This window comes from Dermacentor silvarum, chromosome 11, assembly GCF_013339745.2.
Source record: "Dermacentor silvarum isolate Dsil-2018 chromosome 11, BIME_Dsil_1.4, whole genome shotgun sequence".
Taxonomy (NCBI): Eukaryota; Metazoa; Arthropoda; class Arachnida; order Ixodida; family Ixodidae; genus Dermacentor; species Dermacentor silvarum.
In genome coordinates this window covers 108922596-108994684 of record NC_051164.1, presented here as the reverse complement: position 1 = coordinate 108994684, position 72089 = coordinate 108922596, and the positions used below count along the sequence as shown (strand labels likewise).

The following is a 72089-nucleotide window of genomic DNA, read 5'->3' as shown; positions in this document are numbered from 1 at the left end:
CACATTTGGGAAGCGGCAAACGGGTGGAGAGGCCAAAGCGGCCGGAAAATCTTTTCCGCGCATGTCCAAGTTCACATTTGTTTTGCTACCACCGCGGCCGCGCTGCCGCTTTCGTCCACATCCATCTAGTCTGCGTACGTTTGTCGGCGTGGTGGCGCTCATTATCGCATTATTTCGAGCGGTATGTTCATTCACTGACCCACCCGTCATCAAAAGTGATCATCTTGCGCAATTTCGCGTGTCATCTGCGACCTTCGGTAAGTTCCTCGTTGGCGTTCTGTAATTCTCCTCACACGGGCGCGGTAGCGCTGTGTCACAGGTTGCTGCCTATAGGCGTGATTATATTTCTTTAATAGCTTTTATTTACAAGTTGTAATAACATTTCATCATTTCGTATTATTTTCGGCGCCTCTAGGACACGAAAGCGGCAACGGGAACACCAAAGCTAAAACCCGGGCTGGCCCTTGTGTTGAGGCTCGCCGAAGCCTGCGCGTCCTACGTGAGAGCTACGCTGCCAATCTATCGTCGCGACGAGAAAAGCACCCCGCGACTTCTGCAACATACCGTGCACGTGCGATGAGAACTATGGAGCGCCAACGAGGAATCTGCCTAACTATTGTCTTCCATGGAAGTGGAAGAAGAAATGGCTTTTATACTTCTACCTACTTGTTTTCTAGAAATAGACAATGAATAAACGGAAGACAAGAAAACCTCGGAAATGGCAGTGGTGGGTTCGCCTGGCTTTGCAAAAGTGTAAGATGTTGGGTCACGCCAAGGCTTCGTTGCCGCACCTCCTGTCGCGCGACGTTGAATACTATCGCGAGTATTGCTGACAGTACGTTTGAGTGCCACTCTTGTCGTAGAGCAAGGGGTGGTTCTTGATCGCGTCGATCAGCATTACAGCCTACACTTTTGGTGCCATGTTCAATGTTACGACCGGAAGTTTACATGCTAGTGTAGCTTCCGGTCGAGCAGAACGACTTTCCGCCGCGTTTCCGCTTCGCCATGGCGAAAAAATCGGTCCGAGACCAATTTGGCTCGCCGCCTGTTTTTCTGCCTGTTTTGCCGCCTAGGCGGGCGGATTTTTGCAAGATTTTGCCGCTTCCGACAGCTTCGAGACCAAGTTCCTACGCGAACGCGGCCTAACCAGCACCTGGAGGGAAGCGGCGGAAATGTATACCGGAAATTTCGACCACCTGGGGACCTTAACGTGCACCTAAATCTAAGTAAACGGGCCTCGAGCATTTTCGCCTTCATCTAAAATGCGGCTGCCGCATTTGTTGCTTCATATGTTGCGCATTTGTTGTTTCAGAATGCGGCCGCCACATTCGCGCCCAAAACCTCACAGAGTGTTAAGGCCTTGACAAACACCGTGACAGTTTTTTTCCATATGCAGACATGATTCGCTGTAAATTACCAACCCAAACGGAAGCGCCCAGGAATGAAATTGTGAAAGTAGCACCGGTTTCTTGAAATATGTCAGCGCGAAGCGACGAGAGAAAAGGGTGGGTTAGTGGGGGGGGGGGGGGGTGCAAAAAATTTCGGGGGGGGTTTGAACCCCCCCAACCCCCCCCTTGGCTACGCCACTGCTACAAATCATAGGTGCCGAGTTTTCAATCCGCCGGGGGATTGGGCCCAATTCGCACCTTTCCCCCGTGAATGCTCCTTGGCAAGAGATATACACAGGCGGAGAGTCAATACGGGTAAACATCAGTTGTACTTGTTTCTAAAGTCGAGCGAATATGCTAAAAAGAAGGACCGCATGGTTCTTAAGATACTAAATAATTAAATGAAAACAGAAACTGAAAACCCCGCAAACTCTTGGTATTCAAAAATCGAGAAAGGTGCTAACAGATCGAGTAGTAACACGTGGTACAAAGGTTATAAAAACAGGGATAAGGTGTCTCAGATAGGCTGCCCAATGTTTCGATAGGAGTACCTATCTTCATTGTACCACGTAAACTCTTGCTGGACATTCATAATGCCATTAGTCAAAGTGAGAGAAAACACTGGGCAGCACGACAATTTCGGCAACGAGCTAACAATTCAAATATTACAAACTCATTACAAACCCTTCGTCTGTAAGAACCACTGGACAATACAAACATTTTTACGATAAGCTAACAATGTAAAGATTAAATAGAGATATTAAACTGTTCGTGTCTAAAAAACACTGGGCAGTACAAACATTTCTACAATAAGATAACAATATAAAATATAAAGACAAATCATAGAATATTCATCCTTCAAAAATGTCAACGAACTACAAGACTCGATTGTTAGCATATCACTAGCGCCCTCCCTCGGAGTGCGCTCCTTACGTAGTGCGTCAGTGGGCCTAACTGAAATTGGGACCCACGTAGCAGTTGTCGGCTGGTCGATGAAAGAAGAAGACGTGTGTCTATGCTCGTGCGAGTTCGCCTGTGTGGCGTAGTGCTCGCCTATGTGACAAAGTCAGCCTGTGTGGCTATGTAACATTTATTCTTCTATAAATCGTCTTCTTCAACTATACGACTTGTGCCTGAATCCCCGACGGCAAGACAATACGATACAGAAAAAAAGAACAATCCTCAAAGGGCAGAGGTTGTAATAACGAAACGACAAAATTCAGATTTTATGGGAGGGGATGAATTAAGGTCAGGGGCTGTGACAGCTTGAGTAAAGCTGGCGCATTATACTGTGATGAAGTTCACTGTCCTTTTAAACAAGGGCTATATCCGCACAATCGAGAATGTGCTCTGAATAAAATCGGCCGCGATGTCACCGAGGTTTATTTTGCCGGCGAGCTCTTTGTGCCCATGGAGAACTGCTATGTGATTTAATCGCACTTGTCCCATTGTTGACCTCAGGTATGTTTTGACGCGTCGGAGGCATGAAAACGATCTCTCAGACATGTATGACGGGACTGGGATAGTCAAAGCAATTTTTACAAGCTTAGCCACCTCGGGCAAAAGATCTCGCATGCAGCTGCCTGAATTGCTATATCTAGGAGCATACTATGGTGGACGTTGAGCCGTGCAGGCTCAAGATCTTGCCCGAAGACCTTCAATAGGTACGTGACGTCACCATTACAAGTAAAAAATTGCTCAATCTATGTCATGTGCTGCCACATTTCTGGTGGATACCTGTCGTGCAGCGATGAATCTACTGTCTCGAATACCTCGTCGAACCACTGGCGGTACATGTCCTCGGCCGAAGGAAATACGTGAGGTACAGATTCATCGTCATACCGTTGTGGAGTCTGATGATGATGAAGCCTCAATGCCACAAAGCCACTGTGGGGGATAGACCACGAACAGGGTAGTACATGATTGAAAAATGAAATAAATTTGTTCATAAATAAGTAATAATAAAAAAGGAAAATGAATAATCGAAGATGCGAAATAAATCGATAAAAAAGAAAACAACACCGCCCAAGCACTCCGTACAGATGGTTAACCAGCGAAGCTGAAACGTGCGGCCCCGGTGCAGTGGGTTAATCACGACGCTAAATTGAAGCGTATCTCGATTATTGGTAACATGTTTGTGTTTCTAGTGGAACGCAAGCGCCAATGGCCGGGCGGATGGTGCTAACCACGACGCCGAGCTAGCTCGAGATATCGAATGCATGCGACAACGGCGAGCCGAGGAAGCGGCGTTGCGGGCAGAGCAGCGTCAACGTGGCAATGGCGGGAACGCGTTCGCTAACGACGTCACTAACGGCGCTGCCAATGGCGCGCGCGCTTGGGTGCGACGTAGAGAACTACGCAACCGACGACGCAGGCTCGCAGCCAATGGAGACGTTTAGCGAAACATGGGACGAACGGTTTTTCGTTTCGCCTAGCCATATAAAGCTTTCGCTGTAATAGATAAAATAGTGTATAATGAGGTAGTCAGCCTTGCCTAGATAGATCCTTTGCCTTGTCGCAGGAGCGTCTTTCTCTTTAACATTCAGTTCAAATTTACGCACCTCTGCGTGTGTCTCGTTCAAAAATCGGCAAAATCCTTCCTTCCTCCGTCCGCTAAGACTTTCCCTGACGGCCTTGACCATTTTTTTCTGCTCGATCAAATCTCTGTGATGATTTCAGCAACGCAGTACTTACTGTTTCTAATCGCGAAAACACGAGTGTCAGGAGCTTGAGCAGGAAGTATGTGTCGATTTTGACAGGGCTTTCAAAAATACACTGACTTTGGCTCCGGCGTCGTACCGTCCTTCTGATGCTAGGCCATGAAGAAACGAGATCGGGTGGCCATAGTTCTGAACAATTGACTTCAGAGAAGTGGCCCTTATCATATTCTTTCTGCAATGTCCGGAACGTATCTAGGCGCTTTGGATACCACGCAACAAAGTTTATCATATCATGCCCTAGATGTCGCGACACATTTCCACTTTTGACTCATGTACTGCAGCACCAGGTTAAGTATGTGTGCAAGACAGTGTACGTACAGTGCTCGCGGCTCCTCCTGTTTTATGAGGGCTTGCAGCCCACCGTGTTGTCCTCTCAAGATCGCCGGGAGAGGAGGGCCTGGGCCGTGTTGTGGTACGCGCTCGCGGGCCTTCGAGTTTGTTCGAGAAAATTCTCATCTTTCTCTTTCTCCGGGGGCCGCGCCGAGAAGTCCGGCGTTACCCATAGCGGTCGCTTCCAGCGACAACGTTAGCATCCTTTTCAGTGAGCAGAGCAGGAGGGACGTCTATCATTCGCGGAATATGCGGCCGTCACTTGTCGAGTCTGCAGTTTTAATGGCAACGTTGATTCCGGATGTCGATGCCGCACTTGGTTTTTTTGTCCCATGGTGGTTGCGATTCAGACAGTGGGCGGCAGGTTTCAATTCAATTTAAATTGCTCAGGTTGACATATATTCTCGGAGTCCGAAGCGGAAGAAGAATTAGTGCCGGAACTGGTGCGTAATAGGCTGCCACGCCACAGTGGCGAAGGAGACCCAGGCGAGAAATGACGGCTTCCTTAGAGAACGTAGGAAACTCACCGGAATGTATCGATGATAAGCTGTCCGAGCACTCTTCACACACCGGACACCCTTTCTTAAGAGGTCGCTGTGGGTTAAGTGTGTGTGACTAATTCCTGGACGGCACAAGACCACCTCGTAGAACCGTTCCCAGTGTCTGGCACTCCGCCATTCACTCAATATCGGTTTAATGCTGTGGAGTTTATTATGGAGCTCAGAGTCCCGTTCATGTTGCTATAAACATTTTATTTATATTCTCAAGGATAATGTGTAGTTTCTGCCGGGCTCAATTTTAAAGGTCAGTTCATAGTTGATGTTTCGAGTAAAGATTTGATTTGGGTGTTCGTGGAGGGCTCGAAATCTTCAACAACTGACAGCAGCGCCGTGCCGCGGAGCCACCGGCAGATAAGGCCGGACCGGTCCAAGAACGGTCCACCGCTGGGAATAGATATGTTGGCTTCGCATTTACAGCCGTAATTTGACTCCCCCCCCCCCTAAAAAATAAATAAAAAAATAAAAAAATAGGAGCAAATAATTTCTGATTCGTCCTCGTATAATGCTGCATGATACGGTGTTGTTCAATCGGACATCGCCGAAAGTTCCCCTCAGCCTTCAATTTCTTCCCTCTCACTGCTGCGGAATTAACGCACCGTTTAGGTACTAGTTCACTATAGTTCGAGGGGTGCGATCTTTCACGGATCTGGAGCGTCTTGCAATCCGATTAGGAGTCCCAGATCGACCACCCGATTTTACCATAAAGGACTTCAAGGGACGCGCGCCGTAGCGTCCCGCAAGGCGTTTGCGTTCAACATACGTAAGGCGCCGAACACTGTTTTAAGTCTAACTTAGCATTCGCGGTGTCTGTCCGTGCATTGTTCACGGATTTGACGTTTTTCGTGCCCGCGGTGACCCCCGCAGAGCACACCTTCGAAAGAAGCGTAAGCAGGCGCATGCGCACTGACCATCCTCCTGTCCGATCGTCGTATAGGTACAGCCCGACCTGATAAGCAGTTTTGCTTATCTGCAGGGCCCTCCGATGACGTGTTACGCGTGAATGAGACATATTCGCCAGTGATGTCGCAGCATTAGTACTGCGCAAGCGCATAACTTCATCGCGGCGCCGTTCGGTGCAGCGTTACTAGATTACCTCTAATCTAGTAACGCTGGTTCGGTGTCCCCGAGATTTCGCGTGACTCGGCAAATCGGCGCCGGACACGTCGGCGTCTACGGTGGTCAGCGTTCCTCGCATATTGCCAAGGTTGCTGTCGCTGGTAGGTAGGAAAAAGTTTATTTCGTCAGCGTTAGGTGGGGTTATTAGGCGTGGTTTCTTCAGGCGGGCCAGATGGTCATCAAGCGATGTTTGATGGCGGCCTCTTCAGCTCTTTCTATGGCGCGGAGTTGGGTGTCCAGGCCAGAACTGAGCAGCACCGCCTCCCATGCTTCAGGTGAGGGAGAGGCCATGAAGTTAGGGGGAGGCTTGTCCTCCTCGCAGTCCCATATTATGTGATTCAGTGTTGCTAGTTCCCCTCAGAATCTACAGAGTGTGCTTGCTTGGTCGGGGCATATATGTGCATATGTTTGCGGATTTGGGTAGGAGTTGGTTTGTAGTCGCTGCTATGTGATTTCTTGGTAGTAGATGTCGAATTACGGGAAAGCTCGGGAAAAGTGTCGTTCGAGAACGCTGCCGATAGATAGTAAACGCGCTGGGAGGCGATTTTCTGAGTACGTGCCACATGGGCCCGCTCTGCGTAAGCTCCGTCCAGTCATGAACCTGAACTTAAGTGTAACCTCCAAATGGGTAATTTAAAATAAAACAAATTCGCAGTATCAACGGTTTATCATTCACTGGTCAGCGGCCGCTGAAGCGGCATATGCCTAACACCCGCGCTTCGCTCCGAGTCACTTCCGCTTCCCTTGGCAGGAACCTTCCGTGTCAGGCCTGGTGATGAACCGTAGGAAAACTGAGCATGTACTGCGGAAGTGACAGGGGAAGATGATATACAGGTTTTTAGCGGAGGCGTGCCTTCGTTGCTAGGCGACACCTAGCTGGGCGGAGCATACGCAGAGCGGATCGGAAGAACGCAGGTCAGTGACGAGTTCGTAGGTGGCATGCTTATTAATTTGAGCGTCTAACATGATCTCTGACCTCTCAATCGCTATACTCGGGCAGCCTCTTGCGAGAGCCCATTCTTGCTCCCAGTCTTGCCTTCTCGATAACGGTCAAGAGAACAAGCGTCATCTAAGGGGGGATCAATCAAGAAGACCAAGTTGCGCCCGAAACGAGAAGCACACGTGACTGTTATAGCTACTGCAGCCTGCCGCAACTCCGAAAACCCGTCGTGGTGAGTCCTTCTTTCTTTCCCTTCGTACTTGAACATACACTTGTCAATAGAGCTAAAAGTAGGTCGTTGAACGAGGGTGGACGACAGGTGATATTTATTTCGAAACCGCGGAAGTTCATAGGCAGATAAGGGGTGACGCCTCGCACACGGACGCCGCCGACACATCCATGTATACGTGCGCTCGTACGGACGCATGGGACACTAAAAACAAAAAGAGAAAGAAGAAAACTTTTTAGTGACTTGCCGATAAGATATATCTGGGAGGGCCTAATTAGCTAAATATCTCATCTCTGTGTCCAGTAAATGTATGCATGGGGACATGGACTGACGTCATTAAGGTCGCCATATTGTAGTACAGCCAGCACGGTAAAAATTAAGCTGCGTGTTATCTAGATCTGCTTATTTCCAGCAGTACGGTGAAAGCTGTGAATAGACCTTTCGCGGCGTACGTCATGACGAGTTGGTCACGTGATCTTGCGGTACACGCGGGAGTATTTGGTGAGCAGAAAGCACAGCCGCAAGCGCGTTGTCACGCGCTGACAGCTTCTTGTATCGCGGGTGCTCTTTCTTTTTAGTGTGTGTTTTGCTCGCGTCCGCCGAGCCGGTTCATCATGCCTGCGAGCTGTTGTGTGGCTGAATGCGTTAGTCGCAAAAAAAAAAAAAAAGAAAAACAATTCATGAGCCATTCTGTTCTGTGAAGGTGGCTGGCCAGCGAAGCCGTTTAGAACACGACACAGAGGTGACCCAGAATTTTGAACAAGGGCAGGAGCATATTACAGTGAAGCTGTATATGGCTAAGGCAAATACGTCGTCCGCGAGCAAGAAACACTTTCCTCCACAAGAGAGAGCATTTCCCTCGCATCGAAGCTATAGGGACTTTAATCGAAGCGCGCTTTAGCTACCACCTGTTTCCTTGAAACGACATCTGCTCGAACGTATGACGTTGCGCGCATATGCGTGTGCTATGGGGGAGAGAGGGGTGAAGGTGCGGTCTCATTTTAAGGCGAAACACTTTAATGACTCATACTCGCGGCGTCCGGCCGTCCGTGCCCTGGAACGGTGCCAGCTGTGGCCTCTTCCCCTCACACTCTCTCAGCAATCCCGTGATGGCAGAGCGGCGCGCGCGGCAACGCTCCTTCGTCAGACGTCTCGTTGCAGCAGTCGAGTTAGTCGGATGGCTCCTAAGCGGCCCGGTGATGCTTCCACGGCAAGCGCTTCGGAGAAGCGCCCCAAGAATGTGGATTCCCCCGATACCAAACTCCAGAAGAAGAATGAGCGAATGCGCATGCGGCGGTATTCAGTCGAATGGGCACAGGCTTTCGCCGAACACACTTTTGAATTTACAAAGTGTCCTTCAATTTTTTAGCTCCGCCGTCGCCATGCGACGGCCGCGAGTGGTTCGTACGCCCGAAGAACAGCGAATTTATGAGGAACGACGCCGACAGCAGCGTGGGGAATGTGACCGTCGTCTTCTTCTGCAGCTGGCTCGTTGGCGCAACCGCGCGAACGCGCTCGTGCCATTGCTCGCGCTTTCGTCGTCGTCTTCTTCCAGAGCTCGCTCCATTGCCGCTCATCATTCCAGCGTAGAATTTCACTTTTCGAGGGCCGCAAAATTCAAAACCGGCAGCAGTGGGAGACCCTGCTGCTCAGCTCAGACCAGCAAGACCAGATCTGGGCCGTCCAGCTAGCCGAGGCAGCCGCTGAGACCCAGGGGATCTCGGCCGTCTGCTAGGCGGAGGGAGGCTGCGTCCGCCCTCGTGAATTGCTGGCACCAATAAAAGTTGAATATCTCTCTCTGTCGTCGTAGTGGGGAGGCCGCGATTACGGGGGATATGTCATTGCTTAAGGCGGTATGAGCCATTCATTGTCTTACGTGATGGACATATTTAATAACAGAGGTGAAACGCGAATGTGTGTGCGTACCTATCGTCATGATGACCACCATTAAGGACAATAAATATGTTAGTAGCTTTGTTCAAAATTTTGTGTCACCTCTGTGTCTTGCGCTAAACAGCTTCGCTGGTCACCCACCTTCACAGAGCGGAATGGCTCATAAATTTTTTATTGTCCTTATTGGTGGTCATTGTGGCGGTCATTAGGGGTCATGCGAAAGACAATAATGGTCGCTTATCGTGTTCTTGCTTACGTCACGCCATGCTCGGAAACGGAAACTTTGGTGCTGTAGCTCTGAGTTAGCTCGCCAGCTTCTGTCTAAATACATGGGAACGGAGAAATCGCTTCTCTCGGCAACCACAGCACCTATGTTGATTAGGTTTGTTGCATTTAAAATTGGCTAATCAAATATGTACAGCCGACTTCTCCCATATATTGTCACTGTCTGATGCAGACGTTGCACACAATGTACTAATGACTGAGTTAAAACAGATATATCAAAACTGCTTTCCGTTAAAATGCTGTCGCAAATGAAAATCGAGGAAACCGTGGATTACGAACGCCTTATTGAAAAAAAAAAGAAAGAACGAACGAAACTATAGGCGCAATTCGTTAAATCCAAGGATCCCGTGAAATTATCTCAATATAAAAAAATATCGCAATAACTTGAACAAAGAACTATGCCAACCCACGTACTTCAGCTATTCATTTTCAGATAGTTCTAGCACGAACCCTCAGCATCGATGGTATCAACTAGGTAAACTACTTGGACGTCACTACACCAATGGTCCAAACTGCATTATGAGCGATGGTGCTGTACTGACAGGGCACGATCTCTCGAATGCCTTTAACGATTTCTCTGTAAATATCACAAATACACTCTGCTCTCCTATTCATTCGACAAACACGTTAATTCACCAAGCACCAGGAGTCTCGATGTCGATGTCCCCTACAACCGAAAATGAAATAATTTCTGTATTCAGAAATCTTAAAAACAGTAGGACTTTAGATATTGACGGTTTTCAAATAAAACCTCTAAAATATGTAATTGATTTGTTAGCCCCAATCTTAACATACATATTCAATCTTTGTCTGAGTAGTGGAGTATCTCGTAAGCAGATGCAGATTGCGAAAGTTATTGTGATACACACAGGAGGCGATACCTCTGAATTGTGAAATTATAGGCCAATTCTATTAAAAAATTATGTGGTTTTACGTGCCAAAACCACGATCTGATTGTAAGGCACGCCATAGTGGGGGACTCCGGAAATTTGGACCATCTGGGGCTTTAACGTGCACCTAAATCTAAGTACACGGGTGTTTTCGCATTTCACCCCCATCGAAATGCGGCCGCCGTGGCTGGGATTCGATCCCGCGACCTTGTGCTCAGCAGCCCAACACTATAGCCACTGAGCAACCACGGCGGGTGCCAATTTCTATTATATGTATACCGGTAATTTCTAAAGGTATAGAGAAAATTATTCACACGAGAATAACTAATTTCTTGGATAAGCATTCTGTTTTGTCGAATGATCAGTTCGGGTTCACTCCAAAAAGATCCACTGAGTTGGCACTGCTCAAGTAAAAGGAACTCATCATAAATGCATTTGAAGATAAGCTCCTTGTCCTCGGAAATTATATTGACTTTTCCAAAGCCTTTGATTTAATCAATCATGACTTCTTAGTAAATAAACTAAGCCACTGTGGTATAAGGGGGATTCCTAATTCCTTGATACGGTCATACCTTCAACATCGTAAACAAATTGTAGCACACAATGATGCTCTGCCAATACATAAATTCGGGCGTGCCGCAAGGCAGCATCTTAGGCCCTTTATTTTTTTAGTTTACTTAAATCATATATTTTACACTAAGATACCGGTGAACTTTACTGCCTACGCTGATGACCTTACGGTGCTCATTGCGGGTAGCAGAGAAAATGACTTATCCTCTACAGGAAATGAGTTTTTGCAATACATGTATCAGTGGTCGCAGGAAAATTACCTAAAGGTGAACACAAGCAAAACTAAAGCCATGGTATTTCGAGCGAAAAACAAAGTTGTAAAATATATTACGCTTAGGTTTGGGGACAACTATATTGAAATCGTGCGTAGTATCAAATGTCTGGGAGTAGCCTTCTCGGTATCGCTTAATTGGGATGCCCAAATTAATAACGTACGATCAAAAATGAACAAAGTGAATGGGGTGCTAAGTCGTCAACGGTATGTGCTATCAACAAGAATTAAGCTGTTAATCTACCACGCATTCTTACTTCCAATGCTTAACTATTGCCACACTGTCTGGGGCACAAGTACGAAGCATAATTTATCCAGAAACGTGCTATAAGAAACTTGAATGATAAACATCATTCAAGTGCCTAATCTTTATGCCTTCAGGTTAATCCTTATGTACAAGAATGCTATTAGAACAAACAACGCAGATGTGTTGACACTATTCAACCTTCGAAGCCATGTGCCCATGTACAATGTACGCCATTGCTCCGCTTGGTCTACACCGTTTTGTCGGACTGTGTACCGATTTCAATCAAGCGCCCATAAACTTCCATGTTACCTTAACACACTTGAACGGAATAACATCTCACTGGGAGAAATATCCGAAAATAAGTTAATTAGTGTTTTGCCGCTCCTGCACTAATGGACGGTGTTTCATTCTGTTTTTCTTTTTGCATGTTGCGTTATTGTTTGTTAAATCACACAATGGTAACAAACGCACTGAGACTGTTCCCAATATTGTGCGTATATTTCTTACTGATCCTATACTGTAAGTATTTTTGCCCTTGTACGTTTGCAAATTCAGGATGTATTCCAATGTTTTCAGTATTCCTCTGCGTTTGTCATAACTAAGCTGTTTCCTCGCCATACTGTCATGTGGGGCGTAATGGGGTTCTCTCAAGCCGCTGCATGCGGCTTTTACCCTTACGTCCGCTCTCATTCTGTATTCTGTGGAAAGAGAGAAATAAAGATTATAGATTATTATTATAAAAATAAAAAATAAAGTTAACTGAATGTAGCGTCATCAATGTCTTACTTAGGTCGTAAATTTCTTGCAACTGTTAAAAACTGCTAAATTTAGGTAAACTGAAGCGTCATGTTTGCGACTCTAACTCAAAAACATAAAATGATGCAATTCAGTAAACTATCGAGACATCTAAAGTAGGCAAACTTGATGCAATACACACTGCTCTGAATTATGCCACTAATTTGTGAGCAGGACTTCTGCAAAACCCTCGTAAACATAGTAATAATTTTACGTAAGCTACAAGCTAATATATCACATTTATCCGATTCAGATGATCTACAGGATGCAGTTTACAGAATTGCGATATCTGTATGGTGCAGAGTTAATGATTTGTAACCGTTGTACTTTAGTTCGTTTTTTTTTTTTCACACACAGTTCGCCGACCTCGGCGATTTTTCTAAAAAATCGAGGCCCTAAATAAAAATACTGATGTGCGCTGATTTCACTGTTTGCTTCCCCATGTTTTGGGATCTTTTATACGTAGTGGCATTCCCGAAAACTGTGATGTTTAGTCTTTCGTACACAATCTAATCTTTCTTTAACGGTCTCGCGGCAGTAAGAGACAAGCACAAGGGACGCGGCATTACCTCACTGGAGGCATGGACCACGCCGCCCCCTCAGGCCGATGCCCGACGAACTATCAACTCCTTATGGGAGTTTGTGCGCGAGGCCGGCTTGACCGGCAGGTTATGAATGTGTAGTGTTTTCTTGTTTTTTTGTGTGTTTTTTTTTCCCTTGTGAACCCCGCCATTGACCCTTACCCCTGCTTAGGCCATTGAGCCATTCTTTTCATTAAAGTTCTCTCTCTCTCTCTCTTTAATGGCGAAAAATTGGGTAGCACCGAGCAAGGTTTGCCAAACTTCATGACGTCACAGGCAGCTGATGCTGATGAGCAGAAGTGGCGTCGCCCCCACCTTCAGATTTCCTGCGTCCATCCTGTCACCTGAAAGTCTTTCCGGAATCCTAGTGACCCCAGGCTAACTTTCTATTCAATTCAATGCACGTTTTATGGAGCATTTTAAAGCTGTGTGCATATACTTACAGGACCATCCGCGCCCGTGCTTCCGAAATTCGAATGCGCTGACATTCCTTTCTTATGAACCGGCGTTTGAATGGCTGCCCCTGATGACAGTGACTGGCTCGACGAGACGATCACCGCTCCAATGGCCAATCGTAGTAGTCACGAGCGAAAATTTTTGGGAATAAGAAGTCCAGACTTCTGCTCACTTTTCGTATTATGCGGGAGTTGTGAAAGTGTAGCCTGCCGATCTACGTTAACTTGGTATCTCTCCCTTCAGCGACTTCTCAATGCGACCGCGCTTGTGATCCGAGATCAGGATTCGGCATCCGAGTGGGGTGCATGTTCGCAGGATGTCTACTCCGAAGTTTGCGGTTGGCACGAGCTGTAGAACTGTCGAAGCACTTGGACGATCCGGTCGTGGAGGACGCGCTTGGCGTCGACTCCGTAGATGAAGTCCGCGTGGCTGAACGGGCCCGACCCGACACGCTCGTCGACCACGATGCTGGAGACGCGGGCACGTATCCGGTCGATGTCCTGCGGCTTGGAGAACGTGTCCCCGTGTCCCCAGAATATGGCGACGGGAGTCCGGATGTCCTCCAAGGGATAGCAAGGGGGCATAGTCTGCGAGTAAGGAGAGAGTGAATGCCCTTTAATGAAACGTTGACTCCACCACATGTAGGCGCCTACATGCTACTCTGCATAGGGAAAGAGAAGAAGACGAAGGATAAACCGATTTCTTGTGCGTTTATCTACGCAAGAAACTATACCAATTGTTTGTCCTGCAACATAACTTATGGACTAAATTTTTTTAAATACAATCATACCACTGTCTAATGAAAAGACCAAGCAGGTCGGTGCATACAGGTCTTAGCATGGTAACTCGTTGGAACAGAGAACAAGCACAGCTTATTCGAATCGAAAAACGACTCAGGTAGTTTAGAATAATAAATATTAATAAAGCGTAACAATCGGTAGGTACTCGACAATGCATGCAATACATGCATGTCCTCCGCTGCTTATGGGCTGTCAAACACGAAAAACGCACAAGAACACAAAAATACACACAAAAAAGAAACTACTTGGAGTATTAGTTTATACAGGGTGTCCCACGAAACTTTGGCCAAGCTTTAAAAATAGGCAAATGCCATGTAGCTGGACAGAACCAAGGTAATATTGTTTGCCGTCGCTTGGAGATATTCATATTATGCTTGAAGGTACTCAGATACTCGGATACTCAGGCTTTTACGAGCGGGAAAGAAGCCCGGGAATACACGCAAATTGCCTCGGAGGTTCAGTCGCGCGGCAATCTTGCGTGTATTCGCGCGCTTCTTTCACGCTCGGAAAAAGACTTATGTAGCCCGTATAGAGCAATAAAAAATGCTGTATAGGGAGTTTTTCATGTTGCTCTGCAATTTTCTCATTGATACCTTTCATCTAATTATAATATTTGACAAATTGATTAATTAAGACTATTTATGTAATTAGGCAGAATGAAAAAAATAAGAGGATCTACATGCGATGGCAAACAACATTGCCTTGGTTCTTTCCAGCTACGTGGCATTTACGTTAAGTGGGACACCCTGTATATAAAGGAGTGTCAGACATCATACATGAGCAAAATAAACAGAACAAACGGTCGCAGACACCCGGGCGTAAATGACGAAGCGATCACAGAACGACGGCTTGCACATCGATAGTTCTCAAAAATGGAGAGGAAAACAGAAAAAAATTCAGAGCGCTTCTACTACTGTGAAGATAGAAGCCAGCGAAGCTGTGACTATGGTGGATCTGCTATAGTGAATGTTGCTATAGTGAATTTATACATTATCGTTATTGACTATATTGAGCGTCTTCGGCATGTTCGTCAAAGATCAAGGACACCGGCGTCTTGGTTTCGGCCGGCGCGATGGCCAAGTGGTGCGTTTGCTGCGCCAAGTTCGCCCCATCGTCATAGAATGACGTATACATGAGCCACAGCGTTCATGGCCGTATCACACTTCGCGGCGTTAACGGGATCCTGACGTCAGTATTCTAGAAGATGTGGTTAAACGAGCGTCCGTCCCATAGCGAGTCCAAAGGGCAACTGCTGATAACAGCGCTAGCGCGATCTCTACGTCACGAGACAAAGGGGCACAACGATTGGTGGGACGTACACCGCCGCCGAGTATCGCGACACTTGTGAAAGAGGCATCGGCGGTGGCAAAGGGTATAACAGTGGGTCATCCATCAGCCGTTTTGAAACCTGTGCTAAGGCACAATTGGCGGGAAACCGCCACGCACATCCATGAAGCCAAATCACCACGCACATGGAGCCAAAGCAAATGCTGATAGTTTTTTTTTCTACACGCGGACACGATCCTTAACACTTAACAGCTTAGCTGTAAAAAATGTAACAGAAAGTTGCGCGCGTATCCCGCACCTGCAGGGTAGATTTCAAGGAATGTTCAAGTTTTCTTGTCGAGTCTGATAAGAAAACGTGCAGAAGGAAGACTTAAACGCTTTTATGAAAATGACAGGAAAGTTGTGACACCAGTAGTAGGACTGATGCTTACCTGACCATAGATTTCCTTGTTCTTCGCTGCACCATAGTCGTACTTGCAGAAACTGCCAGTCTTGATGAGCTGCACAAGAAGGTGAACGAGAAAATAAAAGGTCTATTTGATTTCTGAACCAAGCTAGGTTACCGCAGAAACTGCGGCATCTGAGTGCCTTAATGACAGTGACAGTGTTCGCAAATAGGTTTGCAAGTATATGTATATTTAAAGAAGTACGCGACCTCGCAGCAAAGCCTATATAATCTTACCTGAGCGAAGTGCAGAAGGTTCTTCCACGACGTTCCGGCGGGTGCCTGGCGCAGGTAGACATGTAAGCGGCTCTGCGACGTAGGATCGAAAAAGCGATCTCTTTGAATTCATATCTGGAATGCGCGAAAAATAGCTACGTTTATTGCGATATAAAGAGGTTCTTAAGCACAAAACTCGATCTGCATTACGTAGGAAGGCTGAAAGCTGAGCGTGTTGGCATGGATCCAGGTTTAAGAAAACGTCAGCGCGATAGACAAGACGGTGTAGAAAAGGTGTAGAGTACGCAAGCTCTTGTTCTGTCTACTTCTTTTCTACACGTCCCCTTGTTTTATTGCGATATCAACTATATGGACACTCCAGGCGCATTATTGCCGTCGGCGTCGCCGTGATGTTCCGTATAAAGTCCAAGGGCGTTAACACCGTCGTCCTCGCGCCGTACGCTGTATAGTGCAAGTGAAAGCGCGCAAGGGGAGCCGAGCGATCGCGGCTCAATCTCGCGCGCGCGAGGGAGGAAAGCGGGAGGGACGAGCGCCGTCTTCCGCAGCCGCGCGCGCCATATCTTGAAAGCGATCGGCGTTGAGGCCAGAGTGTAGGCGCTTCAATGGCCTTTGTACGTGCTGCGTTCTAGCCGCTCAGTTTGCGTTGAAGCGATAAACAGCACGAAGGTCCCTTCGCTCACCGCTGCTGCTGCCGCGCTTCCTTACGCCAGCGTTTTCACAGCGAGTATCCGCTCTCATCGAATGTGATGTGTTAAAGTTTGCCTGTGCTCGCTGACCCCACGCTTGTTAATTTAGCTAGTAAGCGGATGTTCGCAAGTTTAACTTTGACTTTCGGGCGAAACTGCGTCCTTTTTTGAGGTGTTCTGTATTTTGTTTTTAGTGAAAGGTGACATATTGTGAGCGTACAAGCAAAACGCCCCACTTGCTTTGTCTAGTTTTTTTTTTCAAGTATACGCGCCAACACACGTGGAACTAGCAGCATTATTATTACGTCATTGTGACGACAGACGAAGCGTAAAAGGGTACGACACAGAGGGCGCGTGTGTGTTTTTTCCATTCCATTACGTGTGGTCGGTTTTGGCGCACTTAGTTGATTGAATTGATTCAGTCAAATTTAATAGTATGGGCTGATTATACCGTGGACTTCGATTGAACTGAGCTGTGTTTAGACCTATCATCGATCCATTTAGTATGTCGAAGACTCCTGCACCACTGAATGGGGACTGCACAGTTTATATATTGTGCGGTAGGCGGTGTGGACATACGTCAAGTGACCTCTCCGTTATGGCGTTATATTTATTTTGTTTCATTATAATTTCATTTTATTTATTTATTTATTTATTTATTTATTTATTTATTAATTTATTTATTTATTTATTTATAAAGAAATAGATTAGCCGAGGTACTTTCCACCTCAACCTACCCAGACCAACCCATATTTAAAATAACGGAATTGATTGATTCATCACAGGTGATGGTTCCACGAGTCCACGGAGAATATTCCATAAAGATAGGGCGGCAGTCGTAAAAGAAAAAAGAAAGAAAGAGAAAGGAAAACCAAGAAATGATTTTTTATGATTAAAGAAAGAAATATGAAAGGGGTATTAACAGCATATATGACATATCTGACAAGATGGATATATGCTTTAAGGCTTCGTTATTACGCCTGTACGATATGCCTTGTATTGCCCAGCCGCGCACGCAAGCACTTGTGCTAAAGCGGCCTCATCATTACTTTGTAAAAATGTTATGGGGAATAATGAACTTCAAACTTCAATACATTAAAGAATAACCACATTATAAAGCAACAGAAGTTCATAATTTCGCTCTCTTAACTTCTCCCTTGTCAATTACACTTACCGTATTGACCATTACGGACGGTCCGAAGACGGTGTTCCACCAAGTCTCGCAGAAAGACAGCGACTCCTCCGTACGGCAGGGTTTGTCCGCGATCTGCTTCCACAGGGGTCCATACTCGCCAATTGGTCCCATCTTGATCAACGTGCGGCGCACCTTCGTTGCGTCCCATGCGTCACACGAAGTGCACACTTAAAGCTTCCCGGTTTCTAACATGACAAAACGACGATCTGGTTATGAGGCACGCCGCAGTGGGGGGCTCGAATAATTTGGCCACCTGGGGTTCATTGAAAGGGCAACTGCAACCGAATTTCGGTCAGCGTTGGAAGTCTGGATCAGATGTTGTGTACACATACAGCAACATCCGTGCAGCTGCGCCGAATATACAGGTACTCGAATCTAATGGCGCGGATAATCTAAACCATGGTAATTATGAGCCCAGAATATGCATACGAGAAAAAAAAAAACGACCGGAACGTAGGCAGAGTGCTCGGTCTACGCTCTATTAGTCTGTTATCCTAGTGTGCATATTCTGCGCTGATCATGGTCTCGCAATTCCAAATCGCACAGATCAACACATTAGGTTAAATTCATGGAAATGGTGCAGTAGAGTAGCCACGGGGTGGCACACGGGGCACGCTACACCGGGCACGGTACACACGACCTTAACCGCTCATGTATACATTGCTTTGGGTCCAGACGCTTATTTGACACAAAGTCAGTTTTACGTTTCTTACACGATATTCACACACTGCACGTTATCAGCCCAAGAGACTCGTATCACGGCCTCTCGTGAGAGGCCGCCGCGGTCACGATGGTAGCATCATGTATATCGTATTGACACGTGTACATGTTTATCTTTCACCGGCGACCGCTTTTCACCTGCTAACAAATGTAAAACGTTATCGCTAGGCGCAGGACGCGCCTGCATGTATCGGAAGTTTCTCGAACGTTATCGATGCTTCTATCCGTTGTCTGTTGCCACCGACGCTTATGTAATCTGATTGTATGAGCGACGCGGATTGTCTAGTACTTTCTGGAAGACACGCGGGCACCAGGGATTAATCTGGAACCTTCGATGACTCGCGTTTAAAAGCCGACGCGTTTCGCCGCTGATCAGATTTCGACGATCGCCGACTGTGTTCGCCGCTAGCGTTGTCCTTCGTGTGCAACTTGCTTTCGTGGGCACAGGTTCACCCAATAAAAAATCCGTTTCGTCATTCACAGTTCTGCGACTGCTTTCTTCGCCGTCACTATTTTCGTCATTTCCCCGTGACAGTATATGCATAGAGAAAGAAATTCAACAAGAGGGGACACTCGGCAAAAACTGGCAACAGGAAACACGTCACCATACGTCACGCTATACTTTTGACACCGAACGTTAGCTGCCGCGAGTATCGAAAAGAAAAAAGAAAGTGAACTTAAGTTAACAGGCATTCATTTATTTTTTTAATTCTTTGCCGCGAAAACTAAAACGTTTTGCGTATAAATTAACTTAAGCTTTGCGACTTATTTTCCTTGCCTTACCTAGCCACAGGTCAATGGCGCGCCAGATACATGCGTCATCCGCCAGACACTCCCCCGAAGCCAGCGAGGATGGCTGCGCGCACGTTTGAGCGCTCGCGCGCGGCGACCCGTCTGTCTCCTTCTTTTTCTTTTTTAAATGTAACCTGGTTTATTGGGCTCTCGGCGTATTCTTGCGTTCCTTCTGCACTGGGACAATACACCACTGCACCATTGGACTACGGCAAGGTGAGAAATCTTGTTTCACAGTCTACGACGCAATTAGGCTTACGGCACGGGACCGAGACTTAAGACGCAGTTAGCGAAAAACAGCTCGGCCATCCTGGCGCAGTTAATTTGAGTAAATGAATCGTGCTGAGACATGTTTCCGACGCTTCCTAGGGGACTATTGTAACTTATTTCAGTTTTTGAGCCACACTGGCCGCACAGGGCGCCATGTCGCAGTTAGCGAGAACTCAGCCGTGGTGTGTATAGTCTAGTGCATCTTGCTAGGAGAAGTTTGTGCCGCTTTCTCTGACGCCAGACATTACTGAAAAGTAATTTCGTTACTTTCTGGGGTACTTTTGAGGCACGCTGGCCGCACAGCGCGCTGTGACGCAGTTAGCGATAAGCAGCTCGGCCGTGGTGATAAAGTTAGTTTGGCGTGTAATGAATCTTAGAGGGACAAGTCTGTGACGTTTTTTGTGGCTCCGCAACAACATATACTTTCTTTCGATACTCACGCCTGTTGAAAACGCGATGGGCGATTGCCAAGAGTGATAACATGGGGTGTGCTGCTGGCGCCGGCAGAACGCGCGAACGACGAACATATCAGAAACTTGTAATTCGAAAATTACGTCTTCTAAAGGACTGAAAAAAGGCATTGCACCCACGCATTTGTCTTGAGTGCCTGTTGCGTCCGTCTCTATGTATGTAGCGTACCGTCACGTCGCCCGAGGCCAAGTTTTGGAAACGCGAAGTCGCTCGTGTATTTGTGCTGCCAAAGTGCAGGAAATAATGCCCGGAAATGGGGGAACGCTTGGAAATCAGATGTGTTCATATATGTTTGGGATGAGTCGGGTATTTTCTACGCCATGTATGTAAAAGCGAATTGCTTTTGTTTGTAATGCCGCCCATTCACCGCTTTCGCACGTTTCGCCTCGCAGTATTCCTATGTCTAAATACCAAAATGACTCATGCTTGTAACATGCTGTTACGTGCTTGCAAATGTAACATGCTTGTAATTTACTTTTTTTTCAGCTGGTACCGTCCGGTGGAGCTTCATACAGGAACTACTACTGCCACAACGTTGGATGAGCGCACAAAAAGCACGGAACGAGCTTTTATATAGAGCAAAATAAATATTTCCTCATTGCACAAAAGGTCTTGCGTCTACTTTGTGAAATTGCATGTGGCACAGATTCGATGGGACTTTACGAGATCGTTCGCAATCATTTTTACTAAATAATAAACCGATTCTGCACGAAGAGCAAAAAAAAAAAAGGGGAAAAAAAGGGGGGGGGGGCGCAGCCGGCGTGCTAGCGTGCGTTCAAAATACGCGCGCCCAAAACCGAAACCGGAAGTGATGCAAGTGATCGACACCAACCGCTTGGCACGCTGCAGTCAATTCGGCCGCTGGGCCCTATGGGAGTGTCCCCACTTGTTGAATTCCTTTCTCTATGGTATATGCGCCTGTGTAGTCCAGTCCCCTACGTTCAAAAGCCCCGGTGAGGCAGTGTCAGTGCTGCTGGCCCTGACACGTTTTAATATACCACTCTTTCGTGACACATTTTTTTTTTCATAGCACGCACACGTTGCTATTTATTTTCGTAATTTTAATAAATACACACTTTACGCACTTCACAGCGACTGTTTTAGGCCTCTTTGCACCCACGTTACATCCACACTTCGCTATGCATCACTTCATTAAAAACTCATTACCACTGACTTGGCGCTCTTTGGCCAAATCATCATGCTTTGGGTTCATATTAAAAGAATCTGAAGTGGTCAGAATTATTCCGGAGCCCTCCCGAGTACCAGGACTGGGCCGTCCAGCGGGCCAGGGCCATTGCCGAGGATCTCGAAAGATTTTTCTCCGGCGATGGACCCCTGGCAGCCTAGCCCCGGGCACCAACAGCCTTAACCGCTGGACAAATAAAGTTTATTCCTATCCTATCCTATCCACTGCAGCGTCCCTCATAACACACTGCTGTTACAGGGTATTTTTCCTCATAGCAATATACCATCTGGATAGAGAGATGCCCGTCTGTATCGCGGTCGTGAAAGGGGTAAAAAACTCGATCTAAATTTTTTTATCCTGTCTGTTAATCACCCTTTTCACCAATCACTCAACCCCCTCTTGCTTATCTCTGCAAAATACTGGCCCTGTCAGGGCTTTTAAATCCCTATGATTCCTGGGCCTCTGCACTTGGCTCAGCGATATTTCATTACAACAAGACCGGGTACGGGAAACTCGCGATCCAGACCTGTTTTCTTGGCTCGTTATTACAGAGAGATTATAAGCTTTAACCGAGCAACCCAACTACGAGTATAGTGCTGAAAATACTCACCGCTGGCTTTTTTGACATAGATAACAGCTGCTGCTTTGCAATAAAAAACGCGTGAACCGGTGTCGTTACCGGAGCCAGCGCCACGAAAATGACCACCTGCGTAATACAGTGAAATCTTGTTCATACGATTCTCCATAATACGTTTTTCGGGATAATACGTTTCTTTTTCTGTTCCCGATAATAAGATTTGGTTGAATGATATGTTAGATAATACGATTTTCGGTTGATACGCTTTATTTCTCGGTTCCCGTGAAGATCGTATCAACGATCAAGTGTCAAACCAGCTTGGAACAAGAGCGTCCCTTTGTTAGCTTTCGTTGTGTTCTTATTATGTCATTTATTTACGTCGTTCGTGTGAACATTGAAAATGAAGTCTAAATTGCCCGCCACAGTGTCATGCTATGGGCGGAGCTTTCCGGCCACAGTCCCACATTGCAGGTCGTGTTGATGATGATGGTTACCGGTATGCCCTTGGAAACGGGGTGGGTACCGGCCACGGCAATTTCGATGGGGGCGAAATGCGAAAACACCCTTGTACTTAGATTTAGGTGCACGTTAAAGAACCCCAGGTGGTCCAAATTTCCGGAGTCCCCCACTACGGCGTGCCTCATAATCAGATCGTGGTTTTGGCACGTAAAACCCCATAATTTTTTTTGAAACGGGTGGGGGCAAATAGTAACCTAGCCAGCTTGATTTAATCAGGTTTTATTACATCTATCGCTATCTAGCCTTTTGCTTATCTGATCTCGATAATAACTTTCGTATTTAAGAACTCTATCCCTATATTGTACGATTACCTACGCTTGCAATGACTCCTGCTCTATCAATCTCTTCCCCGCTTTTTCCACCAATACGGGAGCACCGTGGATGGGGATCTTTGATAGCTAATAACTCCGCTTGTTTTTTTCCTCTTCTTTCTGGGGTTTTACGTGCCAAAACCAGTTCTGATTATGAGGCACAACTCCGCTTGTGTTAACGCTTTTAGCTGCTCATTTTTGTATTAACGGTGCTTCGCTTGCAATGAGCAGTTCCGCTTGTATTAACGCTTCTAGCTGCTCATTTTGTTATGCGCAGTGCCTAGTGCTTTCACGCGCAGCGTTAAGATGCTGTTCATACAGAATTTTTGTATCCTTCTATCGTTTCACTTATTCTTGTATTGTTTTATACCTACTCCGGCCCGAGGCCTCACACTAAGGCCGGCAGTTTGTACCAAATAAAAATAAATAAAATACTTTTTCCTGCAAAGTAATACTAAAATAGTGCCGTTAATGACAAAATACATTTCACCACTTTGTTAAAAAGTGTTGCAGGGCCCTTTTAATTAAACGACAACATCGGTGCGGGTTAGTGCGAGCGCCAGGAGCTGACTTTGATTTACGAGGAAAGTTTACCTCAGGCAGCACCTGTATAAATAAAAAAAGGAAAGTTTACCTCAGGCAGCACCTGTATAAACACACTGGAACGGGAAAAAACGTTTTTCTTGGCATTTGCTGCACCGAATTCCATAAGGTCTGTCACATTTAAAAAAAAAGTCAAAACGTACCTGCGGTTCGAGCAGATTTTATTCCTGCCCTCAATTAAAAAAAGAAAAAGAAAAAAAAAGAACGAAAAAAGATTCGTGAAAAAGCGTAAAAAAAAAGAAACGTCATGTTTCTGACACTGTAACCCAGCAATAAAAATTGTATCAGAATTTTGTCTAAGTTGCACTTATTGGGACATCTGAAATGGATAAACATCGATGTATTATGCAACACTGCTCTAAAATATCACTAATTTTTTAATTGAACTTCAGTGAAACCTTCGTAAACACTGTAACAAATTCATGTAAGCTGTAGACGTATATCAAGTTTGCCCAATTCACACTGTCTAAGGGGTGCAGCTTACAGAACTGCGATATCCGTTTTCGGTGTGGAGTTAGATTTATAAACTTCGTGCTTCAATTTTTTTTTAAGCATCACAGGGAATTTGCCGAAACTTTTGTACAAGATTTCGAGGCCCTACATCAATATTCTGATTCCTGCTGTCGCTAGAATTAGACTTTTTTTCCCTTAAATGCAACAAACATCGTCCAAATTGGTTCACCGGCGTGTAATGAGAGCATTTCTGCTTTTTATGTGCATTTGAATAGGTAGTCGGTGGTTGAAACCAATAAAAAGCTTTCTCTTACTTACGACAATTAAAGCGTAATTGGCCAAAAACTGGTTAACTCACGCTGCACTACATTGTTAGGCTAAGGGGATAATGGTCATGCATCGTGACCTTGTCGTTGTAGGCAGGCACCGACGACAGTAGTCCGAACATGACGAGCGTCCCCTGGGAGTGGCCGACGTAGCCGAGTCTGGAGTTCCCCGTCTCCCGGAGGACGTAGTCGATCATGGCAGGAAGGTCGTATTCGATCATCTGCTGGAACCTGAGTTCAAGCGCGCACGGGTTCAACCACGCGTGAAAAGAACGAGACCTTAACTACGAATTCCATAGCAGGAAGACTAGGTGCGAAAGAAAGGGCAGTTTCTCATGAAGGTAGTAGCGAACCGAAAGATGAATTTAGAACAAACCACAATTACATTTTGGCTTCTTTAAACGAAATATGTTGCTTAGGTAACTAAGGTCGGTGTTTTCGGTTTCAATATTTCAGAGAGTCGACGTGCTTTATTAGGTGTTTCTAACAAATATACTTCTCGAGGGTTTTTTTCGGCGTCAATATTCGTTGATTGAAAGCTAGCGGTCAATTTCTTTTTAATGCGGGTCTTCTGGTACATATGCGGATACCTTTATTTTTCTGTGTGTGTTTATTTTCATGGATGAGTTTGCTTCAGGCATATTAGTGGTATTTCTCGTTAGGTTCATTTGCGATTGCTGGCCTTAGCTTTTTCACTGGTGCGAAATTACTACAGTAATCAAAGAAACAAGCATAGAGGCGCAGGATTCTCAACCGTTGTACGTACTGACCGCGCACTTCAGTAAATATGCTTCAGATTTGACGATGGTATTAACCAGAAAATTGACGGGATCACAAGTACAAGTTTGTTTAAACGTTCTTTTATCACAATGAATATTAAGGGGGATAATTGCAACGCCTCGCTCAGCCATGACCGAACGAAAACGGGCAAAACTACACGAATCACGCTTAATTTGTAATGAATAATTGCTCAGACGGGAAGACAGGGCAATTCGTAACCTGTTAGAAGCGGTCAAACACTGACATTTAGGCCTTCAGTTGATCGCAGGCGAGCTACTGGTAATTCGCTTCAATGGCTTGTGGTTTCACTTAAGAATGAAAACTGATGTTCATGGTTCTGGCACTAGTGCTCGGCGTAATAAATACAAAAACTATTTCACTAGTCAACTCGAGGCCGACTCACGAGAAGTTCCAGAAGCTGACGTCACTGTCGGCGCTGATGTTGACGTGCTTGCGGGAAAGCGTGTTTCCGCGAAAGTTGCCGAGCCAGACGTCGTAGCCGGCGTCGGCCAGGACGTACCCTGCAGTGACGTGACCATCAAGATACTCACTATCTATTTAATTTACAGATTAATGGCTGTACCAGAGGCCCACACCTCTACCTTTAGCTTTAGTGGAACACCGAAACAAAAACGCGAATCGGGCCGTCAAGCTCGGCTTGCCGGTCCCTACGTGGGACTAGCCGGGTGGCGCGGGGTGTCCCCTGCGTCTTCTTTGGACCTCAGTAAAGTTATTTCACTCACTCACAAAAACGCAACAGCGCTTGTTAGACATGTTTTTCGTTGCGCATTCTACGTTCGATAAGCTTATTAGTCATTGCAGTGATTCGCAATTCGCGAGGATTTGTGTCTGCCGCATCTCGTGTATCGTATGCGACTCGGAGATGAGAGGTCACACAAAATGTTACTTGCAATAGAAAGTTATACTCTATAGTGCTTGCACTGGTTCGAGCCATCTTGTCTGAAGCTTCTTGTATGTCATATGTCTAACTACAGGGTGCGCCATAAATGTTGTCACTGGGTTCATTCCGAATATTTTCGTTGATAATAATTTAAATAAATTTGAGTAAATCTTTTGTAGGGCATATACCCGATATATTAGGAATACAACACAAAACATTTTATTTATTGTTCCCACTCTTGGCTTTGATCACGGCCACTAAACGCTCTGCGTAAGATTGAATGGCTGCCTGCAGGGTATCCGCAGGATAATTTTTTTTCCAGGCTCGCTTCAGCGATGCTTTCAGGGCCAGCATGCTGGTTTGTTGAAGGGGGCGGGCATCCTTTTTAAGAATAGCTCGCACACAGAAGTTCAATGCTTCAGGGTAGTTCACCGGCCACTCTTAAGCTGGATATGAAGTCGGGCTCGAGAGCGCAACACTACTCCTGTGGTGTTGATCTGATGTTCGATTGTTGTGCTGGGGCGCCGTCCTGCTGCAAAGTACAAGGCGTCTCGCCGAAGTGCGACAGCGGTGAGGGCAGCGTACGAGGCTCTAGAATAGTCCATCTCTAACTAAGTACGTGTGAGTGCCGATTTTTGCTCCTTTTGTCACAGAAACAAGAGGAATGCGACCAGTGGTGGTTACCCCAGCTCAGACCGTGACAGACCAGACACCGCCATGCGAGTTTCTAAAAAAATGGCCGACTGATTACAACAATAAGCTCTTACGTCGGAACAAATGCATGAGAGTTCTGAGTGTTGTGACGGGTCACTACCGTGAAAGCTTTCTCATCGGTGAAGATATTTGCCAAGTGTTCCCCAACAGGAGCTGGCATTGCCCCCTTCATCATTTTCTCTGCACTTCCGTCAGTCCATGTCTTCTCTGGAACTTATCTGGAATATCTTGAGGTCCCTTCGCACGGCTCTTGTCATTGCTGTCACCGACACATTCAGCTCCAAGGCCAGCCTTCTGATGCTTCTCCGTGACTGGTATCGGATTCCCTTTCTCACAATTTTATTAAAGTGAGAAGTGACCACAGAGACAGGACGACCACTGCGGGTTGCGTCCTTAAGTGTGCCGCGTTTGAGAGCCCAGTAAACTTTCTTGCGGAGAATGTTTAGACTTTTGGCGACCTCGGAAGCAGTGTCCGGCCTCGCTTTATGACCATATTGCGGGTCTATGAGTCCTAGGAAGTGTCATTTTCCGAAAGATAAACAAACCAGCACAAAACATGGTCGAAATATGAAATAAAGATTGAAGAAATGTTTGACGAAACGATGTGGAGAAATTGTAAAAAAATTAGAGTTACAATTACCGATCAAAGTGTGTGTAAGTAATCTGGCGCATCCTGTATACAAAACAAAATGCAGAAAAAGTTGTAAAGGCGCCTTTTTTTCTGCCTAATCGATAAACCAAATGTCTGCAGTGATTCTTTGTGGATCACTATAGGGTCAAGAAAGGACTTCAAAACAGCTGGGCATCCTTAAATCATTTGCGACGCAGTGCAGTTATAACGGCACGACGTCGACGGCACAACGACGGTGCTTGGCTGACTGGCATCGAAAACATCGAAGAGCGGTTTTCGTAAGGGGAACGTTGCGAACAGCCGCGTTTAATTCATTCCAGCACAGATATCTGCAACAGCAGTCGCTTGCTCGCTTTCAACGACTATTGAAACCAAAGGCTCCTTTGTGTTGGCTCCTTTGTGGGACTTTGTGGAATTAATTACCTTTGATTTCTATGGTCATTGATAACGACCGCGTGACTGCAATATCTCTGAATTTTCTTCTTTTTTAAAATATGATTATGCTAATTATTCCAGTCTTGTTTCCAGCTCCTCGACTGTCTCTCTACCAAATATCTCCGTACGTGTAGCTAGTCCACGAGAAATATTTAAAATGTGCACTGATCATGGCGCTCAAACTCTTCCCCTGGACATGATTTGTTTGCGCAGTAAAATTTAGCACGGAGGCAAGGTATTTCATTATGTTTCCACCGGCGGTCTTCAACCATACCAGTTCAGAAATGCCGCTTCATGCTTCGGGAATGGCCTGGATATCTTTCTACGGTGATTTACTTGACTTTGTGGGCTTTCGGGCTTGCTTTTGGGACAAAGGAACGACAACACGGTAGCAGAAACGAACCAAGGGGCATTTATTGCACCTTCTCTAAAATCGGCCAGCTAGCTAGCGCATACGAGTGAACGAGAAGGCGTTCGCGGGACGGTCCCGCGGAGCGCCCCGTGGTGCCCCGTCGAGCGCGACCGCATCCAGTTTCCGCAGCCAGAGACCGATGCTAGCTCCTCTTGCGTGCGAGTATCCCCGCCGTCAGGTGACATGAGCAGCGGAACACTCGCGCCATCTCTCGTACTACTGCACAACTACCGACTACTGTCGTCGCACCTGCTCTGCGGGGAAGCCTGACTTCAGGAGACGAAAAAGCCATGCGGGGAAAACATCACCAGGGGGGCGGGAGAATGTCGAGCCTCCCCGCAACTGACACCCCACCAGTGAGCAACAAGGTGCAAGTTGTTATCTATCACCTGCTTATTTAGCACAGTACACAGGGCGTGCTTAGCAGTGTATTGAACGGGAACTTTATTGTTCCGTTTTCTGTTCCGGTTTAACGAAAACAGTTATTTTTCAAAGCCTAACTATCGGTAAATGACATAACATTATTTTGCTAAAACTCTGTTGTGCTCCCGAGCTGCACAGAAAGATTAAAAAAAAGGTACGTGTGCTGTTCTTCATGCCGCAATTAGTTACAAATAACCCTCGGAGTCAACACATCATCTCTCTCGCACCTACTTCAGTTTACATCATCACCATCAGCCTATATTTATGTCCACTGCAGGACGAAGGCCTCTTCCTGCGATCTCCAATTACCCCCTGTCTTGCGCTAGCTGATGACAACTTGCGGCTGCAAATATTTCCTAAAATCACCCCCACCTAATTTTCTGGCGTCCTCGACTGCGCTTCCCTTCTCTTGGTATCCATTCTGTAACTCTAATGGTCCACCGGTTATCCATCCTACGCATTAGATGGATTGCCCAGCTCCGTTTTCCCCCTTAATGCCAATTAGAATATTGGCTGTTCCAACTTCACAACAAAACTCCACAACGAAAACACCCTTTCCGTGCCGTGGCTCTGCATCAACGTCGCGCGCCCCCATCACCTGATGAGCGACTCGAAGTATCTTTTACGATGCAAGAGCTTGACGCTGCAATTTCTGTTTCCCGACGCTCATCGGCACCAGGACCTGACGAAATCACGTACGCTGCACTCCGCCATCTTGGCACAGAAGCACTGTCTTTTTATTGCGATAGCAATTATATGGACACTCAAAAGCAGATTTCTGCCGTCGGCGTCGCCGTCGCCGTCGCCGTCGCCGTGAGGTTCCGTATGACGTCAATGGAGATGAAATCGTGGCCGCGCGCCGCCGAACGCTGTATGTGCGAGTGAAAGGGCGCGAGGGACGCGCTCTTTCACGGGGAGTGAACGCACGGCGGAGAACAAACGCGCGTTCTGCGCCGTGCTTCCTTAAGGGCTGCAGAAGTAGGCGTCTCTTTCCTCCTTTACAATCACCATATATGTAGAGCAAACGCGCCTTCTTCCGATGCGCGAGAGGCCGTGGGGGAGGGGGGGAAGGGGGAGGGAAGGGAGGCGACGTTTAGCTGCGGCACCAAGTGCCTATTTATATCAGAGGCTCCGGCAACAGTCACCAACGCCGCACGCATTTTGAGCGAACGCGGGCAAAATGCCGACGGCGTCGACAACAGTTCGGCGCGTTGCCGGTGCTGCTGCATGTCCAAGTTTATACAGCTGATAAAGCTAATATCATTACTCCGTATATCTCTCTACAAATTTGCTATCGCAATTGATGCTTCACCTTTCAGGTGAAACTGCGACAACTTTTTATTGCGATAGCAATTATATGGACACTCAAAAGCAGATTTCTGCCGTCGGCGTCGCCGTCGCCGTCGCCGTCGCCGTCGCCGTGAGGTTCCGTATGACGTCATTTGGAGATGAAATCGTCGCCGCGCGCCGAACGCTGTATGTGCGAGTGAAAGGGCGCGAGGGGCGCGTCTTTCACGGGGAGTGAACGCACGGCGGAGAACAAACGCGCGTTCTGCGCCGTGCTCGCTTAAGGGCTGCAGAATTAGGCGTCTCGTTTCTCCTTTACAATCACCATATATGTAGAGCAAACGCGCCTTCTTCAGACGCGCGAGAGGCCGTGGGGGAGGGGGAAGGAAGGGACGCGACGTTTAGCTGCGGCACCAAGTGCCTATTTATATGAGAGGCTCCAGCAACAGTCACCAACGCCGCACGCATTTAGAGCTAACGCGGGCAAAACGCGAATTGGTTGGGTTGGGAACATTCCCTGAAATGCCACGTGGGAGTCAGGGAATGTTCCAGATAGTTGGAAATGCAGCCGCATTGTAGCATTACTTAAACCGGGGAAGTGCCCTAACGAGCTTTCCTCCTATAGACCGATCGCCTTAGCCAGTTGCGTCGGCAAAGTAATGGAAAGAATGGTTTTGTCAAGGATGGAGTGGTTCCTAGAGAGCAATCATTGCTTTCCTGATTTTATGAATGGATTCAGAAGAGGCCGTTCTTCGATCGACGGTGTTATCTCCACTGTTGAACAGGAAAGAAGTCGCCGCCGGTTAGTTGGAGCTGTTTTCCTGGATATTGAGGGTGCATACGACAATGTTCTCAATTATGCAGTCCTTGATGCACTGGAAGGTTTAGGCGTCGGTGGCCGGCTATATGCATGGATAGTTAGCTATCTCAGTGGCCGCACAGTGTATATGTCGATAAGTAATGGCGACACTGGCCAATACGATATCCACCGAGGTGTTCAACAAGGGGGTGTTCTCAGTCCAACACGCTTCAATATTACACCGATTGGCCTTGCATCTCAACTTCGTAACACGGTAAGGATTAGCGCATATGCGGACGACATATACATATGGGCATCTGGAGCTACCCGTCCCCAAATGCGTGCTAGACTCCAACGTGCAGTGACAATCACAGCTAAATATTTGCGGCGTCAAGGCCTTCAGCTCCCAGCAGCAAAATGTTCCGTGATTGCATTCACGCGAAAACGAATGACCAGGTATCCCATAATTGTCAATGGAACAGCGATACCTGCAGTAACGCACCACAGATTTCTTGGCGTAATCATAGACCGGGGATTATCTTGGTCAAGACACGTCGCTGCAATGAAGTCAAAGCTGAGGAGTTTCGTTCACGTCCTTGGCGTCGTTGCAGGAACAAGATGGGGCCCTTCGGAGTCATCGTTACTCCAACTGTACCAAGCGCTATTCATAGGATATATACGGTACAGCATGCCGGCGCTCTCAAGCATGGGACTTAGTTGTGTGCGCACGCTGGAGAGCATTCAAGCTCAATCATTGCGCACATGTTTGGGCCTCCCACGATGCACGTCAACCAGTGGAACTATAGCGGAAGCTCGTGCTTGTCCTATTGCTGTATACTTGATCTGCGAGCCTCTTCGACTGTACCTCCGCATGTTGACCCGACACAAACACCATCTTTTGTCATCGCTCCCTGCCACACAGCCAGATTGCAGCTTTTCAAGGATTCTATCACGTCATCAGAATATTCTACCGTCAATATTTTCTCCCGACTGTATTCCGATAATACCCCCGTGGGTTTAGCCTAAACCGTTTGTTGCTCTGCAGATTCCCGGAATTACAAAAAAGACGTCCATTGCATCCATTGGCCTCAAGCAGCTTACTCTGTGTCACCTTTATGCAGAGTACGGTGATACCGACGTGAATACGGATGCCTCTGTCACACCATATGCCTCCACTGCAGCCTTCGTCATTCCACATATGATCGTCGCACGGCAGTTTAACCTAGACCATAGGACAACATCTACTGCCGCAGAACTTGCTGCTATCCGAGAGGCACTTCGATTTCTCTCCAAAGAGCCTCCTCGCGCATGGACGATATTCTGCGATTCGAAACCAGCTCTTCAATGACTATAGAAATCGCAGAGCTTCTCGACCATGCAAATAGAAATGGGCATATTATCACCTTTTAATGGATACCTTCACATTGTGATGTGATAGGGAACGAACAGGCAGACGCTGAAGCGAAAGCTGCTCTAAATAATGCGACTGAAGTACGCATTCCATTCTCACGGACAGACACAAATGCCCTACTTCATCGCATAATACGCAATTGTATGTTGGAACACTGGACCCAACCAGATCGTCAACACAAGCGAGTGCATAAATGGGGCCCAGAAATGAAATACCGCATTCCTCACAAGCTCAAAAGAAGCCAAACAAGCATGGCGCACCGGATTCACCTTGGTGTCGCATTCACAAATCGTTATAGACATGATTGGTTGCAGTGACATTAGCCCCAATTGTGAATACTACCAGGTACCAGAAACACTTGATCATATATTTTGCGTTTGTCCCGCGTACGCGCAAGAACGACAGAAACTGGTCTGTTCAATTGCAAAAGTCGATAAGAGGCCCCTATCAGACGAGTTTGTTTTAGGTCCCTGGCCAAATGCAAACAGCGTAGCCCTGATAACCAGTGCCGCTTTAGTCTTTCTACAAGCCACTGGGCTGGACGCACGGCTTTAGAGATGCCACAACGTTGTAAACTTGTATATACACACCTCCTCCTCTTATCAACATCATCATCATTCATTAACCCTTTTCCTCCTCGTCCCTTTTCCCCAGTGTAGAGCAGCAGGCCAGAGCAAGTTACAGCTAAGGCCCACCTCTCTGCCTTTCTGTAAATAAATTTCTCTCTCGCGAAGTCTAGTGTTGCCCTGATTCTATTGGAAATTACCTTGGTGTATATTTTATACAATACTGAAAGCAAGCTAATGGGTCTATAATTATTCAATTCTTTAACGTCTCCCTTCTTATGGATTAGTATAATGTTGGCGTTCTTCCAGCTCTCTGGTACACTTGAAGTCGTGAGGCATTGCGTATAAAGGGCCGCAAGCTTTTCAGGCATGATATCTCCTCCATCTTTGAATAAATCGACTGTTATTCCATCTTCTCCAGCAGCTTTTCCCCTGGTCATGTCTTGCAAGATCCTTCTAACATACCAGTGGTAACGTCTCAGTTTACATACCAGTGTGATAAAAAGCAACCGGTCAACTAGGAGGCGCTTTGTTTCAGCGATAAGATAACTTTCCCACCACGGGAGAACCATTCCGCAGTCACCAATATCGGGCGCTCACGAGTGTTTCACTAACAGACCTGCCTCCCGAATTTTACACGTTGAAAACCGCACTAACGGTGTAGCCACTTTTAAACTGACAGCAGGCCTCGCGCGCATTTACAGATGAGGTAACATGGTTGAGCCACGAGTAAGGTAAGCCGATGAGCTCACTTGAACTTAAAAACTAATATTCTTTCTTTGTTTCTTTCGTTCCAGAGTGAAAAAGAATCGTAAGGTTCTGGTACAGTTCCGGTTCGAGGAAAATTAACGGGTTTTTCCATTTTCGGTTCATTTCCGGTTCCATACTATGGCGCTTAGCTCTTATTTTGTTGCGCTCCTGAAAGGGGCGCTTTATAGTTAGTTTTATTCTCTTTAGATGACGCGACCGTCAGCAGGCCCGAATGCTATTCGCTATTCTCCCCCTTTCTGTTTTTTTTTTCTTTCGAAAATGAGGTCTATGGACAGCTTCACCACTTGGAAGAGGTTTGGTTTCCGCTCCAAAATACAGATGACTTCACGGGTGCACCGTACCGAGGCTCTGGTCTGCGTAGTTGGCCACCCACGTGGTAGCCGAGCCGAATAGCCCGTGCATGAGTAGCACGGGCGCTCTACTGGCCCCATCGCAGCCAGGGGTGGTCGAGTCAGTACTTGTAGCCTCTTCGATTTCCACTCTGCCTCGGGGTATCCTGTACAGGCCGAGTACGTAGCCGTCGTCGGTCACCACCGGGTGGGATTCGACGGGGTATCCCCGAGCCTCAATAAGCTCTTCCTGCGCGAAGGCGTAACCAATGAAGGTTAGTTGAAAGTTTACTATAGAAATGAAAAGACTGCTGCTTCGGTAAACATAGGAGGGCATATGATCAAGGACACAGAAATACAACAGACACCACCGTGCGCCTTCTGTGTTTCTGTGCCATTGCTCCTCTTAGTCTTCCCTGCTCCTGTTGTTAGGTCAACAGTTATATGCACCATTTATAACACAATCATATTAACACAACACATCGGAGTTACAATGTGAAGCAATGTAAGATACGAAAGAAAACATCGTACTGCGTACGAGAAGGCAACGAACTAACTACACAATTTTGCCGCAATATATTTATTGTGTTAATGCATTACAATGCTAATGCTTTAGTAAGCTGCGCCGCAAATGCACTGGGCATACTGCCGCTTTTCATTGAAAGTCTTTCACGCTAACGCTTTAACGAGTCGCGTCAGGAATGCACTGAGTGTTTGCCGCTCGTCAACGAGCCTTTCGCCAACTTGGGTCGCTCAGTGTGTGCCACTATAGGTGTGTGGCCCAAGAAGGGCACCAATCTCAGCATTCGCACCCACGGCATGGATCTCTTCTCGGAAGCTACGCGCGGGCTTCTCGGCCGCGTCACTAGATGGCGCAAGCACGTCCAATAATGCATGACGCGTTGCGGCGGTGGCAATTCCATTTGTCGATACATTGCTACACTGCTAATCGCATGAACATCGACTCTCATCGTGAGATGAGTTGTGCCGGATTTTATTTTGTCCCAACGTATAGTATGGGCACACGCTCTCGATGTGTTCAGATGTAAGGAACGGGCCCCATGCGTCTAGCTCATCTATACGGGGTGATCATTTATTAAGTTTTCCGGAATATTTAAAGATCGCCTGTTCCAGATAACGTCATTCTACTCCTTGAGCTGTATTATTCGGAGAGGCGGATTTTACTTGCACGAGAAATTTAAACACAGATTCTAATAATTCAGATAATTCACTTACCAACTTCTTAATTACTGCACGGCACATATTGAAATTTACGAATTGTAGCCGGCGAGATTGGAAGGCGTAACAACTTGTAATAAATATTTAGAGTGACACCAGTTTGGAGATACGCGCCTACAAACTCGCCGTAAAAATGCACTGTTGTCCCACTTGCGTTTTCTTTTCCTCTCTCTTTTCTTTTCGCTTTTTTTTTCTCAAAGCTACCCTACCCGCCGTGGTTGCTTAGTGGGTATGGTGTTTGGCTACTAAGCACGAGGTCACGGGATCGAATCCTGGCCACGGCGGCCGCATTTCGATGGGGGCGAAATGCGAAAACGCCCGTGTACTTAGATTTAGGTGCACGTTAAAGAAACCCAAGTCGTCCAAGTTATTCCCGAGCCCCCCACTACGGCGTGCCTCACAATCAGATAGCGGTTTTGGCACGTAAAACCCCATAATTTTTTTAACAAAGCGATCTTTTCTGCAATAAAGCACAAAAGTAACTGGAGCGTCCATGTATTTCGTGCCACACTTTAGGAAATATCTCGAAACAGGTGTCATCCTGGAGATTCATTTCAAGTGGAAACATCTTGCAAACTCCCCGGCTAGATTGAGTAGATTGCAATATGTGCCGTAAAGTATTTAATTAAAAGTTAATTATTGAATGTTCGAGCGGCCAGTCGCGCGGCAATATTGCTTGTATCCGCGGGCTTCTTTCACGCTCGGCGAAACACATTTATGTAGCACGTATTGAGCAACAGAAAGCTGTATCGGGAGTTTTTCGTGTTGCTCTGCAATTTTTCATTGACGCTTTTCATCTAATTATAATATTTGAGAAGCTGAATAATTATTTAAGGCTAATTATCTAATTACGCAGAATACAAGAAATAAGCTGAGTATCGCCAAGCGACGGCGAACAACATTACCTTGGTTCTGTCCAGCTATACATGACATTTGCATATTTTTAAATCTCTGTGCGTGATAGTTGGGACACTTGTGATAGGCTACTGTAAATGGCGCTGTCCCAGAGGGCTGAACAGAACGTCTTTCGGAAACTATGTTTCTAAGCATAAAAAAACATAAAAATAAAATTGGACTTCACGCTGGGAAGGTGGTTCGCCAGCGAAGCTGTGGTATCACCTGATTCGATAGACCAATGTGACGCAGCCTTGAACTGGGTCCTGCCGAGCCTGAGCACGACGCCGTGGTGCATGTTGACGTTGCTGTTCCCGTCACCGCTCATGGTGTTCACGCTGCTCTTCGAGAGTCTTAACTATGCGTGACCATTGCATAGCGCTATCGCAACACAAATGAAATCAGTTGCTAGGCGGTTCTACTTTTGTATATGAAAGTGGAGTGACGTCACTCCCTGCTTCGTATGCTACAGTTGCTGCTTCCAGACAACCGCAGCTTATGCAACTGTAATCTTTACCGCGCTTGCGGCGAACGCTATTCGTGAAGGCGAGCTTTCTGGTTCTTTTTTTTATTTCTCCACGCGGCCGGCGCCGCCGCTGCCGTGGATGCGCGGAGGCGAGCGCCACCTGGTGGTGGTGCTAGCAACCCAGCGGCGCACGCTACGCGCGCCTTCCGGCTGTGATTGGTTGAGTTTCTGGCCACGGAGACGAAGAAATCCCGGGATATTAGTCATATGCAGAATCGCTGTAAAAGGGTCTCACAATAGTTTTCTCGGCGTCAGCGTCCTTGGGCACCATGCGAGCGCGGGCGCCTCCGGTCCGCCAAGAGGGAATCGTGCCGCCAACCAGAAACACGAGCACGACATTCCTGCATGCACGTAACGATTTCTGCCATGTAACCATTACAGTCTGTTAGGAGCCAGTTCAAGGACGCTAACGAGAAATTTTAGATCTGTACTTTGTTCTTTATTAGTTCGAACAGATAAAGACAATGCACAGATGATATTGCGCAGATCGACCTGTTCATTTGGCTTAGTTAGAAGAGGTGGACGCTACTTGTGCGACAAATCGCAATTCCCAGAGGGCTAACGAAATATATTCAGTAATTTATTTTTCTAAATATTCGCTTTAATGTACATGTTCTAAATGCACAATCGAAGCCGAGCTTAATGAAGTCATGTCTCTTTAGCAAGATATAAAACTAGTGCACTTGCAAGATAACTCAAGGACGAACGACGCTATCAGTTACAGGTGATTTAGACAAAAAGTCTGATCGAAATAAATAACGGGCAAGGGGTATATTGGTTTATTACATTACTGGAATTGCGAGCACGCCAGTTTCATACACGCGCACGCGCACACGCAGGCAAAGAAAAAAAAAAAAAAAGGCGGGTGGCGCAATCACCTGAAACTTTCTGCAGCTGCTGTCCGTGACGTCAGGATTTCGCAGCGTCTGCTCAGGGCTAGTAAATTGTTTCTGAAAGACGTACTGACATATTTTCGACTTCTCATATTTTATTTTGTCTTGAATGAAGGTCATTGAACTTTAACCTCTAGAAAACCTACTGACAAGGCTTTAAGTGCCCGAAATAATTAAATATGATGTTTTCTACCGCCGGTTTCAGTTTCTTTTCTCAGCAGGTTACCGTGTCGGTGACGTCATGGTGAAAAAGGTGGTCACGTGGCAGCAGGACACCGTGACATTTCGACACTCGCTTCAGCTCACTCGTGAGGGCCGTTGTAGCAGCATAGCAGACGATTGAGCGAGCCTGGGCGAGTGTGAAAATATCCTACTCCCACGTGACTAAATTCTGCGTCATGACATCACACCACAGCTGAAACAAAAGTGAAGCTGGTTGTATAAGTGCTATTAAAATTAATCATTAAAGAGGCCCTGAACCACCCCTCGGGCTTGGTGAAACAACCTATAGTCCGCGGGTATACCATACGCTGCTGTGAACATCTCAGCCAAGTTTTGGTGTCGTACGCGGTACGTGGAGCTCGCAAGCTGAACGCGAAGTCTCTGAAACGCTCTCTTTTCAACAGAAGCCATGACCCTCACTCCTTTCTGTATGCTTTATTTCATAATAAAGCACATTCCAATACGCGACTGCTATTGGTCGCTGCGGTCGACTACACCGCGGCCTCCGCGGGGTGCCGCCAGGAGTCCACTGGCTAAGTGCACTGCGACTCGCTGAGGACAACCGCGTTTGCCTTACGCTTAGCGCGTCGTAGGCACTAAAATCGGAAGTTGTGGCGTCTACGTTAACATCCAAAATGAAATTTGAACTGCGCGCCACGGTGACACATCGAAGGCGGAGCGTTAAGGCCCCAACCCCACTCCGCCGTAGCCTTCGCAGTGCAAGGCATTGAAGAAGGAAAGGGAGCACAGCGGGGGCCGTGTTTGATTACCAATAACTCCGCTTCTGATGAACGCATTGAAGTACTTATTGCGGCAAAGTATTTCTGAAATAGCCTATTTTCACCTCAAATGCTTTTCTCCACTTCGATAAAAAAGTGGTTCAGGGCCTTCAAGTGTACTCTGAGATTTGTCAGTGTTCTTTCTAGGGTATTAAAACCCGGACCTTCATTTAAAGCAATATATCAACAGTTGAAAATGTCATGTCAGTACTCATCTAACCAAAAAAAAAAAAAAAAGAGGCATACAATGTATTGGAAGCAATTAACTTACCCTACAATATAATTCATATGAACCATAAACGTATTCTCGTGTGCCTAATGCGACGAACACAAGACGATGTCAGGACGGTTTATCTGTCTTTTTGCTCGGTTCTCTTCTCTCGTTCGCTGATCTCTCGTATCTGCTACTCCCGTAAAACACTACACCAGCCTGAGTTCTTCTATTCAAAAGTTCTAGTCACTGACAATAGCTGAAATTCCACTTAAACCCACAGCTTTAGTATATTAAAAAATGGCAGGAATTGTAGGATTGTAATAGAAATCACGAGTGTACAATTTTATAATCCCGCTAAAGAGTGCAGCTTTGCCAATTGATATGAAGACGTATTTTAATAGTAGATAAAACGGAGATATCCCATTGCTATTTGCATGCATTTGTCTCTTCGGTGATGCGAATTCTTCAAGAATTCTGTTCAGAGTATAATAATGCAGTTTCTATAGCAATGTCTGATACGCAAAATTATATACCAGCGTGGGGCTAGACTAACAATTTATTACTGAAAGTCAACCCTGTCCTCAGCGTTGGAAGTCAGCAGTGTTCGTCCTTTACGTCGGCAAAATCTTCTATGTGCGCGGCTAGTTTTGTTATCGTGGCTCTCCAACTAGCCAATACAAATGCACCATTTTTAAGGCAAAATTTTATATCCTGAAAGGCTCTGTCATTTACTGTCTACAATATAGTACATGTTAATATTGCAAAGGGTATTAATAGTACCTTGCGTTTCAATTAAGATTTGTGATTTTGGTCTACTTGTATTAAAAGAATTTCTAGCCCATAAATCACAATTTTGACCCCATAATTCACCACAGAATTGTATACCTTCAAATTATAAGCTGAATGCGTTTGCCAGAATAAAGATTGCTTCGTCGTTCACCTAACGAGAGAAATCCTTGAATATGGCAAACCATCCATTGAGAGAATCGATGCTTTGCCAAGCATCTTGCAGGCGGCTGCAGGCTATGCAGCATCATTTATGATTCCGTAATGTATTAGTACCAGGTGGAGGAATTAGTGAATTTTCTTTCATACAATTTCTTAATTTCACAGGTGTCTGAGTAACAAAAAAAGGTTTTGGCCCCGAGTTACATATCTTTTACGGGAAACGTTTACGTGGGACCGTACCTGTTAGAAATTATTGAAACGCAAGAAAATTCTCGTACTACCACTGCTGAGCTGATTTGAATACTGTTTTTGCACAAACACACAAAAATGTGTCGCAGTTTCCCCCGAAAGGCGAAGCATCGATTGTGAAAGCAAATTAGTAGACAACTATACGAACTAGGGATGGTAGTTTTATCGCCCGTATATACTCGTAAACATGAAATCGCTTACTAACTAAATTAACTAGCACGGTAAAACGCGTGCACAGGTAAACATGAACACATCTCGGTCGAGGACCGCTGAAACTCGCTGTCAAAACGCTGGAGTGAGGAGGCGCGGCAGCAGCAGTGAGCGAATTGACCTTCGCGCCGTTTCTCGCTTCAACGCGAACTAAAAGCCGAAAGCACAACGCATACGAATCTAGCGGCACTAGTTTCACTTTGTCCACATCGCAGATCGCTTTAAAAATGAGGCCCGCGCGGGCGCGCACTTTTTTCACGTCGCAGATCGCTTTCAAGATGCGGCGCCCGCGCGGCCACGCCGCAAGCAGCCGCCGCCGCCGGAGGAAACGCCCCCCCCCCTTCCCTCTCTCGCCTCCTCCCCCTTGCCTCGTGCGTGGCAGAAGAAGCACGCTTCCGCCACGCCTTTCTCCTTGACCCTCCCAAGCTTTCACTCGAACATACAGCGTATGGTGCGCGGCGACGATGTTACCGTGTTTGGACTTTTACGGAACCTCACGGTGACGTCCACGAGCACGACCACGACGACTGCAGAAATGCGCTTGGAGTGTCTATATAATTGCTATCGCAATAAAAGAAAATTAGTAGAAAGCTGCACCGCAGAGACAATTGGGTGACGAATTTTTTTTTTTTTGAGAACGCCAGAAATATGCGTCTTGGCGCTTCAGTTTTTAAACTTCTTTGTTTCGCTATAAAGGCAAATATCAAAATGCTGGATACCGAGGCCGTTAAAATTCTCAAGCGGACAGACATTAGGTGTTATTAAATACTGTGAAACGTGTCCATAATGAGCGAATGGTACATTCGCACAATTCACGTAAGCAATCGTTTTACACAGAAGAGATAAACTAATTCAGCAGGTCTGTCCGCTTAACATGCTGTGATAGATGCAGCAAGGTAGATATACCTGGTAGCGAAGCTTCCATAGAAGCCCATACGTTCAAAACATGGTTGCTTACCGGTGGTTCATGGGGCTTAGCGCCACCTGTGTGAGGAGGGAACACTTCCGGCGGAAGAAAAAATAATTTGACGTCATATCCGTCAAAAACAGAAGTGACGTCATTTTGTTCTCATAGGCGCGAAATTTGTTTTCGGAGGCCTGCCATTAGAGCTGTATATTCAAATGCCCCGCCATTCGACTTCATGGGCGTTCCGAGTTTTCAGCGCGAAAAGCAATGCCGGAAAAATCAGCCGTACGGGTGTCGAAATCGCATCGCTGCACAGAACATACTTTCTTTGGAGGCCGACGAACACTTTGGGCGTAGATTGCGTAGAGTGCTCGTCCTTTCGTCGGACGCCAAGCCCGTCGGCCAGCGCTGTTGCACGAAAACAACTATAGTAAACAAGTATCTGACGGTCGCAACTCACTACTTTTGACTGCACAGGTTAATAAACAATAAAACTACCCGCGTCACCTAATTCAGACAAACGTTGACATGCAACACAACATATGTGACGGGGGCGTATTGTAACAGGTGAACTTTACGAGTGCCCCTTTCCACGCACTCCAAGAGTTGCATGGCATCGCAAGTGATAGCGGCGTCAACGCCCGCCGCTATCGATGGGCGCTCTCACGGTGGGCCCTGAAAAAAGGTATATATTGATAATGATCGATCTAGTAAAATACAGTTGTATCTCTTCTCGCCATGCATATATAAAATGAATTAGGAATTTTATTTTCGTTGAATGAATCTAACTGCGTCTCGCTTTAATTTAAAAACGCTTTTTTTCTTTCCCAGTGTGTATTCCCTCCAAACATAGTCGCGCTTCAATCGCTGCTCCCATAACCACCCTTGCTGATGCCGGTGACAATTGGTTCTGAACCGCTTTTCGCGCGAAGCTTCGCGACCTATGTGGATCGACCTTGGATGCAGTTCGCAGAATCTTTATATCTATGTTTCGAACGGTGTTACTGTTTCGAACGGTGTTGAGCTGGGTGCTTCAACAATTCATTTTGTGAAACCTATCTGAGTTTGACAACTTAAGAGAAAGAAAATACATGCATAAATAGGTCGTTTCCGTGCCACTGTCATCAGATTAGCTTTTCTGTTATATAGGGGACACTAAAGAGAACAAAACATTGAGCTGTATTAGTGAATTACCCTTGTTCAATAACAAAAAAGCCTTTCTTACCGTGAGAGGCTTGATGAGGTAGAAAAGACCTAAAAGCGAGACGGGTGACGGCATTACCTTGAAGTTCTCGCGTCACCTCACGCTGAAGTCATGGATTTTGATGAGGGCTGTTCGAGCCTATAGTTAAATTCTTATCGGTAAAGATGGACTACATCGTACTCTAAAAGAGCCAGAGACTGAGCTCAGCCAGCTTCAGGAACTTCCATTGAGTCAAAACAGGAAAGTATGAAAACATTCTTTGAAATCTGTGACGTACGTCGCGCTGACACACCAGCGATGGGGTTTTTAGATATTCAAGAAACGTAACTTTGACCTTCATTGTCACTTCAAATACTAATCAACTTATTACCGCAAAAATTATTACCGCAACAGTCTATTCAAGTACAATAAACCTGATGTCGGTTAAGAGATTGCCGATAAATAGTGACAGCTGTTCTGCATTTCGCATGAATTTTAGCAGAGATCTCGAATTCGGCCCAAATGTCAAACGTTTCCTCTACGCTTTTCAAGGCTGGCGACGACTTACGCATAGCAGCGGTGAAAGACCAACCTCCTCGCGTGAGCAGCCCGGAACATCTCTGATTAGGATTCTCGGAAAGCGGGATTGCAGCCATACACGATTGCAGCGCGCTGTCTGTACAACTTCCAGCTCACGAGTCCGGGCAAGGTCTCTTGGCAACTGGGCAAACATTCCTCGGAGCCAGCAGCGATCATCCGTCTTCACACCAGCAGTTTGCGCTCGGATAATATACACGACGTATGGATGCGTATGGACCCTGGGTGAGAGGGAACTTAATGGCGTCACTCAGCCAACCGGGCAGACGGAAGAGCGATAACGAGGGCAGGGTCATCTGCTCTGAATAGACGCTTTATCCGTGTGGGACGCTGACGGATAACGTTATTTTACCATTGTTCTGTGCTTTCAGGCACTGAAGTGAGCGTTAAATGACTGCCGGTACACCGAAAGCTCTGCTATTATAAATTAGGCGATATGGTTCTAGCAGGGTCCTTCAATAAAAGTATTGAAAGACTCAGAAAGGTTTAGGTGTGAGCTAATCAGTATGGATCATTCATTTTAAAACAGCGCCAAAAAAAAAAAAAAAAACGGACAAGGGAGAACACGGTACGAGCTCTGACTGCCATCAACATCTCTATTGAAGCCTGCGCAAATATATGCTATTCGCAACGGGATGAAAGAGAAAAAAAAAAGAAGAAATGGTAGGGCGAGTCATTATCTATCACCTCTTGCTGCGCATGCGTCAAAAACATAAAACAATACAAATGTACAAATGTAACAAAACACATAATGGACACAGGCCAAACTGATTAACTTCTAAGAAACGTAAGTTCCTTATCCTGGTTCTAGTATATAAGGAAAAGGGGTTGGCGACCTTGCAAAATGAAGCCCATTATCATCGCGCACCTATAGTGTATCATATATAAAACTACATGTAAATGTTCCATTGCTTTTACTGCTAGAAAAATGCCTCGAGGCTATCTCTTAAAATTTATCATCTCAGGCAGTTCCCGACGTTGGTGCGGCCCGCGACTGCAACGGAGCTTCTGAGGACCTTCATTAAAGTTATTTGTCTGTCTGTCTGTATCTCAGGCAGTGAACGAAACCTTAAAGGGCTTCCAGAAAGCCAGTAGGTCTGCTGTTATAAATCAGACGATAAATACTAGTATAAGGAGAGGCTGTTGGCGGCCTTGACACAAAAGCCAGTTAACGTTGCAAGTCAAGTGTACCATCTCAGAAACTAAACGTAAGCCTCCCATTGCTCTCACTGCGTAGAAAATGCCTCTGGACTATCCCTTTTCTTTATCGTCTCAACTAGCTGTTGAAACATCTTTTCGAGCCATCTTGCACATGTCGTGTCGACCATCGATACAAAGTTGGCGTTTCTGTTTGTAAGACTAATCTGTTTAAAGCGAAGTTTTCTTTGCTTACGATTCCATGGTATCGCAGGGTCGGTCGCTGGTCGGGTTCTTGCAGAGCAGATTCGCGCGTCCCGCGGCGGGATTAGAACCTCGGCCACCCGCGCAGCATCCCAATGCTCTAACCACTACACCTCAACCACTTTTTTTAATTTCTTTCGGGCCTTCACTCAATTCACACAGAAATACATTATTGAAACTGCATACTAATACGCTAGAAAAGATACACGATGAAAAAAAAATGTCCCAGTTTTACCCGAAAGGCGAAGCATCAATTGCCATAGCAAATTAGTAGAGAGCTATACGGAGTGAAGATAGTAGTTTTATCAGCTGTATAAACTTGGACAAGCAGCAGCACCAGCAACACGCAGAACTGTTGTCGACGCCGTCGGCGTTTTGCCCGCGTTCGCACCGAACGCGCGCGGCGTTGGTGACTATTTCCAGGGCCTCTGGGGGCGGCTCGGGGGTTTTCGATGAGATGAGAACGGGAAACTTGTCTAGAAGCGTCGGAATTCTTTGTCACCTTCTCGCCTCGCAACGTTTTATTGCGATAGCAATTATATGGACACTCAAAAGCAGATTTCTGCCGTCGGCGTCGCCGTCGCCGTCGCCGTCGCCGTCGCCGTCGCCGTGAGGTTCCGTATGACGTCATTTGGAGATGAAATCGTCGCCGCGCGCCGAACGCTGTATGTGCGAGTGAAAGGGCGCGAGGGGCGCGTCTTTCACGGGGAGTGAACGCACGGCGGAGAACAAACGCGCGTTCTGCGCCGTGCTCGCTTAAGGGCTGCAGAATTAGGCGTCTCGTTTCTCCTTTACAATCACCATATATGTAGAGCAAACGCGCCTTCTTCAGACGCGCGAGAGGCCGTGGGGGAGGGGGAAGGAAGGGACGCGACGTTTAGCTGCGGCACCAAGTGCCTATTTATATGAGAGGCTCCAGCAACAGTCACCAACGCCGCACGCATATACGTTTTTATATAAATACGCATTTGGTGCCGAAGCTAAGCATCGCCTCCCCTCCCTCCCGTCCCCCCACGGCCTTTCACGCGACGGAAGAAGTCACGTTGGCCCTATATACATGGCGATTGTAAAGGACGAAAGAGGCGCTTAATTATGCAGCCATTCAGGGAGCACGGCGCAGAACGCGCGTTTGTTCTCCGCCGTGCGTTCGCTCCCCGTGAAAGCGCGCGTCCCTCGATCGCGCCCTTTCACTCACACATACAGCGTCCGGCGCGCGGCGACGATTTCATCGCCGTTGACGTCATACGGAACCTCACGGCGACGGCGACGACGACGCCGATGGCAGAAATCCTCTTTGAGTGTCCATATAATGGCTATCGCAATATAAAGGAATGTTCTGTTCTTTTTGTAGGAAACCCGAGACAATCGAACACTTTTTTCCAGACTGTTGGGGAGGTTACTTTTTGATGTATTCTTCAAATGACATTAAAAAAAGACTTTCCCATAGATAGCTACGGTATTAGCTATTTACCGGTTGATAATGACGAAGGCATGCTATTTGACATGATAAATTTATCTGGGCCTGCATAGTATTTGGTTGTCAAGAATGGCCGATCGGGATCGTGCAGATCTAGACGTGAGGCCAATAAGGAGTTACTTTCGCGAATCTGTAAGCAGAATGGTTCAAGTGTGTAAACTGCAAGAAACGGAAACGGGCTGGCTTCCTAGGTTGGAAGGGCTGATGTACATGTGAGAGTTTTTGTTGTTTCTCTCCTCAGCCTTTGCAGGACTGGTATCGTTGTATAATTAGGCCTCAACCGCACGTACACATTTCTCGGGCCGACACAAACTAGTTCTATGCGATGATCGCCTCGCGTTTATGGTTACGATTTCCGTACTATGGCACATAACCATTACGGGGATCGGCCAAGAAGCGTGTCCACGCGTGGATTATGATGATGATTTCCACACGGTGGCACACAACCACAAAGGGGGATTTAGACAATAACCGGATGGTGCATACCGTACCAATGAAGGTTGCCATTGCCCTTGCGGTCTTTCACAGTAACTCCAAAGTCACCATTACGGGTTCGCGGGCAGCGTGCCGTAACTACGAAGCATGGTACATCTCACCCCCACGTATATACGTACGAAGGTGGATTAGGCACAGCAAGAAGAAGAATTTTCACGAAGGTCATTAACGCTTTGATGACAGGCAAAATTAGTGGTTATGAATGCCGATGGGCAAAACAAAGTCCACGTACACCACCCACAAAACAGTGGAACGTTGGGCCCGTGTCACGTATAGTCTAGGAACAGTCTACCAGAATCAACTGACTTTGAGCGTGATGCTAAAAAAATTCGGGAACTGATCCACCACCTCATGAAAAACTAAATAAATCGCAGTTTGTGCAGTGCCGGCAGTTACAAACGAGGACATTCCAGTAATGTGGAATATACTATATTCAGATATATACAAGACAAACGAACGCAAATAATGCGGCTCAAGAGCAACTCTTTAGCATATGTTGCGGGAATGCCAAGGGCTGACGAGTGGCAAGCCTCTAGCGAAAGCCTCCGCGCGCGTTGGTGTGCTGTGCTGCTCAGCTCAGCCCCAAAAGATCAACTGCGGGCAGTCCAGCGGGCCGACGACGCCGCCAGAGCCCAAGGGCTCGTGGCAGACGCCTAGGCAGGGTGAAGCCCACCCTATTAGTTTGCCGGACAGAAATACAGTTTTTACCTACCTACCTGATAACTATATACTTTTTGGTGCAATATATGTCCAATTTTCGTTCAGCAAGTTTACATATTTTTTTCTTGCGCTACCATTCAGTCTACATGGGAAAACGATTGTCGAAACTCTGTTGTGTTGGTACTTTCTTTGCTTATTGCTCAACATATCTAACTACTCGTTCTAGTGCAAAAAGAAATGTTCACTTTTTTCTTTTACTCCTCCACTTTTATGAGATAACCCAGTCGAGCCGTTAAAGGTGAAATAGGTGATGATGATGATGATGATGACAACAGCTTATTTTGAAATGGTTTTGAAGAATTCCGAACGAAAAACGTTTGCAGCTGAAGTAGCAGATTACACGTTCATAAGTGCACGTGTGCAAGTCCTGCCACGAGCGGAGGGCTGATGTAGGAAAAGCTGCAAAAACGAAAGTGGGGCGATGAATTCCGCCACCCTGTGTCGTCATAGGTTTTGCTGATGCAGCGTTGGACAAGTCGCAACACACGAGAGCCACGCGCACGAGAACGTTTACCTTTATTCAGTGCGCATTTACGTTTTGCTGCGACCTAAAATAACATCAGAAGAGGTTTAAATAACACGTACTGTACGTACCTGACAAGCAAGCAATATAAAAGTGATGAACATGTGTACATATATGAAATTTCCAATGAGGAGACGCCGGTAAACATGCTCGTGCAAAATCGGACAACAGCAAAGGGAAAGAGAGAGAGAGAAAAAAAAGTTATGTCTCGAAAAGAAAGCAAGCGATTCAATCACGCGTTCAAATTCGAACGCATAATCTGATACGACGACAGGAACCGGTAATTCACTTCGTTTCTTACCGTGCTTATCGCAACAGAAAAAAAAAAAAGAAAGGGCCGCCATTATTTTTTCGCAGTACACGCCGGGTACGTAAGTCAGTCATGGGCGTGACGATAGTCCGAAGCATCTGCGCATGCGCATTCGCGCTTGCTTCCCACAGCAGATACGCTGCATCGCGTCTTCGCGGCCCTTTTCATTTTCGCGTCGCGTGACGAACGAGTCCCCGCTTGTTTTGTGACTGCTACAGCGGTGGAGTGGGAGGCTTGCGCGGGGAGGCAGGCACATACGGCGACCGCTCGCGGGAGAAGACGTCCAGGTTCGGTTTCATCGGAGTGGGCGCCTCGCGGACACCGCTCAGCGCCGGCGCGTCACTCAGGGTGGAGGCCACGTTAGGCGTGCGCTCCCCCGAGAGGCCCTCGACGAAGGGCGGCAGCGCGGCCCCCACAGGCGGCTGGACGAATGCCATCGTCGAATGCTCCCGGGAGTAGATGTCCAGGTTTGGGTGCATGGGCGTCGGCGGTTCCAACTCCTTGCCGCCCAGGTCCGACAGTTCTGGCAGGCAGAAGTCGTCGTCGGCGATGTGCGCGTCGGCGGTTTCGGCGCTCGCCGGGGCTGGTGCGACGACGACGTCGTCAGCGGGAGCCTGACCGATGGTCCAGCCCGCCGGTGGGGACGCCGCGGCGTCCGACTTGGCGTCCTCGCTCTTGCCGGACTTGCGCGAGGTCTTGGACTTGGTCGAGGAACGACGGGTACTCACCTGCGACTTCGGAACGAGTGTGGCCGGTTTCGAGCGCTCTTCATCTGGCGATGACAACCCGCTGTTTACGAAGCCATCGGCCGCCGAGGTAAAAGGCCTGCAGTGCGTGCGTATACCCATAAATGCTTGATATTATGCAATATTAGCTAATGCCTTACGAAAATTCTAATCATTAATCGATACAATATCAGTTTCATTATTCAATGTACGTGTCAAAAATAATTGTAATACTTAAGTTGCACGCAGAAATTCTAACAGTTCCGTAACATACTTGCCTGGAAAATGGCTGTTGTTCTGTAGGTTATTGGATTCGTTTTATGACATGCCTATTTTGTCCCCTCATTATGCAGTGCCCTGTAACGGGCCCTTAAGGGTAAGATAAATGATGATAATGCGCAAACGTGCACCTGAAAAGATATCTCAGTTCTGTGTAGTGCATCTGTTACATCATCTCAAGTGGAGAATTTTGATACACGACATTACAGTTTACGCTTTACCGACGGCCGCGTCGCGCTTTTCACGAAGATCGTCCGCATGTTTTGTTCAACTGCAGCGTGCTGACGCCAGTGAATACGCCGAAACTACACTCGGCCACAAAATATTGCGGGGGGCGCGAGCGCGTCCTTTCCTTGTAGCGGCGCACCCCTGGTGTCGAGACCGACGCTTACGCGCATGCGCCATCATGCGCGTCCTTCCGTGACTGCAAGCGTAAAGTCCCTAGATTTTCTGCGCGCGAAAGACCGCGCGCTTCCGGCCTGCCTTCCTCCCTCGCGTGTGCTACATTGAGCCGCGATTGATGGCTCACCCTCGTACAGGTGGAGTGCAAAATTTTAGAGACCACGGGAGCAGCGACCGAACTACTCATCGCTGCGCGTTCTGACGACTGCGCGCCTAAGTTCGAGAGCACGTACTGCGCACGCGCGTCCTTTTTTATCTGCCACACTGCTTGTTCGGTCGCTTCAACCGCGCGCGCACCGGAACGCGGGAGACAGAGCAAGGTGCCACTTCTGCAGTCGCCGTGGAATCGTAGAGCGCAAAAGACATCGCTGCTTCCTGACCTTATCACATGATTATATTTCAGAAAAAGTGCCGCAAAGCATTTGTTCCGCGCCGCGGAACGTCTAGAAGCAAGGCGCAGAGGGTGGCGCGCTCCCAGTACAAATTAAGTGTTTTCGCCACGTACAATATGACTATCATTACTCGGGCTATTCCACGGCGACTGCAGAAGTTGCACCTTGCGATCTCGCCCACGTTCCGGTGCGTGCACGGTTGAAGCGACCAAACGAGCAGGCTGGCAGGTAAAAAAGGATGCGCGTGCGCAGTACGTGCTCTCGAACTTAAGCGCGCAGCCGTAAGAAGGCGCAGCGATGCAGTTCAGTCTAATACCCGTGCCACACGGGCAAAGTAAAGTGCACTTTGAGCGAGTGCACTTCGCGGCAAGTGTCATTCGCAGGCTGCCACACGGGAACGCTTAGTGACACTCACTGCAGAGTGCACTCGCCGACGAGTGTGTTCGGCGAACTCACTTCGCGGCGGCGAAGTGTGTAGCCTCGTTAGCAATGCTTAGAAGATACATAAAGTGATATTGAAAGATGAGTCCGGAGTAATTTTTAATAACATTGTTTTAAATTGCTGCGTTACAAGATAATAAAATGTGCCACACCGCAACAAGATCAGTCTAAAATCTTAGTTCAGTCGCTGCTCCCGTGGTCTCTAAATTTGCACTCCACTGTACGAGGGTGAGCCATCAATCGCGGCTCAAAGTAGCGCACGCGAGGGAAGAAGGCAGGCCGGAAGCGCGTAAAATCCCTATATAAGAAAAGTACCGCCATTTTTTGATAAACGCCGCTTCTCTCTCTCCTGTATCTCCGATTGGACGATGATAGCGCGTGCTTGTCATTTCTTTATATTTTCTTTTTTTCTGCCTCAGAGCCATGTTGAAAGCCCTCTGCGCAGCCGCAGTTGCCGGCGGCTGCGCCCGGCCTGAAAGCTTCAACGTGGACTTTCTAGGTGCGCCACCGTCGACTTGGCTTTCGCAAGCAAAAAGTAAAGAAAAAAGCAGCGCTTTAGGAGAGGAGGCGGCGGAGGAAAGAGTAGATGGCGGTAATTTTCTTATATAGGGACTTTAGAAGCGCGCGGTCTTTCGCGCGCGCGGCACGGGGGCGAGGCGACGGAGAGGGAGGGAAGGGGAACGGGTGCGTTCTGCTCCGCCGGCTGCTGCTCACAGTGCGGGCGCCGTATCTTGAAAGCGATCTGCTATGTGGGCAAAGTGCGCGCCCGCACGGGCCTCATCGTCAAAGGGATCTGCGTGTGCCGGCAGCTTCGTAGGCGCTGTGCTTTCGGCGTTTAGTTCGCGTTGAAGCGAGACGAGAGACAGCGCGAAGGTCAATTTGCCCGCTGCTGCTGGCGCGCTTTCTCACTCCAGCGTTTTCACAGCGATCTTCCGCGGTCGGCGAGCGAGATGTGTTCTTGTTTACCTGTGCGCGCGTGACACCGTGCTTGTCTATTTGGTTAGTAAGCGAATGTTTACAACTTTATACGGCCCATTAAACTATTATCCTTGCTTGGAATAGCTTTCTACTAATTTGCAATCGATGCTTCGCCTTTCGGGCGAAACTGCGACTTTTTTACGCCTCTTCTCAAGCCTCCTCTAAGGGTGAGAGTGTTTTTTCTGGTGTTGTAGAAAAATTTACTAACAAAGCTCAACTTATTATTTTTTTTTGCCAGAGTCTATTCTTCCTGGCATCAGGGAGAATTTCTGAAACGAATTTTTCTCGGCACTCACCTCCTATTGGTGCTCGGAATTCCCGTGACAAAGTGCCGGGAAAAACTGCCTGCAGGTGTGCCCTAACCTAACCTAACCTTCCGAGAGCCAATAGGAGGTGATTGCCAGGAGAAATTCCTTTCAGATAGACTTTGCCTATTTTCTTAAGTGTCGATTAAGCTTCCGCAGTAACAAAAGAATCAATTACACCGTGACAGAATGCTCTATGTGCCTGACAAGACGCTAAAATAAGACTGATAGCAATGCCGCCCTGAACTTCGTCAACTATAGTCACGTGATGTCATTAATTTTGAATCCACCCGCTGTGTTAGCCTGAGTGGCTTTTGCGTTTAGTTTCGGAGCATGACGTCGCGGGTTCGATACCCGTCGCGGCGGCCGCAATTGCGATGGGGGTCGGAATAAAAAAAAAACGCTCTTGTAGGCCGTCCATTGGGTGCACATTAAAGAACCGCAATTGTTAAATTAACCCGGAGTTTCTCAATACGGCGTGCCTCCTAATGAGATTCATGGTTTTGCGACGTAAAACGCGAGGATTTAGTTTAATTGCGCGTCTACTTGGCTTTAGGTTATTCGTTTATCGGTAAACAAGCGAATCCTATTCTAAAACAACCACGATCTCAACCTAGAAGGTTTTGAAAGCTTTTTCAGATTTAACACTCTCCAAATACGAGAAAGTACTTTGAAACTATGCCGTCACAATGTCCCACCTTGGTGGGAGATTGAATCCTTCGCGCGGTAGCGCGGATGATTCGGCGCGAAGCAATCACGGCAAGGGAAATCTGGGCTTCATTTTCTCGAGTAATAATCCTTTTCCAGTGAGATGAAAGAGTCCCCCCTTTTTATTGCAATGTATGCTTTAGTAGTGCAAACTAAGTTACTCTAGCTATTTACTCTCCGTTTCAGGGGAGCTCTGGCTGGAGAGCTGCCACCTGAATACACGGAAACGGAGATATTGATTTACTCGGTATCCATGGTGCACCAAGTTTGATGAGGTTTTGTGCACTTGAAAGAAAGAAAGAATGCAGAAAGCTTTGTTTAAGCCACCAGTCTTCTGCAAATACTGTCAACAAGTGAAATTTAAAAAGAACCTCAAGGATAAAGTTTACAACTCTGTAAATTATGTACAACTATTGAGACATCTAAAACGGTGAAATTTTCTACATTATAACCGCTCTTATTCATTCGAATGTAGGGTGACCCCCCCTTTTTTTTCGAAAATGCTACACGAAATCAGCTATCGACCCATATTCGTGACCAGCAGAATGTCGATCTATGTTCGTGAACAAGCTACAAATAGCACCGAGCTAACGAAGTTTTTTTTTTTATTTAGCACGTCGTAAAGCCAGTCTGGAGGTTATCCTGAGTGGCTTTAAGAAATGCTGCATAGCCGACGCACTCGACGGCATCGACGACGACGTCGTTAATAGGGGGCCGAGCACGCCTGCTAAGCACCCCACGAGGCACAACTTCTCTGGCCGTTCCGACGAGGACGCAGCTTGTGACAACGGCCAGCCAGATTTAGTAGCCGAGCTTACGGTAAATAAAGATGTGTTATGTTCAAGAGCGTTTCGTTCTGCTCAAAAGATATCGGTCGACCTATAATCGAATTATGTTTATTTCTAGGCGAGTTCAATATATAGAGGTTGGGGGGGCGGGGGGTGCGCGACTCTCACGCGTCCCCTGATGTTTTCCCCGCATGGCTCTCGTGTCTCCTGTAATCCGGCTTCCCCGCGTAGCTAAGCGCCGGCGGCGGTCGGCGTAGATGTTACGAGAGATGGCGCGGGTGTTGCGCTGCTAACGCCACCTAATGGCGGGGTTACTCGGGCGCACGATGGAGCAGGGTCGTGCTCTTCGACGTGGGGTCGGCGGCCACCGACCCACTTCGCGGGACCGTCCCGAGAAGGCTTAGGAGCATGACACCCGAATGTACGAACACGGATCGTTCGAACGCGCCACCGTTCGCGTGCTAGGCGACGGTGTCTAGCATGCGGGCGAGCATATTCGCTCGCTACCCGGTCGCGGCGAGTCGGTCTTCCTCGACTTGTCGCGCGCACATCTGAATGTTCTATGGGCAGTAATTCGGCTAGCGTGCCAGTGTATGAAAGGTGCAATAATGACGTTTTGATTATTTGCACTACTGTGTTGTCGTTCCTTTGTCCCAAGAGTACCTCTGGAGACCCCACAAGGTCGATCTATATTCTTGTCCGGCATGTATTGAAGTAATTATGGTACACCTTTCTTGAACAAACAAAAATTCTGTTGAAATCGCTCTTGTCGAATTAGATGGTCCAAGTAAAACGAGCACTCGCCTAGGCTTGAAAGAAAAATAAATTGACTCGCCGTACCGGTCCTGCTGTTGAAAACCACCACTACAACTGCTGAGGGGGGTATCCAATGTTTTATTGCTTGAGTAATGGTGGTAATGGTAATTTTGTCAGCACGCTGCCGCTGGTCGTATTGCCGTTTCTTTTCCCTTTGCCGCTCCTCGCATTCACGCTTCTCCTCGGGAGTCCTAACTATGCGTTGCCTACCCATAGCGGTGCTGCAACATTGAAATTAGTTGCTAGGCTGGTTCTTTTATATATGAAGGGCTAGTGACGTCACTCCCCGCGCGTGTCGTCGCCGCGGCAGCTTGCGTAACAGGAATTGTTATCAGAAGCGCCTTATCAATGATAGGGTTCGGATGCTTGTTTTTTCCCCGTGCTATTTATTGAAGCGAATGCTGTGCTATATGTTGTATGCATGATACTAAAGTATGTATGCACTTTTCGCTTAAATCGCTGAACGATAACTGACGGTTAGGGACCGCTATACATAGGTTGCACGGACGTCATCGCGGACGCCATATTGGGGTACCAGCAGGTCGACAAGGGGCGTAAGCAAGGAGCGTGACAGCAACAAAAAGCGCGTCTTGCGTCGAATGTCAGAGCGATAACTGATGAACTGGTGAAACAGCAACAAAAAGCGCGTCTTGCGTCGAATGTCAGAGCGATAACAATGATAAACCGGCGAAAAACAATCGCCGTGAAAAAGCAAAACAGTTGGCGCGTGATAATACGTTGCACTGACGTCATCGTAGTCGCCATCTTAGGGTAGCAGCGTGCTGAGATATGGCTGCGGACGTCGCATGAATACTATCTATAGGGGGACCCTTGTTCACAAACTAAGAATTGTTAACAAGCGCATCTGTCGTCTTCTTACTTCAGCGTGAAGTTTCTCCTTTTGTCCCATATTTTGTCTTGATCAGGGCGTACACCAGAAGAATCGACGAGATGTCCGAGCACAGAAATTTCTCTCTTGCTATTGTTAACAAGAGACCCGCAGCAGCCCGAAGTCTCGTTTTGTTTTGACCACTCTCGCCTGACGTGTTTTCCTCGAACATTGGACTTTGTTGAATTAGAGCATTTCTGCATATTACATGCATCTGAATAGGGAAATCGAAGTTGGCCTCAAGCTAAAAGTTTGCTCTCATGGTCGCGTAAGCGACGCCAGTCAGTCATAAAACCTTATTCTCGGTACTGGGAGTGATGGGTCCTGCAACCCCACCAGATGGCCCTCAGTCTGTGCTGAAGGCGACATCTTGGGCTCGCGCTGTGACCCGGACTTGTACTTCCGGATCAGAGCAGGGTCTCCCACTTTTGCGAGCCTATACAAGCTTCTGGAGTTCTTCGGGTGGTAGGTCTGCGGGGCAGTTCCAAAATATGTGTTCCATCGTGGCGCTCTGGCCACATTTTGAGCAATCGTGTTTGAATTCGTCCGTCTGGGTTGATGTGGTGCATTCTGACCGGGTTTGGAAGAGTATTGGTTTGGAGTTGTCTCCATTTAAACTCTTGAGCTTTTCGTAAGACTTTTGTGAGGTGGCGGTAGCGTTTGTCTAGCTAATTTAAAGTATTGGGTGATTTCCTGGTAACTGATCAGACCTTCCTCTGTGCGTTCCGAGCTCGAGTCATTGCTCACGGCTCGGCCGAGAGATTCTTGAGCCGTATTGTGAACTGCCTCGTTCCCAGGGTTGCCAGAGGGAGCCGGTACCCATATCAATTCTGCGTCCCCCCTGTTTTCAGGGTAGTGTTGGAGGATTTAGAGGTGCTTGAGATTCTTCCTCTCGAGTAATTATTAATGGTTGTTTTGGAATTACTTACAACTGTTGCAATTTTGGGGTTAGTTAAAGCTAGTGCTATGGCCGCTTCCTCCGCAACGTCGGAGTGTTTGACTCTCATTGTAGCTATTGACATTGGTTCTCCGTTTGCCGTGGAGACCGATATCGCGAAGCCGTTGATATTGCCGGGTTATTCCGCCGCATCAACATACCCCACATCCTGCCTTCCCCGTATTTATGTGCTAGCGTCTTGGCTCTAGCTATTCTCGTGCCCTCGTGGTAGGAAGGACGTATGTTCTTTGGTAGAGGTTTGATGCTTATGGTGTTTCTAATCTTCTAGGGCAGTTTCTGCACGTCCTCCGCCAAGGGTTCAGCGTTCTTGCCTGTAGCCTTTAGTATTAGTGCAATAGCGTTAAGGGCGCCGTGTCGCAGAAAATCCGGCGTCGGTATCGGCGCGGATGTCGGCGTCCGTGGCGGAGAAAATCATCCCGAACCACCCCGACCGCGCAGGCCCTCCGCGTGGTGCAAGGTGTTAGCGAACAAAAATTGAATTTCTCACAGTGAAATCTGTCAGAAAAATGGTAAAGTACGACTTAACCACACCCTATAGACATGGTGGCGTCGGACAGTTATTTGAATGTACGAGAAAAAGTTATTTGAATGTACGAGAAACAATGCTGTTACGAGGAAACTCAAACACAAACCTCTTTTGCCAGCATTTCTACCATACTATACTCGCGGCCAACTTTCTGTGGCAATGAAGGGAAAGCTACGGAGGCAAAGCGCACACAAGTGAGAGCGCTTCTGAAGAGTCCCTCGCTTAAATACAGGTTTGTTTAGGCTGGGGAAGAGAAAACAAACACCGTATTAGCAACAGGTAAATAAGACAGAACACACAACTGAGTGTAAAAGTTTGCTTATTTTGCGGCTTTTCCCTTCCGCGTCCGAGCAAACGCGAAACCGTCACACGTGGAACCTGCGTCGATTCAGCGTCTGTTCCGAGCAACCAAAAGCACTGTCGAACGCTGCCGGACTACTTGGCGCGGTAACACATGTGCAGCAGCCACGCGCCCGTAGCTTTCCTTTCATTGCCACAGAAAGTTGTCCGCGAGTATAACAGCGGCGCGCTCGGGTTGGCTACTTGCGAATATCTTATCCAGATGGCGCTCGCATCCTCGGCAGGTCAAATTGGGACTGGGCCTCCTAATGCGTTTTGGACACGCGCGCACGTCGGGGCGATAGCAAACAATTAATAACACAATAAAAAAGGTTCTAGGGCCTTCATATTTTAGTATAAGACGACTTATATTGCCCCTTGAAAAACGTCTTCCCTGCAATGCATTTGTTTAAAAGTGAAGCCGACTTTAAGAGGATCGGTGTAAGCTTGGTCTTTGTCAGCTGGTTTTCTCACGTTCTGTGTTGCAGTAAAACCTACTCAAAGAAAAATGCGATGCGAACGGGTCCCGATAACGGTATCGCGTTCCACTCTTAAAGGCGAAGCTTAAGTGACCTGCAATTGTTTCTCTGCCGCCTGTCGTTCGGGTTAGTCTGAGCTCTTGTGTCCTCCGGTGGGCCTCGACAAGCTCGTGCAAGGTGTTGTGTGTTCCTAGATGTAATAGTTTCTCGGTGGGCGTGTTGATTGGGTGCCCGATGGCTGCTTTATAAGCTTGCCTAATTAGTCCGTCAATCGTTTGTGTTTCCCTCTGCGTTAATTCGAGGTATGGGAGAGCATATGTAATTTTGCTGATTACAAAGGCTTGGACTAGTTTACACAGGTTCTGCTCTTTTACCCCTGTTCGCTTGTTCGCTATTCTCCTTGAGCCTGATAGTTTGTGTCGTGGCGTGTCTTAATTTTTATATGGTTATCTGATCACTGCTGTTTTCTTGTACATGCCTAGGATTCGTGAGTGCTTGGTCTTTTGACCGGTTCTCCTTGTACCAGGATTTTGAGATCCGGGATGGTGTTGCTTTTTTTGCTTCTTGGGATGTCACGCTTGACCTGTAACTCGGATTAAGGCTGTGAGCAGCTAAGACCCAAGGTTTGTACATGGGTACTATTAAGTCGACTGCTCGTTGCAGGGTCTCTTCTATGTCGCTTTCTCGCCCTTTGGTAGTCCATAGGGTGATGTCATCCGCATATAAGGTGAACCTGAGATTATGTACAGTTCTTAGTTTAGCCGGCAGGTTTATCAGGGCCAGGTTGAAGAGGAAGGGCTAGAGCACCTAGCCCTGTTGGGTTCCGCGGTCGCCCATGCTGATGGGATCTGAGTTCGGGCCGCAGGCCGAGATCTCGGCCGTTCTTTCCATTAAAAAAGATCGGACGTAGTTTTATGTTCTGGGGCCCGGATTAACTTGGGAAAGGTTGGTGAGTATACTCTCATGCGTGACGTTGTCGAAGGCTTTGTTCAGATCAAAGCCTGGGCTGCCCTGACACATCTGCTACGCGGGATGATTTCTTCGCTAATGAGGACCATGATGTCCTGTGTAGAGAGATGCGCTCTGAAGCCTATAATTTCATTTGGGAGAAGGTTGTTGTCTTCCGCGTACGCCTTGGGAGCCTGTTTAAGACCATGTGCTCCATGAGCTTGCCTAGGCACGACGTAAGAGAGATTGGTCAAAGATTTTCAATGTTCATCCTTTGCCTGGCCTTGAGATGATGATTCTGGCGTGTCTCCATTCTCGTGAAATATTCCCTTTCTCCCAATACGTCTTGATTAGGTTAGTAAGGGCCGTAACCCACGTAAGGTCGAGATTTCTAAGGGTTTTGTTAGTACGCACTTGGAGTCCTTTCCGCGCCGCGACTTGCGCTTCCGTCTGGTGGTCGTCGTGTCGGCGTCGGCGCCGACTTCAGGTGGGCTCGCGGTGTTTGCAGCTGCCTCTGCCACTGCCCTCACGCTGCTGCTTCTTGGACTTCTTCTTGTGGCGCCGGTGTTCCTTGGTTGTCGTCTGCTCCGCCGACGCCATGCCACTGTGCTCCTCGTGCGCCGTCTGGTCCGCCACCTGGCCTCCCGACGTCCTCCCGATGCCTGTATCCTGTTCCTCATCGCACGACGGCCGCTTCCCTGCACAGTCGCCGATGCCAACTGAAAAAGGAAGCTTAACGGTGGGCTGTTTTTCAAACGAAGCTTGTATACGCTAGCTTGCGCTGGCGATGTAATGCTAGAACTCCGCCTCCAGCGGTGGCTTGCCGGCGCCGGAGCGTGGGTCATTAGTAGAGGCCGGATCTTTAGGCGTTAAAAAAGCGCGTTTTAGGCGCCAAAAATAGGCAGGCAAATCAACGTTTCAGGCCTCCAACGTCGTAAATATAGGCACAATAAATTTTTACATAAATGCAAATAATTTCAAACGAAGACCTGCGCGACCTGTATCTACGACAGGAAAAGAAGAAATGTTATTGTTTATGATGGCACAAAGGCGCCAACAGTTGAACATAGCTGTGCAATTGTCCCATAAAACTGCTGGACTAATGACGATCATTGGGCGTATTTCAACAAGCACACTGCTCATATTCATGTTCAATGGCCACTGTACTCGAGCGTTGCATAAAATGAAACAAGCATGAAAAAGAATACTTGAAAGCTGGGAATACTGATTAAAACAAGCGCTACTTTATGTCTCGCTGACGCAATTAAATTAACACACAACAGAAACAGACAAATAATAAATCCAAGAGAGACTACAATTTATTAAGAAATTAACATGTTCTTACATAAGGACTGTTAGGTACAACTCCGGCAATTTTCTCATATACACTGACATTATCGGAATTGTACAGGCAAAACGCCCCAACACTGCCAAATACACTTCCGCCCATTTGAATTGCACGTGTTTGAAGAAATCTGTTTGGAGAGCACGCGGAACGTAGTCTAAGAATCACTGTGAAGATTGTGGAAACAATAGCAAACTACCACCATCTCCAGATTTCTCGATTCAAAATTGTTCCTCTTGTCACTGAGAATGATCTTGTATGCTGAGAAGGAACGCTCGACGGCAGTGTACACCTTAAAAAGTAAATTACAAACAAAAAAGCCGCGTGCACATCACATTTTTCTTTCTTTCTTCTTTTGCTCTTTACTCTCCTTTCCCCTGACGGCTCTCCGCGGTTTCGCATTCGCCAACCGCGGCGCGACCCATTTCACTGCTGATAGCGATTTTTTTCCGAAAGTTGGTTGAACTAGATGACTAGGTTGAACCCTATAGAGTTCCGAACAGTCAATGTTGCCCGGTAACATGAATAACGGTCTCCAACTGCACTCGAAAGCGAAACTTGAGGCTAAATAGTGTTCATATATAGGCGCCGATATTGAAAATAGGCATTTATAGGCATTTAGGCACAAACGCCAAAATAGGCATTTATAGGCACTATAAAAACACTATAAAAGCCCTTCTTAACCTCTAATTCATGCTCATATATCAAAGTGGGGCTATAATAGCGCAAGGAACAAAAAAAAAAAAAGGCATTTGCCTAAAATCCGGTCTCTGAGTCATTAGGCACGGTGCCAGCTGCGTAGGCGCGCGCTCACGCCACGTGCGCAGCCAATCAGAGCCGTTCCGCTTCCGCCGGTGAGGGAAAGAGCAGGAAAGGGATTTGCGCGCGCTGCGCCCTCTTCGTTTCCGTTCAGTTCAGTCTCGGAAAACCGATGGGACGCCCGCGCATTGTGCGTACCCCCGAACAACAGGCAGCTCTCGCTGAGTGCCGACGGAAGATCACCCGTGAAAGTGCGCGTCGTCGACGGGCCGATCCTACGGTGCGAGCCACTGAAGCTGCGGCACTCCGCCAACGCCGAGCAGATAACCTGACCTTCCCTTGGTCACGGTCAAGTTACTCAAGAAACATAACCGTCAAACACAAGGTGCACCCAAGACAAGCTTCGTTTACCATTTCCCGGCAGGGGAAAGGCCGACGATTTTTTAAATCTATTTTTAATTTGATAGCATCAAAGGCGGACCTCGCATGCTTGTGACCATCCGTCTGACGAAAAATGTGGGCCTATCGTGAAGGCAGGGGAGTCTTTACTCAAAGCGCTGGCTGTAACGTGGGGATAATGTGAGAAAGTGGCACCTGATGCACGTGCCAGGCTTCAACGAGCGACTCTGGTACGCGGGAAGCGTGCGCGCGGCTGTGGCTACAGCATGTGCTGGAAAACAGAACTTCGATCTAACAACACTCGAAGTGTGTTGAGCTTGTGCGATCACAGTGTCACAGTGTTCGCGAAGTCGCAAAAGAGATACGAAGTAATTTGATAAACGAGTGTGCTGTACGTTGCCCGCGACGCACGCGCGCGCAGCTGTTCAGACGTCACTGTCATCACTTCCTGTATCAGTTCCTTCCGAGTTTTTGCCCCCTTATAGCGACGCTGTTAAGATGCATTGTGTTAAAAGTCATCGGTGAAAACGTGTAGCCAGACGCCGGTGCCGATGGTGGGCTAGAACAGTCAGCAAGGCAGCTCTACTAGGAAGCGTCGGAACGGATGGTCAGATTCTGGCGTCAGTAGAGCCGGAGCAGCATGCTCCGCCATATGGGTCGCGTATAACAGGATATGGCAAGTACGTAATATACACCGTTTTCTGGAAACGTCATTTTGTTTTCGCTGTAGCCTTGATAGCATATGATGCCAGAATTCCCGCATTCCGAGTAATCCTCGTTTGAAAACACTTTCGGTGTTGTCTCACATACAGCTCATGTGTCTTTCGCTAGCTTTCTGGCCAACGTTTTTACGGGAGCAAGGACATTGCACGAGAGTTTCACAAGACGAACAGCGCAGACGTCGGGATGCGATCGACGCACGGGACAGAAAGCGTTCCGTTCCGCCTTCTGCTACATTCGCCTCGAGTCATCTCCAATGTTATGGCTGAATAGTAGTTTTCGTGGGAGTGTGTAAATAATTTGTTTGAGACCGAATCGAATACGCATCGAATAGTACCAGAAGCTAATCAATATCGAATATGTTTCGGATGAGTTTTCGAAGAATGATTAGCCGTTATCACAATATAAAACGGTGTTCACATTTCATTCATAACGTTAGCAAGTGTTTGTCATTACATTGTGCGTTATGGAGCATTGCTTATGAAAAGCAAGAATGGAGCATTACTAACAAATACGCAGCTTGTTGGCATACATAGGACTCTTCGGAGAGTGCGAATGATTGCTGCGTAGCCGGTAAAGTGACTTTCTGAGAGACGTAACATGCTCCATTATGCAATTTAACATGTCGTGCCTATATGCCCCCGGGGATGAAGTTTAATGTACTTATGCTCCAGTTTTGTGTTTCATTGCGCACAGCCGACCTTCTGACATTCGGAAACCACACGCAAAATATGTCTAAAAAATCACCAATATTCGCGCTTCCCTGCATGTTTTCGTCATATCACCGAACCTAAGCAGCCCTGTTGTGCTCGGTTATTCCACTAGAGGGAACATTTTATTTTTATTTTAGATGTAGGTATCCTTGCTCGACTACTGTTAATCACTTTCGTCTTGCTGTGTGCCTCTGTCTTGCTTGATTTGAAAATGTAGACGTGCTGCTCGACAAAAGGGCCTCACAGAAACCGTGGGTAGCATGCGCAGTTCGCCTTCCTTTCGATAATGCTTGGTGCTGCCATTAGCCTGTCAATTACGCAGCGCAGAAGAGCTCACTTTCAGATCCAGAGTATGCGTATTACTGCCACGTGTGATTCTTTCTTTCATTTTTTTTTTCTTTTAAGCGAAGGTTTCTTTCCAAACTCTCCGGGACCTTCCTGAACATGGCTGCTGTTGTATTCCCGAATAGCTCACATTAAAAAAAAAATTGTTCCCGATGGTGGGATCGAACCTTGGTCCCCCGAGAACCATTAGGCCACAATCACACCTAGACCACCTACACTGCCATCGTGCCGACGCCTGAGTAGCTCTTTGAGATCATCGCCGCGTGTGTCACATTTGCGCGAGAGCACATGGGCGCGCGCCAGGCAGGAATGAATTTGCAATTTTATTGAATTTCATTGACCGCCTCACGTGAGCATCGCTTCACATAAATTATAAAAATGTGCGCTGAATCGGTCAATATTATTTTTTTGTCGCAGCTATCAGTTATGCTGTCACACGAGTTACACTCCCGATACTATGCGACTCGTTCATTTCGACCACCGCACTCTTTTTCTAGAAAGACCCACCGGTCACATCAAATTCGAAACGCGGTAATCAACTTTTGGGGCATATGTCCTGGAAATTACGTGGTCGTCGCGAACATGCCTGGAAGAGCTCATGACGTATCTACAAAACAACGGTCACGCGCAAGCGCAGTCATTCAGTTCGACGACAGCCAACTGCACTTGTTATCGGTGCGTCGAGTTGTATTTTGGACACAAAGTTCGCCCGATAAACTGTTTAGTCCTCGATTTTGCCTGGCTGCTAGCTTGCTTGCTTGCCTACGCCTCACACTCACGGGACTATAGTTCAGGTGTCCGTCTTGGCCGAAATTTCGAGGCTCCAGAAGGACCCCCCCCCCCCCCCCGCACTTTTTACTCCAACCCTTACCAAGTACCTTTTCGTTAGGTTGAAATCAATGGCCCTTTCCAGAAATGCACGCGCACAGTCAGTGGCTACCGCAACGCAATACGGGAATTCGGAGCGCCGGCCGCGGCCGGAGGCTTCCCATAGTGCACTGCGGCCGCCGCTGACGGTGCGCGCGCATTTCTGGAAAGGGCCATTAACGATGGCTCACCTGTTCCAGTAGCTGCAGCATCTGCGTCCTCCGCGCTTTCCTTTCCCGCTTTCAGCTCTAGATCCTTACACCCTTCGACGGCGAGGATCCATCCCGACGACGCCTTCGGCTTGTTCTGGACGACGGTGCTGTCTCGGCTTTCAGGCCTTGAACTCTCGCGCCGCTTTGCCCCCGCTGCGGCGTCCCTAGCGTGCTTGGCGACCGAAGCGGCGACCGCCGCCTTAGCGCCATCTTTTTTCAGACGCTTGTCGTGAGTCGTCGGAAAGTCCGTCGTACCCGAACACTCTGCGCCGGGATGCGGCGCCACATCCGGTCCCGAACTGAGCCCCGGCTGGACCGCGCGCCCTATTTCAGCGGACGTACCGCGCGCGGCGTCAGGTAGGCCTCGTTCGGGAGCCGAAGACGGCACGGCGCCCCGCGGTCTATCCGCGCCCGCGTCGACGGGCAGGCGCTGTTGCGACGACGTCTTGCTGGCGCGCCGGTGCGCAGAGGCGCCGTCGACCAGGGTCTCTTCGGCCCGGGGCGGCTCCACGATCGGAGCGGCGCCGTACTTGCGTACCAGCAGCCAGAGAAGCAAGAACAGCACGATCGCTCCCAGCATGATGGCGACCAGCATAACCAAGTCCATGACCGGGTCGGGACGCATGGCGGGATGATCCAGGACGCCACCGACTTGGGTGGCCAAAGACGCAGGCAGGTGAAGAGTACGAGAGAGGTTGTACCGGCGACAGCCAGGCTGCCGCAGCGAAGATTAGTCCCGCCCGCTTCCAGCGCGTTCGATTGGTTGGTCATCAGTGAGATGCCGCGACCCACTACAAGGGGTAAGCCAAGAATCGTGATGTAAAACGGAACAAGAGAAAAATAAATGCTGAACTCTTTCAGACGCCAATTTGTTGTGTTGATTGAAAACTTACTTTCATCGCATTTCTTACATCTTGCAGAATCATAAAATGCTTACAGCTGCACAATAAATTAAGAGTTTTCATTTCTTTAGTGAGTTTTGTCAAGTTTACAGAATGTGGAGTCCATGCGAAAACTCGCTACACGTACATCAAATATGCGAACATAAACTATTTCATGTCTACGAGACTTGAAAAGCACCTATCCGGCCACTCGAAAATTGACTGGCGCGACACACTGTCAAAAAAAAAAAAAATGAAAAAGTGAACCCGCTACATACAATTACATACTCACACCAAGCAAAATATCCACCATCTGCCTTCATGCTCGTTTTACTCAAACAATTTGCCTATGTAATTCAAACTTGCAGCACTATTTGAATCCGAAGCGTTTCAATATGTACGGGACACATTTTAATAACCTTACTTTAATCAATGCGTTTGCTGTTGATGCGCTATCTTGGTGTACACAATTGCGTACATAGCGTCTCAAAGGATTAAGCAACAAATATATGCGGAGCCTGACGGCAGCGTCGAGGGCAATGCCATCGGTAAAAATTCGCTTGGAGTATCTGCATAATTGCTATCGCAATAAAAGTAATGATAAAGGAAAGACTACGCGTTAGTAGCAATATAGTACTGTACTCGCGTAGAACATTCTGTGTCAATGAACGGAACGAGTGGGGCCGGAGCTTCTGCGCATGCCTTACTGCGCCAAGTATTCCGGCAGCGTTTGGCAGCACTTTCGGCTTCTCGGATGCTTCTTCCATGTGCGACGGTTTCGCGTTTGCAAAGACGCCGAAGGGAAACGTCGGAAATTAAGTCAATGTCAACATTCAGTGGTGTATTTTAACGCGATATCTTTAAGGGCCCCGTGTCGCAGAAAATCCGGCGCCGGCGGAGGTGTCGGCGTCCGTGGCGGAGAAAATCATCCCGAACCACCCCGACCGCACAGGCCCTCCGCATGGCGCAAGGTGTTAGTGAAAAAAAAATGAACAAAAATGGAATTTCTCACAGTGAAATCCGTCAGAAAAATGGTAAAGTACGACTTAAACACAACCTACATACCTGGTGGCGTCGGATTGTAATTTGAATGTACGAGAAAACATAATTCTCTTAAGAGAAACTCAAACACAAACCCCCTTTTCCAGCATGTCTACCATACCAACAGCGGCGCGCTCGGGTATTTTACTTGCGAAAATCATATCCAGATGACGCTCGCATCCTCGGCAGGTCAAATTGGGACTTAGCCTGCCTAATGCGTTTTGGACACGTGCGCGCGTCGGGGCAATAGTAAACAAATAATAAAATAATAAAAAAGGTCTTAGGGCCTTCACATTTTATTACAACACGACTTATATTGCCCCTGGAAAAACGTCTTTCCAGCGATGCATTTCTGTTTAAAAGCGAAGCCGAGTTTAAGGGGATCGGTGTAGGCTTGGTCTTTGTAAGCTGGCTTTCCCACGTTTTGTGTTGCAGTGAAGCCTACTCATAAAGAAAAATGCGCTCCGAACGGGGCCCGGTAACGCTATCGCGTTCCACACTTAAAGGCGGAGCTTAAGCGTCCTCCAATTTTTTGTCTTGTTTTTAGTTGTTATAACTAAGGTGTTTGTTTTCTCTTCCGAGCCTGGACTGTAAGCTTTGAGCAGACCAAACTGCTAGCTGCTATTTTTTAGATCCTCCTCCTCTCGTCCTCGTCACCCATCATGCGCCTCTTTCTTTCCCTCTTCACCTTCCCCGAACGCATAGTAGCTGGCTAGAGAAACGTACCTCAGGCTGACCTCTCTGCATTTCTCGTAATTAAACTTTTCTCTCTCTGTCTCTCGTCCCCAGCTTAATTAAACTAACGCAGCAGAAAATGTGGGTATATATTCAGAAGCGCTTTTGCTTGTGCGCGCCTTGCCTCCGTAGCTATATCCCTTCATTGCCACAAAAAGTTGTCCGCGAGTTTTGTTCCTTGCTTTCATGGTACTTATTTATTGATAACAATATAGTATAGCAATACTGTATAGCAATATAGTATAGTATAGAGTATAGCAATGCAGGAGCTCCTATCTTGTTGGTGTTGTTGTTGTCTTCAGTGAATGCATGGCACGTACTCACGAGGGGAGATTGGCCAAGGTTCGCAATGGAAACGTAATGAAATGCCTTCTTCTCGCTAACTCAGTGGTCTGTGATAGCTACGTTTAAATAATATTAGCAATAATAAGTAGTATATGACTGAAAAGTGATCATGTCTATTTTTGGGGGGAAGCCGCTAGAGAATTAAAAAAAAGCTAGCCAAATGGTAAAATGAGGAAAATGTATTTAGCATGTTAGCCTGCCATGCACAATCTGACATAGTTCCTTTCCGGCACGATCGAGGGTCCTCGCACCAAAAACTTGAAAATACCAAGTGCTGAGAGACTAAGCTCAATAAGCGATTGTGGTTGCTCTAAGTAGGTCTTTTTGTCGGGATTACATCGTTGACGAAATGGTAGGAAGTGATCCAATGATTATGCATCCTCGCATGACGCACAAAGGTTCGATGGTGTGAACCCACACATGCTTATCTAAAGGTTTAATTACGGTAATCGACATGGAAGGGTCGTGAGAGACACGACCGACCTTTTTCGCTGCAGCAAGAAGGAGTTGGCTTATTTCTGCGACCGACAAATGGTTGTCTTCGAAATCTTGTCAAAACCAGCTGGGTAAGGTTCGGTGTAAAGAAACCTACGGACCCACTAAGCGCTTATTTCATAGAGAAACAAAAAAAAAGTTTCTTTCTCTATGCTTACTTTGCCAAACTGTCTTCAATCTCATTGCTGACAGCGCACGTCGACAGTGTTCAGGAATTCACAGAAACTTAATTTAATCCCCATGAGATGGAATGAAACAAGTGTAGCGACAGATGCGGTAGTGAATTATTCGTGCTTTTAAGTCACATAAGGACTGAAAGATAGTCGGCGAGCATGATTATATGTGGCACATCGTCGGGAATTTCGCAAGGGCAAATTGAATGAGCAGAAATCCAACCACAAAAATGGGTGCAATTCGCAAGACGGATAGCGAAGCTCCATGATAGATTCCGAGCAAATGCCCATTGGCGATCTCTCATCTTTTTGTGAGGGGCCTGTGGACACTAGCACGCGCGAAGGAAAATCTTCCATGTGCTCATTCAGGAGCCTAACTAGCGTCTGATATCAGCCTAGCATTTTTCGGAAAATATAAAATTACGATTATTATAACCTTCTATAGAACAGACACTTTGAATTGATCACATGTTAACGTAAATGTTTGCTAAAAGATTACGTCCACACAACCTGAGGAAACTTGCGTCTAAGCAGTGTGTCGAACGAAAACAAAAACGAAACAAAACGATATTTCTGACCGGAACGAAAAGGTAACCGAGGCGTTATTTATTTTCTTCCGGAGTGAAACCGAGATATTTTTCATCGGTCTTCGGTTCAAGGGGAAAGTCTGCAATCTGCAACCGACGTCAGGCAACGTGAGAATTAACGCGTATCTTAGGCAGGCATAGTGCGAGCGATAGCCGGTCCAGTGCTCCACTAATATAAGCCTGCCTCTCGCTGCTCTAACAAATCGGCATCGTAGCAAAACCTAGGGATTGCGCGCTAAGAGCTTATTGTTTCGTTTTCTACGGATACAACGCTTTCTTAGCGAAGTATTATCCTTCGTTTGTGTTCGTTTAAGTTCGTTTTATCGGAACAGCAGTCTCGAATTACTGCGAGTACCCTCGATGACGGGCTGCTTCTGAGATCATGCTCAGTGCAGTGAATTCTCAGATCATGCTCAGTGCCTTCACGCAAGGCACTGATCATGATCTCAGTATTCACTTATTGAGAAAAAGGAATACAATGTTTTATCGTTACTCTGCTTCGAACATTTTACATGCGAACCAAAACCGTTATGAACCGTTACGGATAATTTTTTTCCGGAGCAGAACCAAAACAGCGCGTTTTTCAGTGAAACAAAACTAAAACCAGAATGAAAAACATTTCGTTCCGACACCCTGAGTCTAAATACGAGGAAACGGCGAAATGACTTAAACTAAACAAAGTTAGCATCTGCGGACTGCAGCAAGTAGATTTTTGATTCAGGTCATCAATTTTTTAAAACAATTGTTGAAAATCGCAAAAGAAGCCTCAAGTTTACCACTCCGACTCAGCTACAATAGTATCACGATTCCGTAAACAAATGCGGATGATATATTTCCGGAACGTCGAAGTTACCTCGAGGGACATCGAGGGACATGGAGAGGAAACTGGTCAACAGGTATTGTTTGACCAGTTGGTTCATTATGGCAGCAGACGGCGCCAGAGAAAACACGAGGGACAAGAAATTACCTCGTATGTGATCTGTGAATCGCCTGTGATGGTCATTTGTTGTCCCTCCTGTTCTGACACCGTTTTCCGCCAGAAATATCGCAATTCTCAGGATGGCTCAGATTGGTGCAAAAGCACTGAAAGAATATTTCCGGCGACTTCGGAACGGCAAGTAATGCATGTAACCTTTGCTTGTCGTTGTTTCATGCAGATAATGTAGTCTTGAAATAGGGCATAACTGGTCACAGCGAGCTTGTCATAGAAATTAAAGAGTCCCCAACAAACAGCGCGGGCATTGAATGACTGCAGCGCCTTACTGTAAAGTAAGACACTCGGACGCAAAGAAAGGACGAAGGCGGACTGAAGAGGCGCGATTTATTTGTGTCCGAGCGTCTTGCTTCATAGTAGCGCGCTGGAATAATTCAACATGTACAATCAATTAGCCCCAACCTTGGCTCTTCTAGCGTGCGTCTTTGAATACAGTTGCTCAGAGCATCCAAGATTTTTTTTTTTTTACTTTCGTGCTCAAACGGGAAGTGCATGCGCGCAAATCCTTCCGACCAATCGTACAAGTAACAGTGCTGACAACGCAGGCAAACCTGCAAAATCTTCGCAACATGTTCAGCAGTGCGAAACAGCAAAGTTTTCGACTAATATTGCTATATGAGCTTTATTGGTGATTCGTAAACGCAGTAAACGTGACGCGTTGCGGTCAAGGACAAATAGGTACACATTTGGCACACATTTTCTGACGCGTTTCCAACATCGTCCTGGGGTCTTACTTTGCTATGGTCGCTAAATAAGAATAGCGTTTCTCGAAAACACCGTCTTACGCCGATTCCCACAGTGCGTCCAGTCTACAATTTTTTAAGAGCCTTGTCAGATTAACCACACACACTGCTGAGAACTTTTAAATTGCACGATAGCAAGCTCTTGCAAGCCTGGAGAAGAAAGAAATGGATGACTGGGAAAGTCGGCTACTCGAAACTATTTAGGAGTAAGTTTGTTTAGGAGCAAGAAAGTAGGAAAATTGACCGGAGGACATCTGGCAGACTCATGTCATGACAGGTAGCATAATTGTACGTTAAACCCTTCAATTCCCAGAGACGGGTGCGGGATGATGTCTATTATATACAAAATATAACAATATGAACGTCAACGCAAACCTACGGGCAAGAAATTGCAAAGCTACCTCTGATCACGTATTTCATTGCTAGAATACACATTGTACAAAAGCACGACAAAAATGAGCATGATCAGTGATAACAAATAGATCAGGGAGCTTGTTCCACAACCTTATAAACGTCAAGAGGCGAATTCGCATAAAACGCTATACCACGGTATTTACGTTCTACTCCTTGCGGTTGTCATCCTGGAAGTCAAAAGTGGCTCTCCAGATGTCATAAACTTGAATTTCCATCACACATAGCAATAAATGTCTTACCAGATTAGCTACGCATTGCGACTGTCATCGCGGAGTAAAAAAAAAAATCGGCTGTCCAGCTGTCTTAGCTGCTGTGACCGTCAACGTGGACATTTAGACCAGCTGTCGAGGGGTCAAATGGAGCGGTTCACATACTGCTAGAGAAATACGTTATTCATGTGCCAAATAGCTCCTGCAGCTGCTACCTTGGAGTGCGAAACCAACTTTTCAGGCGTTAGTGGGCTCACCATCTTTATCGGTGAGCAAGGAAATGGCGCTGCAAGCGTCATTGGCGTGGTGGTCGTCATCATGGTAGGAGTTTGGCTGTTATGTTCAAGACTCAATGACCGTTATCGTGGCGCGTGAGACTGTTCAGGCGTCGCAACCTTTACAGCTCACATCTGTGATCGGTAAACTAGATTTTCAGGCCTTAGTTGTACAGGCAACCTTGGCGCAATGGTGGTCATCATTAAGGTGTCTCTGGTGGCCCAGTTGCCATGGTCAAACTCGTAGTCCAAGTGCCGTCGCTTTTGTAGCTGGTATCTTTCTTCTAGCTACTAGCTTTTCGGGCGTTGTGATCCCGCCGGTTTCATTGTGCAGCCTGAAGCTGCAGGCTTCCTTAGAGCAGTACTCATTGTGGAGCGAATATGGCTGGCTAGGTATCCCATACGTAGCAAACATTATCTTGGCGCGTGCAACTGGTTGTCCATGCGAATAGTTTCTGCAGTGCCCACCTTTGACATACAAATTAGTTTTAAGGTGAAAGCCTTAGATCACTGTTTCAAGGTCGCCCTATGGGGTACAGAAAGTCACGAGACCAAGGATGGCCAGACGCGAACCGAAGCATATCCAGCGGTGTGTAAGAGATGATTAATGATTAGCAAAGTTAATTAATGATCGATTAGTGATTGAATTAAGGTGGATTAGGGTAGATTAAGATAGATTAAGGTGTATTACGGAGGATTAAGGTGGCTTCACACGGCTTTCGCCTTCGCGTCTGTTAGGCGATAGCTAAGGACACCTGGAAATTTTTACAGTGAAGCTGTCTATGGATAGGCCATGGAGTCCACGTGGAAAAAACTATTGTCATCAGCAATGCCTCGAGTGCCGTCGTATTCCATAGCTGGCTCCGTTGCCGCTCATCATTCCAGCGTAGAATTTCACTTTTCAGTCGTCGTAAATGGGAGGCCGCGTTTACGGGCGTATGAGCCATTCATTGTCTTACGTGACAGATTTAATAACACAGGTGATACGCGAATATGTGTGCGTACTTATCGTCACGGTGACCACCAATTAGGACAATATGTTCGTACCTTTGTTTACAATTCTGTAACCTCTGTATCGTGCGCTAAACAGCTTCGCTGGTGATCCACCTTCACAGAGTGGAACGCCTCATAATTTTTTTTCAGGCGTTTGTGGTCCCACTGGCCTCCATTGTGGAGCCTGAAACTTACGATGCAGACATCCTTCACGCAGAGTCCGTCATCGTGGAGCGAGTCTGGCTGACCAGGTGCCCTAAACTGGTTGTCCACGTGTCATAGCTTTTGCATCTCGCGCCTTTAATCAATAAATCATCTTTTAAGGCGTTTGGGGTCCCGCGCCTTTCATCGCGGAGCGCGGAATAGGCGGCCTACTTGTCCAGTGAGGGATCTGTCAGTACAAAACGATAAACTTGTTTTCCATCCGTTACTACGAAGCATAAAGTTTGGTTTATTGACGTCAAGGATCCTGGAGACCGTATCTTGGAGCGAGATGTTGGCTGTCCAATTGTCCCATATGCGGCAGCCGTCGTCGTCGTCAGTCTTCCAAACGGGCTGCCCGTGCCTTCAGGCGTTTACGCCGTCATCATGGAGTGAGTCTAGCTGTCCAGCTGTACTAGGCGCTGTGGTCCTTGACAATTCAATTCAAAATTTATTCAGAACACATACAACGCTTGCCAGGGGGGCCGCTAATCGGCAGTAGTGACAATGAGAAAAGTGTCAATAACATGTACATTCACACAGGTAGCTATATTATACAGGGTGTCCCAGCTATCACGCAGCATGATTTAAAAAAAGTGGAACGGCGTTACGCGAAGGAAACCTAGTGCGTATTGTTTCCAGTGCAGTGGAGAGTAGCCGCCAGCAATTTTGCGTTACTGTAGATTTAATTAGTTAATTGTAATTAATTATCTAACTCGAGAAGCACTGTCCTAATTATCAAAGTGTCAATGAGAAAATTGTAGAGCAACCTGAAAAACTCCCAATACAGCTTTCTTTTGCTCAATACGTGCTACATAAATGTATTTTTCCGAGCGTCAAAGAAGCCCGCGAATACACGCAGAATGGCCGCGCGATTGGCCGCTCGAGGCGCTTTGCGTGTATTCACGGGCTTCTTTCACGCTTTTGAATCGTGCGACAAGCGCGAGCGAGAGCTCGCGCTTGTTTTGGTTGGCTTTTCAGGCGAGATTTTCATGCGGTCACGTGGCTGAACGAAACGCCTGCCCTCGTCCGCCAGTCGTATCGCTCGTCGTGTCACGCTCTACGGTGGTCCTTTGTTTCGGAATTCTTGGCCTCGTGGAGCCGTGGCCTCCGTAGCTATGTCAAGGAACTTGTTATCTTTCAAGATAACTTGTTTACGGACTTTGAAAAAAAAAGTAAGTTCAGCGAAAACTGACGCTCTGTTTTAAAGTTGTTCAATAAAAGTGTGTTGGCTGCGGTTCGTGTGGTGTCGTGATGCTGCTCCGCATAACACGT

General features: G+C 47.2%; 2 protein-coding genes across 2 annotated transcripts; one reads left to right on the top strand and one right to left on the bottom strand.

Moving 5' to 3' along the window:
• Positions 1-13026: 13026 nt before the first annotated feature.
• Positions 13027-42671, bottom strand: LOC119433030 (gastric triacylglycerol lipase). Its single transcript, XM_037700178.2, has 10 exons — positions 42441-42671; positions 36503-36608; positions 33621-33858; positions 25333-25450; positions 24230-24380; positions 21971-22066; positions 17901-18053; positions 16041-16112; positions 15790-15858; positions 13027-13858 (listed from the first exon to the last, which is right to left on the bottom strand). The coding sequence occupies exons 1-10, from the start codon at positions 42488-42490 to the stop codon at positions 13592-13594; spliced, it is 1320 nt and encodes a 439-aa protein (XP_037556106.1). The 5' UTR covers positions 42491-42671; the 3' UTR covers positions 13027-13591.
• Positions 42672-47406: 4735 nt separating this feature from the next.
• On the top strand, positions 47407-70895 carry LOC125941350 (uncharacterized). The gene is made up of 2 exons (XM_049658403.1): positions 47407-48211; positions 70764-70895. The coding sequence occupies exons 1-2, from the start codon at positions 48017-48019 to the stop codon at positions 70893-70895; spliced, it is 327 nt and encodes a 108-aa protein (XP_049514360.1). The 5' UTR covers positions 47407-48016.
• Positions 70896-72089: the final 1194 nt, after the last annotated feature.

What these genes read in the sequence shown, in the direction of transcription:
- LOC119433030 (XM_037700178.2), bottom strand. Translation starts at nt 42,490, where the DNA reads ATGTTCCGGGCTGCTCACGCGAGGAGGTTGGTCTTTCACCGCTGCTAT. An exon ending in GTCAGCTTCTGGAACTTCTC is followed by an intron (nt 24,381 to 25,332) that starts GTGAGTCGGCCT and finishes GCTTGAACTCAG; the next exon opens with GTTCCAGCAGATGATCGAAT. An exon ending in ACCTTCTGCACTTCGCTCAG is followed by an intron (nt 15,859 to 16,040) that starts GTAAGATTATAT and finishes CTTCTTGTGCAG; the next exon opens with CTCATCAAGACTGGCAGTTT.
- LOC125941350 (XM_049658403.1), top strand. Translation starts at nt 48,017, where the DNA reads ATGGTCCAGCCCGCCGGTGGGGACGCCGCGGCGTCCGACTTGGCGTCC. An exon ending in CGAAGCCATCGGCCGCCGAG is followed by an intron (nt 48,212 to 70,763) that starts GTAAAAGGCCTG and finishes ATTTTTTTTCAG; the next exon opens with GCGTTTGTGGTCCCACTGGC.